The sequence below is a fragment of the Nyctereutes procyonoides genome, unplaced genomic scaffold (assembly GCF_905146905.1).
Source record: "Nyctereutes procyonoides isolate TBG_1078 unplaced genomic scaffold, NYPRO_anot_genome, whole genome shotgun sequence".
Lineage (NCBI taxonomy): Eukaryota > Metazoa > Chordata > Mammalia > Carnivora > Canidae > Nyctereutes > Nyctereutes procyonoides.
This window is the reverse complement of record NW_026575144.1, coordinates 9,417,148-9,487,102: the sequence shown is the minus strand read 5'-3', so window position 1 is coordinate 9,487,102 and position 69,955 is coordinate 9,417,148. Positions and strand designations below refer to the sequence as shown.

The following is a 69,955-nucleotide window of genomic DNA, read 5'->3' as shown; positions in this document are numbered from 1 at the left end:
CAGGAATATTATCTTAATTTGCATTTTACCTGGTAATAGTGAGGTTAGCATCTTTTTCATATTGTTAACCACCTATTTCTTTGATGAATATTCTGTTTGCATACTTGGCCAATCTTTTAAAAATATTTTGGAAAAATTAGAAAAACGCACCTTTTTTTTTTTTTTAAAGTGCATTCCTGTTTGTGTAGCTTGTTAGGATCTGTATACATCTGGCATTAATTTTCTGTTAAATGTATTGCAAATGTGTCGTCATAGCCCATCGCCAAACTTTGTGCTTTCCTTTTTCTTATAGGAAATAAAATATTAATCTGCAGAGTCAAACCTCAAACCTTTTCTTTATAGATGGGGGATTTTGTGTCACCTTTAGAGAGATTCACCCTTTGATCATTAAAAAAATTATGTTCTCCCAATATCTTAAACAAATAAAACGACTGCCTTTTGCTTTCAGTTTTTTAATCCAACTGGAATTAATTTTTTGGTGACTATGAAGTGAAAATTGAATTATTTTTTCTCCCTATTAAATGAGTAGTAGATGGACTTAACACTATCTAGTGAAAATCCCCTACCGATATAAGATGTCACATCATCTTTTTTGTAAATTGCCATAGATTCATGAGGTTTCTAGATGCTGCTCTTCTATGGATCAATTTGTCTATACCTGAGCTCATAACACTGTTTAATTTTGTGGTGTACTTTAGTATTTGGTATGGCAAGTCTTTCTATGCCCATCTTGTTTTTTGCTTTTCTTGGCAGTTTTCTTTCTTTCTTTTTTTGTTTTTATACATGAATGTTAGAATGAACTTACAAATCTATTAAAGTTCCCATTTGGGAGTTTTACTAAATTGCGCTGATTTTGCTAATTTTGGAGGACTCACATCTTAATAATACTGAGTCTTTCTATCCCCAAACACAGTAGGTCTCCATTCAAGTTGGTCTCCTTATATTTATTTCAGAAGTTTTCATCAAAAATTTCTTGCACATTTCTTGCTAAATTCTTCTCCCTTTCCATCAAATTTTGTAAATGATTCTTGCCTATATATAGGAAAAGGGTTAAACTGGAAAGAATGTTACTACTTTTTCTGATAAATAGGTTAGGAGAATGTGGTGAAGACTGAGACATTAACAATGCTGTCATTAATTAAATATTTTGGAATTACTTCGAAAGAACAAGAGACTTGGAAATTACCCAGTTGTTAACCAGTAAGGAATGGGTTAAAGAAAACATGGTCTATGCGCACAATGGAACATTATGTAGCCTGTACTGAGAAGAAAGCTCTCAATGTACTGAGTGATACTTGCAAAGAGCTCCAAGATACATTATAGCTGGAAAAAAAGACAGTATGTAATATGTTACTTTTTGTTTAAGAAAGGGAAGAGTAATAAAAAATATCTATTTACATCAAGATACTGGAGGGATATACAAACTTACAAATGGTTACATAGAGAGGTGAGGGAAGGAAGGGAGTATATGTGTGTGTGTGTGGGGGGGGAGACTCCAATGTTTATTTTTCATACTGCTTTGATTTTTGAACTGTAAAAATGTATGTTATTTTTAAAAATCCTAGAGAAAACAAACTAAATACCCCTCTTCAAAGATATGTCCACCACCCAAAGATTCTTTTGTCTTTTTTAAATTTTAGCCTTTCCATAAGTACTGTAGTAGTTATGAAGAAGGTAGACTTTTACTCCACAAACAGTAGTTTCTGGCCACTGTTATGAAGTATACAATAAAATAAATTTTATTTTATTCATTCATGAGAGACAGAGAGAGGCAGAGATACAGGCAGAGGGAGAAGCAGGCTCCCTGCAAGGAGCCTGATGTGGAACTCGATCTCAAGACCCTGGGATCATGACCTGAGCTGAAGGCAGACACTCAACCACTGAGCCACCCAGGTGCCCCTACACTGAGATTTTTGAATAGTAAGATATAAATCCTAAAGTTTCACTAAAAAGACTAACTTTTCTAGGTTAGTAAAGACAAAGCATAAACCTCATGTTTGTTTTTTAAGTGCAGATTTAAGTCTCGGCCTCTTGCTCTATTAGTGGGAGTATAAATTGGCACAAAATCATTGGAGGGCAGTTTGGCTTTATGAGTCTTAAAAACGAACACATCTTAACTGGGCAGTTCCACTCCAAGAACTTCCTGATATACCCATGTGTGCAGGTGTGTCCTGACCAAGGGAGTTCAAACCGTGTAGGATAGCGGCAGACTGCGGCCCAACCGCGTTGTCTGACTCTAATCATGAGCTAGACCTACAGGGGAGGAATGAAGAATGCAAAATGCAGAACAGTCTTGAAGCATATACAAAACCCAAGTGGAAGCCCGCTTGCTCCACTGATCACCATTGCTAAAGACTCATGGATTCAGGGGGTTGCCTGTGGCGGGAATCTTGCTGTGTGTATAGTTTCAATTTAAATGTAAAACGCTGGTTTTGTTTACTATGAAAGACAGTCCAGGGATCCCTGGGTGGTGCAGAAGTTTGGCGCCAAACCGCTGCCTTTGGCCCAGGGTGTGATCCTGGAGACCAGGGATCGAATCCCACTTTGGGCTCCCGGTGCATGGAGCCTGCTTCTCTCTCTGCCTGTGTCTCTGCCTCTCTCTCTCTCCCTCTCTGTGACTATCATAAATAAATAAAAATTAAAAAAAAAAAAAGACAGTCCAATCTAGGTAAGAGTAACTACTTGTGAACATTGACTTTACCATTATCTTTTATTGTTTTTATGGCCTAGGTGTTGACTAACACCTGTGATGACAACATCAGTTTCTCTTTTTACATTCTTATGGCATTAGGATTTCAGAACTGGGGAGTCCCTTTGTCTCTGCACTGCTTTCTGGTTATTGAGCGGATCCCTGGGAAGTCAAAACCAAGTGCTTGCTTCTGCCCCAGAGCCGCCTCGAGTGGCTCACCTTGCTCGACTGGCCACTTCCTTCTTCTTCTTCACAGCATCTGGCTCAGCTCCAGGGTCCTTTGTCCCATGCTCATTTCTGGATGCTTCCTGACACTCACCCTTCTTGGTTGCCTTCTATACTTTCTACAACATCCGTTGAACTAGACTTTTACTTTATCCCCAGCAGACTACTCTGCTGTGCAGTGTCACCCAGTGACAGAACAGACCTGACACGGTGGCTAAAACATTATGTCAACAGAAGAACGTTTTGAGCAAACACCAGACTTGGCCTAAAGTTGAGGCCACTACATGGATCCTGAAATGTAACTACATTTGGTGAAAGTCTGAAGCAACAGGTGATATTTTACTAGCATAAAGCCAAAAATATTCCGGAAATAAAAAGGAGAAAAGAGGGCTACAGTAGAATAATCTGATAGTAACAGATTAAGTTAAAAAAATTCCAGAGTAAATAATATAATTTTTCTTTTAGTCTTGCTCAAGGACTGAGTTAAATAGAGATGAGAAGCAGCACAGGCCAGGACTAGCCTGGGTCAGCAGTTTATTGCACACATACAACACAGGAATGTGGCCATAGGAAATACGTGCAATGTTGCCATGAGGGATGCAAACCCCAGGGTATAAGGTGAAGCACAATCTCCCCACGAGGGGGGTGACAGCCACTAGCACAGGCCTCACATTCTTACCTTTAACCTTACCGTTTAACTCACAAACAACTTCAGCTCTGGACAGCTTAAAAGCCAACGACAAGAAGATAGTGGCAAGCATTCCAAAAACCAGTTAGCATGCACTTTGAGTCACGCACTTTTAACTTTATACTGTTTTCAATTTACAGAAGGCAGGGACAAAAAGCAAGTTACCAAACTTGCAAGGTTTTTTTTTTTTTTTTTTTTTTTAAATCAAGACATGGTTTCACGGCAATGAAATCAACATATTTCCCACGTCTAACAATTTAACACTAAAGATTATTTTTAAAATAAAAACTACTCTCATTAGTTAAAATAAGAACTTAGTTAATAGTTTTTAAAAATTCCAGTAAATGTGTGTTTGAAATTTTCATAGTACATTGTGAGGGAAGAAAGGATTCTGGTCAGTAGAAACCCTAGTGCCTTGTCTGATGGCTGAGTGGTGGGGTCCGCAGCTCGCCCCCCTGCCCCCCGGGCCTCCAGTTCACCTCCTAGGGGTGGCCAGCTCCTACTCTGTCTTCTGGGCCCTCAGTGGTGAGATGGGTCTTGTCATCTGCTCTGTACCACTGCAAAGGGCTGTTTTCAAGTTGAATCAGGGTTAAACATGAGAATATTTTTAAGTTGTAAAAAATGCAAAGCCCTTACAAGGTTTTATTATAGACGTTTTAATTGACAGTATTAAAAATGCGTTTGTTAAACTAAAAGTTTTCTCGTAATTTCACTAATAAACTGTTTTTTAAAGAATCTGTGGCTATCCCCTTGGCTGCTAGCTATCTGTGGTTTCAGTTACCTGTGGTCAACTCTGGTCCATAATTATTAAATATAAAATTTCAGAAATAAATAATTCATAAGTTTAATTTTTTAATTCATGTTTTAAACTGTGTTCTGTTCTAAGTTGCATCGTGCAAACTTGTGCCAACCTACTCTGTCCCACCCAAGAGACAAATCATCCTTTTGTCCAGCGTATCCACGTTGTATGCACTACCCGCCTGTTATCGATAACCTGGCGGACGTGGTTACCAGATTGGCTGTTGTGGTATCATGGTACTTGTGTTCAAGTAACCATTATTTTACTTAATAAAGGCCCCAAAGCACAAGGGTGGTGAGGCTGGCAATTTGGATTCTCTTATGTAGCTATGTGTGTATAGGAAGAAACTGTATATATAGGGCACAGTGTACTCTCTGCAGTTTCAGGCCTCTTGGGGTCCTGGAGTGTATACACCATGGAAGGGGGGGGGCTGCGGTACTTTGATCAGAGACACAGTGGGCAACGAAGCTGCATTCAGCAACTGGATTTCTCCAAGTGCAAAAGTATAGTTCTCATAGCTTAGAGTGAAAGTTTGAAAAATCAGGTAAAAACCTGTATAAACAGGGATCCCTGGGTGGCGCAGCGGTTTGGCGCCTGCCTTTGACCCAGGGCGCGATCCTGGAGAGCCGGGATCGAATCCCACGTCGGGCTCCCAGTGCATGGAGCCTGCTTCTCCCTCTGCCTGTGTCTCTGCCTCTCTCTCTCTCGCTCTCTGTGTGACTATCATAAATAAATAAAAATTTATTAAAAAAAAAAAACAAACCTGTATAAACAACTTAAATAGATACAAAGTTCAAGTTTCAGGTGAAATCATTTAATCTTAGTATTACAGTAGAACAACTATTTGCCATTCCCTTTGAAAAGACAGCAGTTTCCCAGTTTTCAGGATCTGGCTTCTCCAACATGGGGACTTGTCAACTGTAACAGAGTACGTAATTAACAAAATGGAGAGATTTGACACATTTCACCCCAAGCATTTGTGACCATCATACAATACTTAGATAGCTGAGCACATCTAGGCCTGAAAGCAGAGGCTTATTAATAATCACAACCTCAATTGCTTCTCACAGTCCTCAAGCCTAAATCTCCGTTCTTATAGCAGCAGGTCATGAAGATAGAGAGCATACCTTGAGTACCTGCTTGCCCACGGGTTGTACCCTGAGGTACTAAGAGGCCAGCCAAGAGTACAGATAGAACTCCCCAAAAATACTAATCCGAACAAGAAAGGCTCCTCTCCAAATGTCAAAGCTCTTACCCCTAGAATGTAAAATAACTGGGTAACTCTGTTTGTTACCCAACATTTGGAAAAGGAGTATCATATGCATGAGGACATACGATTTTAGACACTTTTATTATGTGTCTTGGAGAAGACAGTTTTGAACTGAAATTTTGGTGTGACTCATCAGCTTCAAGAACTTGGATGTCCAGATGTCTTCCCTGGTTTGGAAAGTTCTCAGTCACTACTTATTTATTTTTAAAAAAGATTTGAGAGAGAGTGAGAGAAAGCTCACACAAGTGGCAGGGAGGGTCAGAGGGAGAAGCCTACTCCCCGCTGAGCAGGGAGCCTGATATGGGGTTTGACCCCAGGACCCCGAGATCATGGCCTGAGCCAAAGGCAGCCACGTAACTGTAACCAACTGAGCCACCCAGGCGTCCCTGCCACTACTTCTTTAAAAAAGCATTCTTGGGCAGTCTGGGGGTGCTCAGCAGTTTAGCGCCACCTTCACCCCACAGCCTGATCCTGGAGACCCAGGATTGAGTCCCAGGTCAGGCTCCCTGCATGGAGCCTGCTTCTCCCTCTGCCTGTGTCTTTGCCTCTCTGTGTCTCTCATGAATAAATAGTCTTTAAAAAATAAAATAAAAAAGCATTCTCCTCCTTCTCCCTCCCCTTCTTCAGGGACTCCAAAGCCATGTATAGATTTCTTTTTTTTTTTTTAAAGATTTTATTTATTTATTCATGGAGACACAAAGAGAGAGAGAGAGAGAGAGAGAGAGAGAGAGAGGGAGAGGCAGAGACATAGGCAGAGGGAGAAGCAGGCTCCATGCAGGGAGCCTGACGTGGGACTCTATCCTGGGTCTCCAGGATGCCATGGGCGGCGCTAAACTGCTGAGCCACAGGGGCTGCCCTAGATTGTTTCTTAATGGTGTCCCATATGTCCCATAGGCTTTCTTCATTCCTTTTCATTGTTTCTTTGCTTCTCTGACTGGGTAATTTCATTTTTTTTTTTTTTTTGGACTGGGTAATTTCAAACCATCTGCCTTCAAGCTCGTGGATTCTTTCTTCTGTTTCATCCAGTCTGCTGTTGAAGCTCTCTACTGAATTCTTCATTTTAGTAATTGTATTCTTCAGCTCCAAAATTTGTGTGGTTATTGTTTTCTCAACTCATTTTGTTCTTGTATTTTTCTGATTTTGTGAAACTGTTCACATTCCCTTGTAGCTCTCTGAGCATCTTCAGAACAATGTTTTTAATTCTTTATCAGGTAATGCATGTATTTCCATTCGTTTGGGGATCAGCTACTGGGAGTTTATGGTGTTCTTTTGGTGCTGTTATGTTCCCTGATTCTCTGTCACCTTGTGTAGGTGTATGTGCATTTGAAGAAGCAGTCACCTCTTCCAGACTTGATGGACTGGCTTCAGTAAGGAAAGACCATCACCTGAGTGGGGCCTGCTGGAGCATGCTCGGTCTTCAAGAGCAGTAGTTCAGGGTACCAAGAGCAGGGCAGTATGGCAGCTCCAAGTCTGATGCTGCACTGGTTCAGGCCACTATGGTCCACAGCATCAACTGTATGATCCTTTGCCAGTGCTATGGGGGGTCTGCAGTGGCTTCAAGGGCTATCGGGATCCTCAGTGATGCCTTCAAGTCCAGTGGCTAGGGACCAGGGCAGGCAGCAGTGGTGGCTGTGCACATACTTGGCTGTGGAAGCCAGCCACAGAGGCTGGGGCCATAGGCAGCAACTACCACTGGAGCCAGCTGCAGGCTCACAAGCAAGCAGCTGGGGGACCCTGGCTGTTGGCGTGCACTTCTATGATTGCAGGACTGACCAGGGATTAGTCAGGCTGGTGGCCTGCAAGGGCACAGCTGGAGGGGCGAGTGTGCATGTGGCATTGGGGGGTCAGGTATGGGGTGTGTGTGTGTGTGGGGGGGGCTGTCCCAGGCTGGCATCCTGCACTTGTACAGCTGCAGAGGCCTGGGTGAGCTGCCAATGCAGATCTCAGGCTCCCGCAGGGGCACTGGGAGGGAGCAGAAAGGGACTCAGGCATTTGGTGGTGGGTCAAAAAAGGAATGAAATCTGCAGGGGATCCACATGGTGTACCAGCTGTTTATTTCTTCAGTGGTGAAAGGTGTGGGGTCCTCTTCAGAGCAGGTCACTGGCCACCATGGTTGCTCTTGCAGAGTAGCTGCTGTTAGCCCTTGGCCCTCTTCCTTGTTCTTAGTCATACCAAGTTCCCAATGGTATGGTGATTATATAAAATTAAAAACAAATTATTTTCAGAGATGCATAGGTCTCAGCATTGCAAGCCTCTGAGTGGTGTAAAACTGAAGTGGGTCCTTTGTGTGATGCCCCAAAAGGCTAGGGAGACTGGCTGGTCCCCCGACTCTCCTTTCCCTGGTGCTGAAAACTCTAGCCAGGGAGTTCTCTCGGTGCTGAGCAATGCTGGTCTGCAAGATGAGAGAACACAGGCAGGATGAAGCTGTTTTTCCTTCCCTTTATTTGTGGTTATTCTCAGGTTTTTTGTCTCATTGTGTTGAAGATCTTCAGTGGACTCCTGAGCTGTCTTGGAGCTGATTTTGCAGACAGCTGTCTGATGTTGTCCAAGCTGATCTGTGTGGGGAGTTGGGGGGGGGGGGACAGAGGCTGGGACCTTCTACTTTACCATCTTGGTGATGTCATCTGGAAAGGGGCTCTAGGAGTTAGAGCCCTGTCTCCCTCCCAGACAGGAAGGGATTTAGCAGGATCATATGACCATCTTTCGGGGATTTTGCAAAAAGGGATCTTGCAGTGCATAGACTGAACATCTGACTATGTTAGAAAGCATTGGGGACAGAACTGACACCTCATCTGTCCTTTCCACAAGTACTCCTATGTACTGGGCATTGGGTGTACAAAAGGCAGCCTGTCCTAGGGAGGTCTCAGCCCATGAGTGGAGACAAATACGGATAACATACAGATAAACGTGACAATATCAAAAGTTAGGAGAGAGAATGACAAGAGCAGAATGTGTGGGCCTATGTCCAGGGGTGGGAAGGGGCTCAGAGAAGGCTCCCAGCAGAGAAATTCTACAGTGCAACACAAGACGACAGGGCTGCAGCCTGACAGCCTGGGAGAGCAGGTGGGGTGTATTACAAACGAGGAGAACACACAGTCCACACAAAGCCACAGAGGCAATGGGAAAGCAGGGGGACATTCAGAGAAGCACGAGTGTCTTATCAGAGCATCACTCTCCCCTGGAAATGGGCATACTATGTACTATGGGGTATGTAATGTACACTTATGGCCATGGAAATGAATATAATGACTTTTCTGGAAAAGGGAATAATGTGGGAGACTTACTCTGAATTACTTATATTACAAAAAAAGAGAAAACTCAATGCAAAATTATTGGAGCCCCCCCCCCCCAAGCCTACAGAAATCAGCATCCTACTTTCACACATAGTTAGCTAGGTCCTTAAATATTTAGTGAACACAATTATCTCCATGATATTTTGGAATGCAAATTTGTTTACTTAACACTAGTTTTCTTTAAAATGAAACTTAGCTATGTCGCCCAGAAGTTAGAGAAAGAAGTTGTCAGAGCAGCGGCTTATCTTTTCATTCAGTTCCCCACAGAGGTCTAAGGACGAGGTCTTCTAGCAGAAGCAGCTGAGATTACTGCAAGTTTATGACATGGCTCAACCCACCTCATACTTGGTTAGCGTAAGTCAAAGTTAAATACATTCTTCATAATGTGATACAAACACATTGAGAGGATTTAAATGAAGTATGCTTCTTGTTACTACACTGGCAGAGGTGATACTGAAAATATTTACCAACCAACATTTACCAACCGCTCTGATGCTGTGCTGGCCATGGGTAGCAGGCTGGCTGCCCGGGTGTTCCTGCCGCAGGCACGAGTGTCCCTTGCGCCAAGGTCAGCACTTCTGGTACAATTAGCCACATGCCCCGAAAATACTGTATGAAAGATGTACACTTTGTTTGTTTTTTTTTTTTAAGATGTACACTTTGCTTTCTCGTTATATGCTTGAAAACTTTATGTAACTCCAAGGTAAGAGAAACCACCATTCTTGGCTTTGTATCGGTATCTTTTAAGAAGTTCCCAATGGTATGGTGATTATATAAAATTAAAAACAAATTATTTTCAGAGATGCATACCAGATAGTTTTGGGTGCAAGGACAGATGCCTTGGAGGTTTCCAAATGCCACAGAATTGAAAAATGGGGCAAAGGTAGAGCAAACGAAGACACACACACAGATGCCCAGATCCCACTACTGCCTTCTCACAGTAAGCAGTATTTTCTAACTCGATAGGGTGATGGCTGACACTTGCTCATCAATGGGTCTTCCTGAATCTGTTGGGTGTTCTCAAATCCGTTTAAAGGTCTAAAAACAACTCCTTGAAGAATTTAATGCAATTGGAAAGTAACCAAGCAACAACTAGGACAAACTCCGATTATTTGTATATGAACGGGTAGAATAATTAGGAAAGAGGTTCACTTTACAACTGGCACACAAAAACATTACTAAGAATTCACAGGTGTTTTAAAGTCCCTCTAAATCTCCCTTCCAAAAAAAGAAAAAAAGGATAAATTTGACAGAGAATGAAGAACCACCTACTATGTTGCAGTATGAATTGCTAATGATTTAAATTTCTAATTTTAACATCAGATTCTTCATCACTCCGAATAATACTGATCTGCTAGGAATCAATGTTCCTTAAGATTTCAAAAACTCTTACATAAGTCACAAAAAACAGATTTTCAATAAAACCATTACTGATGTGACATTCTTATTTTCACTAAATACTGGACCTGTAAAAGAATAAACAACTTTAAGTCTAAATGGAGTTTAGAATATTTTTCTAGGAAGACTGAAAAAATACTTTTCTAGAAATGTGAATTAAGAAAATCCTGAAAACTTAGTAAGTTGTGGAAAATGTATGCATAACATTTACTGGACTATGATATAATAACATATACTTGGTTTTTTGTCCCTGATTCCTGGCACAGAGCTAAATTCCTGGGAACCTCAGATTTCTAGCTGGTTGGTCAGAAGCACAGGTAACTTGCTTGTTACTGACGCCTGAAGTGTGTATGTGTGTTAAGGGGCAGGGCAGACAAAGTGTGTAACCTGCAGAATCTGATACTATCTCCAGGTAGAAAATGTCAGAACTGAATTGTAGGCCACCTCACTAGCATCTCTAGAGACTCAGAGAATTGGTTGAGGGTGTTGGAAAACACTCTACTGACCAAGACTAAATTATCCTCCTTCATTTCTCTTGAAGGCCTTTATTAAGAACCACCATAGTTTGGTTCTCCAGCAACTTTTATTGGTCAAAAGATGTGGAATTATATTCAGTACCTGTGGTTTAATTAATAGGCTCATTTATAAACCAACTTAACATCTTATTTTAAAAATTCTTGCTTTTGAATAATCCACTGTGGTAGAATAGACATGCTTCTATCCCATGCAAAAAGCTGTTCAAAAATGAGCAGCCTGCAAAACTACCATAAATGAGACATTGAATCGAACGTTCTTCCAGTGAGGTCCAAGAAGTAGTTCAGTCTGAGAATTTCCTTCATATTCTGACATTTCAAAAGAAGATATCCAAAGCATTAAAAAAAAAAGCAAAATTAAAATACCTAAAACAGATACATACTGATATTTTTATCCAAGTCACTTTCCAGAGTTTGTAGCACCACTGTGCTCTGTTGATTAACTAAAACAACGAAAGCAGTGGGCAGCTTCTAACTGAAAGGCAATGAAATCTACCAATCAGTCTGCAGCTAAAAGTCACAGTGAAAGAACATATAGATGGTGAAGAATGCTTTTTAACCATTTAGCCTTAAATAATACTGTATTTCAACTTTAAAGAAAAGTTCTATTACATGTTTTTTGCATTGACATTTTAAAATATTAGAACAAGTCTTTGTAATACAATATATATTATACTTCAATATACCTTAGGTGAATTAAAAACATGTCAACTTGATAACTGTAGTAAGGCATTTAAGTATTCAGCGAAAGCTATACAGAAATTTCTTAATGAGTGGTATTCCTTTAATATTAACTTCATTTAGTGGGCTTCCTTAAAATGAAAACATAATAAAAGACTTAAAAAAGAAGCAATGACATCATACACTGAATCCCAGGAAAAGCACAGTAACAAACAAGTTTTCCAACAGGGAGACCAGATAGAGCAGCAAACCAGGAACAGGTGAGCAGCCCCAAATTACACGGTTCATTGCATTTACAGACAGCTGAAAGCAGTCAATTCCTTAGTAAGTTTGGGTAAAGATAACAGAATCCTTGGTGGTGATCACAGTGCCTAAAACACAGCAGGTACTCAGGCTATGTTTCCTGAATTGGTCTGGATGAAGATACTTTAAAATCAACAGAGTGCTGGACAGTGTAATGTTCATGGAGAAGCTTTACTTTTCATTTTATTTCCATACATGAGTAACTACTGATCTAGTATTTCAAGGGTGGATTATGTAAACACTGTGTGGACTGTGGTAGACGGAATTAAATAAGCACTGCACTGGCCATCAATGCCAGTCTTTGAATATCAGGTCATAAATATAACCAACTGTGCAACATACCTGACATGATGATCAAAGTACACCTCACCATTAACAGATTTCAGTTCATATGATTAAAAAAAATAAAATTTTAGACTGCATTTAGAGCAACATTCTATCATATCCTACATCAGATACCATGCTGTGGAGACGTATTGAGCAAGAGTATATATACAGCAAACAGTCAGGATTTAAACCAAAAGTGAAAGGGAAATATAGAACAGAAAATTTTTACATACATGTATACATCTAATGGTACTGTCCATTTAACGAGATTTATTGTTATATGATTTGCTGTGCCACATCTACGAGCTTGTGTAACACCCCAAATTATTTTTCTTCACACAAATATCTACTTCTGTATAAAGTAGAAAAAGATGGTGGTAAAAAACTTCTTCTCCAAGCTCCAACAATTGTCCCAAATACCACTGTATGAACACCTAAAAAATATTAAGAACAATTTAGAAATATGCAGAACTATAAATGTACAAATACAGCTCAAAGTTCCATAGGGACTTAGTGAATGTATCTTCCAACTTTACTTAAACTTACCTACCCTGTTAGATAATGTGGTAGGTACATAAAAAAGTCCACTGTAGTAAATGAAAAAAACAAAAGCTTTAGAAAGGTAAACTCTCCATTTGCAAATTTTATAAATAAGCCTTCTATTTTAGCAACAGACATATTTAGACTTAAATTTACCACAAAAAAAGTCTCCTTATGGATACAAAAGCAGAAAAATCTCTAACCCAATTACTCTCATCACCTACCACTCTTCTCTCTTTCTGACCAAGAACCCAAGAACCCAAGGATTTCCTATAAAGTTTAAATTCTTTCAAGCAGAACATCTTTTTTAATCGGTTTAATCTACCATTTCCTATTTGATCTGTTCTTTACTCCTTTCCTCCTCTTGCCTTCTTTTTATTCAAATTATATGTTTATTCTGTTTAAATTCTTATGTTGGCTTAATAGCCCAAACTCTGTGATGTTGCTTTAAGACTTTTTTCTTATTAAGATTTTATTTTTATTTTTTTGAGCAATTTTAGGTTCATAGCACAGGTGAGGGAAAAGTCCCAGATTTACCATATGCCCCTGCCTTCACACATGCAGAGCCTCCCCCATTATCAACACCTAGGACCAGAGAGGTACATCTGATGAAGCTACAATGACACATCACCATCATCACCCAAAGACTGTTATTTACATCGCAGTTCACTTCTGATGCCATACATTGGACAAATATATAATGACATATATCCACCATTACGGTATTATAGAGTACTTTCACTGCCCCAAATATCCTCCATGCTCTGCCTATTCATCCTTCCCAACCCCTACCCCTGACCACCAGCGGGTTTCTTTTTCTTATTGTCCTCGTTTTGCCTTTCCAGAGTGTCATATGTTGGAATCATACAGCATATCGCCTTTTCTTCAGATTGGCATCATCCATTTAGTAATATGCATTGAAAGTTCCTCTCTGCTTTTTCATGGCTTGATAGCTCGTATCTTTTCAGCACCAAATAATCCATTGCTTGGATGTACAGTTTAGTTATCCATTTGCTAAAGGCCATCTTACTTGCTTCCAAGTTTGAGTAATTATGAATAAAGCTGCTATAAACATCCATGTGCAGATTTTTATGTTTTCTTTTTTTTCTTTTTGCATAGACTCCACGCCTAATGTGGGCCTTGAACTCATGACCCTGAGAGTAAGAGTCACACGTTCTACCAGCCAGCCAGGCACCCCAGACTTTTGTTTCCAACTCCCTTGGATAAATACCAACGAGTGAGACTGCTGGATCATATTTACAGAGCATGTTTAGTTTTGTAAGAAGCTGCCACACTGTCTTCCAAAGTGGCTGTACCATTTTGCATTCCCACCAGCAATCAATGACAGTTCCTACTGCTCCACATTCTTGCTCACATTTGGTGTTGTCAGTGTCTTGTACTGTGCCTATTCTAATAAGTATGTTGTCGTGGTACCTCATTGTTGCTTTAATTTGGATTTTCCTGTCAACATCGATGGGGAGTATCTTTTCACATACTTACTGCCATCTATAGTTAGTATGCCTTCTTTGGTGAGGTGTCTGTTATAGTCTTTGGCCCATTTTTAAATTGAGTTATTTTCTTATTGTTAAATTTTAAGGGTTCTTTATATAGTTGAATAACAATCCTTCATTCGGTATCTTTTAGAGATATTTTCTCCCATTTTGTGGCTTGTCTTCTCTATCTTGTTGCCTTTCCTCGAGCAGAAGTTTTATAATAGAGTCTAGCTTATCAATTATGTTTTTAGTGGATTTAGTTGTATCATTATACCCAAGGTCATCTTAGGTTTTACATCTGGGTCTATGATCCATTTTGAGTTAATGTTTATGAAGGGTGTAAGGTATGTGTCTAGATTTTTTTTTTTTTAATGCGGATGCACAGTTGTTCTAGCACCTTTTGTTGAAAGGACTACCTTTGCTCCATTGCCTCATCTCTGCTCCTTATGCAAAGATCAGTTGACTATATTTATGAATGTATTTCTGGGCTCTCTATTCTGTTCTACTGATATATTTGTTTCTTCTTTCGTTTCTACCAAACTGTCTTGACTACCATAGCTATATGGTGTCTTGAAGTCCAGCAGCCACAGTCCTCCAATTTTGTTCTTCTTCAATCCTGTTCTTCTTCAATCCTTCAATCCTTTTGCCACTCCATATAAACTTTAGAATCAGTTTGGTTTTCCTCATATAGATCTTGTACATATTTTATCAGAATTATACCTAAATTTTTTTTAAGATTTTTAATTTATTTATTCAGAGAGAGAGAGAGAGAGAGAGAGAGAGAGAGAGGCAGAGACACAGCCAGAGGGAGAAGCAGGCACCATATAGAGAGCCTGACGTTGGACTTGATCCAGGGTCTCCAGGATCACACCCTAGGCTGCAGGCGGCGCTAAACCGCTGCGCCACCGGGGCTGCCCCCTAAAATTTTTTTGAATGCCAATGTAAACAGTATTGTGTTTTTAATTTCAAACTGCACTTGTTCATTGCTTGTATATAGAAAAGTGATTGACTTTGTATACCAACCTATATCCTGCTATATATAATCTTGCTGTATGATTGCTTAGGTAGGAGTTTGTGGATTCTTTGAGATTTTCTACGTAGAGAACCATGCCGACTGTGAACAAAGACAGTTAATTTCTTCCTTCCCTATCTGTATACCTTTTATTTCCTTTTCTTATCTTACTGCATTAGTTAGAACTTCCAGTATGATATTGAAAAGGGGTGGTGAGAGGGGATATCCTCACCCCACTTCTATTAGCAAGAAAGCTTCAAGTCTGAAGATGTTAGTGGTAGTTTTCTGTAGATGATCTTTACCAAGCTGAGGAAATTCCCCTCTAGTCCTAGTTTACTGAGAATTTTCATCATGAATGGGTGTTGGATTTTGTCAAATGATTTTTCTCTTGATAGGACCATATGATTTTTCTTCTTTAGCCCATTGCTGTGATGGATTACACTAACTGATTTTGGAATGCTGAACTAGCCTTGCAAACCTGGGATAAATCCCACTTGGAAGTGGTTTATAATTCTTTTTGTACATTGCTGGATTTGATTTGCTAGTATTTTATTGAGGATTTTTGCATCTATATTCATGAGATATTGGTCTGTAGTTTTCTTGCAATGTCTTTGTCTGGTTTTGGAATTAGGGTAATGCTGGCTTCATAGAATAAGGTAGGAAGAATTCAATCTGCTTCTCTCCTGTGAAAGAGATTGTAGAGAAATGGTGTAATTTCTTCCTTAGATGTTTGGTAGAATACACCAGGGAACCCATGTGGGCCCAGTACTTTGTTTTGGAAGATTATTAATTATTGGTTCAATTTCTTTATAGATGTAGACCTCTTCAAATTGTCTATTTTTTCTTGAATTTTGGCAAATCATGTCTTTCAAAGAATTTGTCTGTTTCTCATCTATGTTATTAAATTTGGGGGCACAGAATTATTCATAGTGTTCCTTTATTAATCTTTTAAAGTCCGTATATCTACAGTGATGTACCTTCTTTCATTTCTGATTTTAGTAATTTATATTTCCCCTTTTTCTTAATTAGCCTGGTTACAGGCTTATTGATTTTATTGATCTTTTCAAAATATCAGCTTTGATTTTATTGATTTTTCTCTATTGATTTTCTGGTTTTAATTTCATTAATTTCTGCTGTATTTTTTATTTTTTCTTCTGCCTACTTTGAATTTAATTTGCTCTTCTTTTTATAATAGCCTATGATGGACACTTAGATAACTGATTTTAGAGCTTTCTTCTTCTTCTTTTCTTCTTTTTTTTTAAAATATTTTATTTATTCATTCATGAGACACACAGAAAGGAGAAAGGCAGAGACACAGGCAGAGGAAGAGGCAGGCTCCATGCAGGGAGCCCGATGTGGGACTCGATCCCGGGACTCCAGGATCATGCCCTGGGCCGAAGGCAGGCGCTAAACCGCTGAGCCACCCAGGGATCCCCGCTTTCTTCTTTTCTAAGTATGCATTCAACATTATACATTGCCCTCTAAGCACTGAGAATGTGGGGCATCCCCCCACATTTTGGTATGTTGTGTTTTGATTTTCATTTAGTTCAAAATGTTTTTAAGTTCCTCTTGAGATTTCTTCTTTGACCCATGACTTATTTCAAAGGATGTTTAACTTCCACATATTTTGGATTTTACAGTTATCTTTCTGTTACTGACTTCTAGTTTAATTCCATTGTGGTCTAAGAGAAGACATTGTATGGTTTCTATTCTTTTAAATTTGTTAAAGTGTGTTTTATAGCCCAGAATGTGGTCTATCTTGGTGAATGTTCCATGTGAGCTTGAGAAGAATGGGTATTCCACTGTTGTTGAAAATATCTGACTTTTAATTACACAATCACCTCTGGGTTTCATAATGTAGCTACAAAAAGCAATAACAGCTTTACATTAAGCATGTGTAGAAATACTGAGTAATGAACATAGTTTAGGGTAAGAGAGTCAGCAAAGATGCTATGATGAGAGCACCTACCTGTATACTCTCATCCTGCTTCTAACAACCACATTCCTGAGCACTTGGGGCCTGTGCACGACGTGGTGACCGCAACTGTCTCAAGGCAGCATCTCCATACTGAATACCAGAGCCCATTCTTTCTGGGTCCAGCTCACCTGAGGACCAAGCAAATATATATATTTTTAAAGATTTTATTTATTTATTCATGAAAGTCATAGAGAGAAAGAGAGGCAGAGACACAGGCAGAGGGAGAAGCAGGCTCCATGCAGGGAGCCTGATGTGGGACTCGATCCCAGGGCTCTAGGATCACGCCAGCTGACAGGCGCTAAACCGCTGAGCCACTCAGGGATTCCCCTTAAAAAAGTTTTTATGTTTCTGTGATCCCAAAAATATATTAAGTGAAAAAAGCAAAATGTGGAACATGTGTATAAACAATGTTTTGAATAAAGAGGAAAAAATATATACATAGGTTTTCTTATATGGGCATAAGAATATCTTTGGAAGGAGACATAAAAAAGTGAGAATAACAGTTGACTTCAAAAAGGAGTTTTAGATGGGTTGGGGACAGGAGACAGGTAATGGAGGGAGACTTTTACTATATCTGCTTTTATATTTTTTTAATTTGGGATTATATGAATATATTATGTATACAAAGATAAATTAATAAAATTAAACTACAAAGACACCATTTCCTACCTACCCAGACTGGTATGATAATATACCCTGTGGGCATTCAGTGAAATAACCCCTTTTATTCATTATAGTGGGATTATAAATTGCTACAACCAAAATAGAAGGAATTTGACAGCCTTTACCTAAATTCCAAATGCTTATGTTCTTTAACCTAGCAATTCCACTTTTGGTAACTTATCCTATAAATACACTTCACACATAGACTGGTTAAATAAATTATGGCAATATAAATAAATGAATATTAAATATACACACGTACACATGTATATGTATGTACATATGTATACATATGTATATGGAAGTCTCTATATGTTGATATGTAATGATCTGTAGACCTAGTAGGTATAAAAGCAAGGTACAGTAGAATTTACAGCATGCTAACTTTTGTGCAAAAAAAAGAGAGGAGGAGGGGTGCCTGGGTGGCCCAGTTGGTTAACCGACTGACTCTTGATTTTTGGCTCAGGTCATGATCTCAGGGTGGTGAGACTGACCCCCGCATCGGGCTCCACTCTCAGTGAGCAGTCTGCTTCTCTCCTTTTCCCTCTCTCTGCCTTTTCCTTTGCTCACATGCATACACACTCTCTCATTCTCTCCTCTCTCTAATAAATAAATTTTTTTAAAAAAGAGGAAATAATGGTTTTTGAATCATATGAATGTGCAGCTTATTCAGAAATTTTAAAGTACTGCTGAAATACTTCAACTTAACTTAGATGTAATTATGGTTTTGATGATCTCAAAAGAAATATATCTTGAAAGTTTCATTATGAGTCAATTTATACGTACTATATCCATGGATGCAATATTAAGGTAGCAAGGTAATTAAATAAAACTTCATGCCAAGATGAATAATAACAATAAGCATAAAAATTAATAACAATTGTGTACCAAATTTAGTAAAAATTTTTTTTTGTTTGTTTTCAGATCAATAAAATCCAGGATGAACTGTCTCTGTTTTCCATCTGGGTTCCTAACCCTCTCTCCCTGCACCTCACCCAGCACCCTAGTGTCTCTGTCATCTCCTCTCCACCCTCTTCTCCTTCCCCTTCCACCTTGTTTTATCTCTCAGCATTCATACATGCTAACATTTCTTCCATCACCAAAACGTCTTTATTTTTTTTAGGATTTTATTTATTTATTCATAAGAGACAGAGAGAGAGAGGCAGAGACATAGGTAGAGGGAGAAGCAGGCTCCCCCTGGGGAGCCCGATGTGAGACTGGATCCGAGGACCCTGGGGATCATAATCTGAGGATCTGAACCAAAGGCAGACACTCAACCACTGAGCCACCCAGGTGCCCCACCAAAACCTCTTTAAATTAACCCTTTATACCCTACACTACCAGCACTTTCCTTCTCAAGAGAGGAGTCAACACTCACTCTGCTTTCTCACCTCCTTTTCATTCTCCTCACTTGCTGCCTTCTATTTTCATAATTCTACTGGAGCTGTTCTTGATAAAGACACCCAATGACTTCCTATTACCCACCCCAGTGGGTATTTTTTTAGCGTAGTTCTTAGCTGAGGAGACTGTTCTCTATTGCGCTGATAGTGAACAAGTCTTTGACTCATCATTTTGGCTGAAATGATGCCCACTTTCCCCTGGCTCTTTCCATACATCTCTAACAATTTCCTTCTCTTTCTCTTTTGTAGGTTCCTCTTCTTCTTACTCTGTCTCTAAGATTCCACTTCCATCACTGTTTTTCTCACTTTTAGCTGCTCTCAGATTATCATATTTCTTCCACAGTTTCAACTACTCCTATATCCTGATGGCTCCCAATGTGTACCGCCAGTCCAGACTTCTCCCCAGAGCTTAAGAGATAATTCCACGGGCTTGTGCCAGTGGTACTGCAAAGGGAACACATCCAAAACAGAAACATCCATATTCCCTTGAACCTACTTATCCTCTGGTTCAATGACATTTCTTTACCGAATTACCCTAGTGTGACATCTAGCTACCCATGGTTCCTCATGCCTTCCTGACCCCATCTCACCACTTCCCACCTCAAAACCAACTGCTCTGCCCTACTATTTAGCATATGAGTTATATGATGCTACTACCAAAATATTTCTTAGATTTATCTGTATCTTTTCATCTCTAATTCACATCCTCCTTAAAGCTCTAATCAGTCTTTTACTTGGATTATTAAAAAATGCCTTAATTGCCATCCTGGTCTCCAGTCTTGGTTCTTTCAATCTGTCTTCAACATGGCCACCAACATACATGATTTATCTCAAGTTCCAACCTGACTATATCAGTCACTGCTTACCATCCTTGAATAGCTTTCTGCCCTCTACAGCAGTGGTTCTCAGTCTTGGATTAACAGTAACATCAGTCACAGAAGAGGGCTTTTATTTTTTATTTATTTTTAAAGATTTTATTTATTTATTCATGAGAGACCCACACAGAGAGAGGCAGAGACACAGGCAGAGGGAGAAGCAGGCTCCAAGCAGGGAACCCGACATGGGATTCGATCCCAGGACTCCAGGATCACGCCCTGGGCCAAAGGCAGGCGCTAAACCCCCAGAAGAGGGCTTTTAGAAATGCTGATGCCTAGACCATACTTCAGCCCAATTAATCAGCATCTTGAGAGGTGGGGGCTGGGATCTGAATTTTCATACATCCCAGGAGACTCTAGTGTACAGCCAGGGTTGAGACTCAGTAACCCACAAGATAAAGTTCCAGATCCTTGATGAGGATCACTAGCCTGGCTTCTGCTTCTCTCCAACCTTCTCATCGGCCATCCCTCACCGTAGTCTCTCTGTTCTAGTGATTTCAATTTTCCAGTCATTTTCTGCCAGCCTCAAATCATGCTATCCCCCCTCTGGAGGACTACCCTCTCCTCCTCACTCCCTCAGCCAGCTCACTCTTCCTTACACTGTCAAAGATGAGTTCAGCTGTCACCTCCTCTTGGAACTCTGCCTGACACTACCTCTGTGACCTGGCTGGGCAGGTTCCCCTTCTCTGTGTCACCCAGGATCCAATGACCCCCTCAATTACTGTACCTTTTTTTTTTTAAGGATTTATTTATTTATTCATGATAGACACAGAGAGAGAGGCAGAGACACAGGCAGAGGGAGAAGCAGGCTCCATGCAGGGAGCCCAACGTGGGACTCGATCCCTGGTCTCCAGGATCGCACCCTGGGCCAAAGGCAGGCGCTAAACCACTGTGCCACCCAGGGATCCCTCAATTACTGTATCTACCACACCGTATTATAATTATCTTTTGATGTCTCCCATGAAAGACAGTTTCTTGAGGGCAAGGGTTACAATTAAATCATTTTTGGGGATCCCTGGGTGGCACAGCGGTTTAGCGCCTGCCTTTGGCCCAGGGTGCGATCCTGGAGACCCGGGATCGAATCCCACGTTGGGCTCCCGGTGCGTGGAGCCTGCTTCTCCCTCTGCCTGCATCTCTGCCTCTCTCTCTCTCTCTCTGTGACTATCATAAATTAAAAAAAAAAACATTAAAAAAATCATTTTTGTATCCCAGCACCTGACAAAGAACAGATATTCATATATTTAAGTGCATCAATTAAAAAGTGAATGTCCAGGGAGCCCGGGTGGCTCAGTGGCATCTGCCATCAGCTCAGGTCATGATCTCAGGGTCCTGGGATCAGGATCCTGGAATCTAGCCTGCTTTCCCTCTGCTTGTGCTTACTCTTGTTATCTCTCTCTCAAATAAGTAAATAAATAAATGTATATCTCAAATAATTAAGCAAGTAAGTAAGTAAACAACAACAAAGTTAATGTCCACATATAATTTTGGTAATATTTAAAGAAGACTCAACTTTAATAAATGACGATTATATAGTACTGTCAGCTGTCTAGATTAGGGTTATTTTAAATTTATTTTTACTGAAGCAACAAATATAATAACAAAACAGGTTATTACTGAGGCATTCTCAGTTGGCTTCAGAAATAATTTCTTCATGATGCCCAAGCTGTAAGTACCAGCGTCACATATGTACCCATAATTTCCTTAACGTCACACAGGCAGGTCCCCATCAGGCCACAGAACCACTGGCCCAGCAGGGCTAGCAAGCTGCTGACAGAGAGTGGACAAAGATCCAATCATCCTCCTGTAAGCAATGGATCCATGAAAGGCCATGGTTCTAAAAGCATACCCTCCCTGAAACCCTGTCTGCCCATCCTTTCACCAGTGGCTCATGGAGGGGTGGGCTTTCACCTCCGCCATGTAGATAAGACCTTCAAAACCATAAGTGACCATTTTAGGTTGGCAGGTGAAGAGAGAAATGCTCTTTGACCAAATCACTCCTAAAAAATTAAAAAGTGATACTTAGCTAGAGAGTAAAATATGCTGAAGAAAAGTTTATTAATGGAAAGCCTTTTACCTGATTCAATTTTGTTAAGTATTTTTCTTGCACATTGTACAAAGGCCTCTTCCACATTCTCCCCCGTTAGTGCACTTGTTTCCAAAAACATCAGTTCTAAAAGTGACATCAAATAAAATGTGAAGGCATGTTTAGAAGATAATCACAACTGAAGTACTGACAGCCTGTTTAGTATTCTCTTCAAATAGCAGGCAAAATGGAATTTATTACTTAAAAACCACATATTTCTGTAAATACAGAATCAATAAATGTCAGTATATTTTTTTAACTGTTAGGAGAATTCTCAGCCTTTCTAAAAAGTGATGGGTATCTTGTGCTGGCACTTAAGTCTATTGGAAGGAAGTACTGGTATTAAATCCTGGTAAGGAAGCAGGCTGCCTGCAGCAGCTCAGCTGTCGATCCAAGATGAATATTTTCCACTCTTCATGTCACCACAAATACAACTGACAAGTCTATCATTTTAGGAGGGTGACTACACTGCAGGTTGTCATTCTGATGGTGAAGAGGTCCTCTATGAATTAATACTTTCCTTATCTACCACTGTACTTACTAACCCAGCAGAAAGGCTGACTCTCCTTGCTTCTGTATTTCTAAATGGCTTCTTTACAAATTCATGGTGGCTTATGATTTTGTCACATGCTTATTTTCTTAGCATAAAACCAGTCAATTTGTAAGAATATAATCTGGTAGTCCTAGAGTCCAACTGAAAATTGATACTAGGATATTTTAGTTCTTGACTGGTTCTAAAAATTAAAATTGTTTAAAATGTCTGAATTCCGATCATTCTGTTATCTATAAGCAACCATTAATTTTATGTGTCATCCTTTGGTATTCCATATGAAAATTCAGAGAATTTTCAAAGGCATATAATCAAATAACTTAAATTTAATGTAAGTAAAATAAAACCAATAAGCCCAGTATTTCTTCCACTGCTTTCCCTTTCTATTTAGATCTAACATTTCACCAACTTAGCTCCTTATTATATTAGAAAAAAGACAAGACATCATGCGATTAGGACCTTTAAAAATTATTGTTATAAACTTCACTTTAGATCAAAGCCTGTGTAATTCAAAGGCCCTAGACCAAAAAGTCACTATAGGATATTGGTACATTTGCTTTTATCATAATAATAACTTTGGTAGGTGGCCTGCAATATAGTGAAAATATGTTGAATAAGTCTAATTGCACTCAACACAATAGGAAATTTCACATTTCTTAAAAATGGTTTTAATCTTAAAATTCTAGTAGCTGTTATAAACTCAAAGCAATGTTATTATCTTCAAATCAGCCCATTTGAGAAGCAGTAATAGGTAAAAAATCACTTGCCATTTTCTTGGGCAAATCTGGAGGCTTCTAAGAAAGTAACTTCACGATCTGCGTCCAGGTCCTTCTTGTTTCCACAGAGGATGATCACGATGTTCTGACTTGCTAGCATTCTGGCATCTGTTAACCAATTAGTAAGCGCATTGTAGGTTTCTCGGCTGCGTAATATAAGATTGTGAAAATAGCACATGTATTTTATAAAACTAGCAACTCTTTCCAGTCATTCACACTACTCACACTGCTTTTACATACGTCAGGGTAACGTCGACAACCTTTAAGGTGACTCAGGTAACTTGCATGCCCAGTTATACATCATACCACAGGGTTTGTTGGTTTTGTTTACAGAAAAATGAAACAGCAAGCCAGATATTTAGCTGTTTGTTTTTGCCCAATTGGGGTGCCAAAAGGAAAGAGAAGTTCCTTAATTTGTTTTGCAAATATTAATTGAGCTCTTAAGTCTTAGCTCAATTATGTGCAACATGGGTAAGCAAGATCTAACACCTGTTGCCATTTAGCAGATCTGTGCAATATGGTGGTACTGTTTTGTAGGAATTTATTACATTCTTTATAAGGACTCTGTGACACAGAATCTATCTCCCCTTTCCATGAGAAACCTGAACCCAGAGAGTTTAATTAAGTTGCCCAGCCATACCAGGAGCCAGTGGCACAGCCAGGCAGAACTTAACCAGGTCTATCTAACTCCAGGACCAACTCTGAGATCCGCTGCTTTCAGCTCTGATACTTTCAGTATATGTATATACTGCTCTGCAGGCATGCTTAGACAGCCTAAGGACTTCATACATTAACAAGCTGAGCTTTTCACACTGTGAGCAAGTACAGCAGGGCTGGGCCAGGAGCTGCACACCTTCTTGCCACAGTGCCTCATCCCGAACACGCAGACTGGGTATGTGTTGCAGCAACAGAGTAACACCCTCTCAGCTGTGCAAGTTTCCAACCCAGAGAGAGCCACCAGATGGTGGGGTATAGATGACATTTTAACACTGGGATCAGCGCTGTCTGAGGGGGACTTCCACAAGGACAAGAATGTGCCGTAACCCATAGTGTCCAATACAGTAGCCACCAACCACATGTGGCTGAGTGCTCAAGATGGGGCAAGTGAGACCAAGGAACTAAGTTTTTAATTTAATTCCTGATATGTGGATGATAGCTACACACAGAAGAGTGCACTCAGATTCTTAGGATGTGCCAAGAGCTTTATATTAACCAATTTAATAACCGGAAAATCTCATGAGTATAACACGATCATCATTATTCCAGGTAACAGATAAGGAAACAAAAGTCCAGATGGCTAGAGCACGTTGCCCGGGGACACCACACAGCTAGTGATCTGGAACTGAGGTTTGAACCTAGGCAATCAAGGCCCACAGCCTGTGCCCTTGACTTTCATCAATGTCAACTACTTCTAATAATTTATCACATATAAACTTTCACTTTGTGAACCGTGAGAAACATGTCACATGCTAAAAAAAATAATGAAACACTAGGGATGCTTTAATATCTAAAGGTTCACCAGCAGATTTCCTCATACAGTTAAGTAGTAGTAGGGGTTAGCTCGAACTCCACTCAGACCCCAAATGAAAGGGCTGAGGGGATTCCAGATTCCCAGCCATACTGCCTAGCCTGACACACAAAACACACACATGTAGGTGAGCCTTGGGAAGACCAGACTCTGTGGCCACAGGCCCAAGCTGCTTCTTCCATGGGGGTCTTCATATTACCTGGTGATGTCATAGACGAGGAGAGCTCCTGCAGCACCTCTGTAGTAACTTCTCGTCACAGACCTGAAAGAATTACACTGCTTTTATTTTCAGCCAATTGAGATCCTTTACTACTGAGCACCATCATCTACTTTACTTTGTAAATCTCGACATGGGGACAGGCATTGCTTAAAACAGAAATGATTCAGACATTGGAATGTACGTATGAGGGGCTCTTCTGTCTGAAATCATGTCATAGAAACACTGGGTAGCACTGGGGAGGTGGGGACATTAGGCTGAGGCATGAGGCATGTATGACATTTTCTAGCAGGTAAATGAAGCTCTCCCACAGAACTTAAGATTATCTTGAATTTACAAAGAGGGGTAAAGTGTCTTAAGAGAGCTAGATGGACACTAAGCATTTAGCAATCCCACTCTGCTTCCTCTGGGGGTTCCAGACCTTCCCCACGCCCCTGCAGAACTGCCCCTGCTCTTTCTCAGGGAACAGGAATGCCCTTGGATGGGAATACGCTCATCTTCCAACAGAGAACCATAGATACCCTGCCCTGTACTCACCTTCTGCCCCCTCCCACTCCTAACGAGGAAGCACAGCTTTGTGCACCTTACCTATTTTACCTATCTCCACTAAGGACCTCAGAAGACCTAGCCATTCTCACAGTCGTGAGGATCAGTAACGCTTTCTCCCCTGTATTATCAGTCTCTTCTTCTTGGCTAGATCTTTCCCCATTAGCAACATAAAATGTGCTCTGGTACTTCCCATCTTAAAAAACAAGAAGCTATGCAGCACGATCCTTCAGAGCTCGTTTCTGCATCCACGTTCCACCAAAGAGTTGTCTCTGCCAGCTGTTTGCTCTGCTCTGCTGTGTCCTCTATGCCGTGTCTCTGAGTCCAGCGGCATTTCTTGGTTCTCATCCCCTCACCTTGCCTTGTCCCTCCCTGAACGTCTCCTTTGCTCTGCTTCTGCAGCCACAACCTCCTCCTCTCTCACTGGTCAGCTCTCCTTCTACAGCCCTGGGTCATTCTTCAGAGCCTGCCCTCTTTGTACTGCAGTTCCTCAGTGCTAGGGCTCAGTCCTGGGTTTTCTTTTCTACTCACACCTTAAATTAAATGATCTTTGGCTCAGACTACTTCCTTGTAAAACTACTTATAAGATTCAGCTGCTGCCCCAACATCTCCATATGACTGCCTACTGAACATATCCTACTTAATATTTATAATACAGAGTATTTTGGTTTCCAGATTGCAGGTCCATCCTGGTTTGGGGACCATGGCCTCACCATCCCTCTATTTGTACAGCCAGAAAGCTCTGCTCCTCACCTCCTCTGTTGCCTATCTCCATACTGGACCCATCAGTCAGGTTTTATCTCGCTAACTGAACATATCCTATATTGTGCATGTCCTTCCATCTTTACTGGTACCATCATAATCCAAACCACCAAGTCTCTGCCTGGACCCTTGCAGTCACCTATAGCTGGTATCCCCACTGCCATGCATGTTCCCACTACCACCTATGTCCCTTGGTCCATTTTCCTGAGCAACCAAACTCCTTATTAAGACCTACAAGGCTCCCTGTACTCAGGGGCTAGACATTGAGTTCAATTGCCCATAGGCAATGATTTAATCAATCCTGCTTACCTATTGAAACCTCCATAAGAAACACTAAATGATGGAGTTCCGAGAGCTTCTGAGTTCATGAACATGTGGAGGTGCTGGGAGGGTAGTACACCCACAGAGGGCATGGGAGCTCAGCACTCAATTCCAATATCCATTGCCCGATGTATCTTTGGCTATTCCTGGGTTGTATCCTTTATAATAAACTGGCAAGAGTATATACAGTGCTTTTCTAAATTCAGTGAGTCTTTCCAACAATTTATTGAATCTGAGAGATGGGTCATGGGAACCTGTGAATTTGCAAAAGTGAGCGTGGCCTGGACACCAACTTTGTGACCGGTGTATGAAGTGGGAAGAGATCTGATGCTAATACCAGAGAATCAGAATTGAGGTGAATTACTGGACACAAAGCTGGTGCTGGAGAATTGGAGAACTGGTATGGAAAACCCCGCCCCCCCCCCCATTTGGTGTCAGCTAACAGGTACCACAGAACATTGTCTACTCAGGGCAAAAAGGAAACTGGGGACCTTATCAAAAATAAACAAAAGGACGCATTATAACTTTGATACTTTGAAAAGGGCATCTATTTTCAAATGTATTTTTAGTTCCTAAAACTCCCAAGGCAGATGGGTAGCCTGAAGCTTCCCCTTGCTACGTTTAGACTGCTCTGCAGATGGGCACGTGCTTTCAGAAATGGAAGAGAGGCGTAGCCCGAGAAGGATCAGGTCATTCGTTCTTCCTGGGGTCATCTCTCTGAATGGGGGGAGGCCTCTTTTCCACATATGTTAAGAAGCAAATCTTTTCCTATTTTAGTTTCTAGGAACTACCTAGTATCAAGTTTCTAGAGAAAGAGGTATGTAAGAGTTCTTCTCGAGATAAACTAAATTATATCTACTGCTGAATCACTTATTTTAAAACACTGTAACTTGACATATGGTGCCTAACAAATTACTCAAGTATACAATTAAAGCTAAATGCTCAATAAGAATACTTTTTTGAGTTATTTAATTTTTTCAAAAGTAATTTTATTTTTTTATTATTATTTTTTTAAACAGCACATTTTATTTATTTATGATAGTCACACACACACACAGAGAGAGAGAGAGAGAGAGAGAGAGGCAGAGGGAGAAACAGGCTCCATGCACTGGGAGCCCGATGTGGGATTCGATCCTGGGTCTCCAGGATTGCGCCCTGGGCCAAAGGCAGGCGCCAAACCGCTGCGCCACCGTGGGATCCCTCAAAAGTAATTTTAACCAGAGTAATACAAGTACATAGTTTGAAAAGAAAATATTGCCAACAGGCTCAACATGAAAGTCTGCAGTCTCCTGCCCCACTCTTCCCTGGAAGCCCCACTCCCAAGGCCTTCGAATTTTATTTTTTCCCCTGAATGAAGTCATTAACACAATACACGCTGAATATCTATGTGCTAGATTCTACTCTGGGCTTTGGAGAACAACAACAACAAAAAATAAAAACATCCCTACTTTAATGGAACTTACTTTCATTTTTTTGGTATATGCTTCCCTATTTCTATAAAATGCTTATGAAACTCTTTGACTTATGAGTTTCAGGGTTCTCTGCTTACCTGCTTTGATAGGAATCTAGGTCACTCACACCCTCCCAGCCCCCTCCCTCCATCTCCTCCTCCTGTCAGCTGCACCCTCTCCCGAGGGCCACCCTGTGACACTTGTCCTTTCTCTTCTCCCTAGCCGGGGCCATCTGGCTGGACTGCATCGTCCTCTTTCAGGCTTTACCTCCTTATATTGAAGAAGTATATCCTCCTGAAGTTTCTAAGAAAGAATATGTGAAAGATAAACTTTGTTTCCCCTATTCTAGAATATCTAAAGGTTTTCTGACTTTATTCTCACATCTGATTGATAGTTTGGCTAAGTTGAGTATTTAAGGTTGGAAAGGAACTTTTCATGCTGAGTTAGAAAGGCAAGGCTTCAGTATCTTCTAGCTTCCTGAAGTTGCTGTTGAATGGTAAAATGCAATTCCTCTTTCTATCCTTCAATGTGACCTGTTTTCCTTCTTAGGATCTTTTTGCATCTTTACTTCATCTTTGTCCTCTGAAATTTTACATGACATAAATAAGTGAGATTTCCCCCCATTCATTTGTATTTGGTGTAAGGTGGGCCCAATATATCTGGGATCTCACTTCTTTGGTAGAAAATTCCAGAGATTGGGCTGTTTTATTGGGGAAGCTAACACATTAGTATATTTAGACCTTTCCTCTGGAGCTCTTCATTTTTCCGTAGAGAGAAACTGTTTCTCCTGTCTGAGAGTATGTATACCCCTGGCTGCCAGCAACCAGGGTGTGTGTGTTGTGGAGGGGTGGGGGTGGGTCAGGAGTCGCAGACTTGCACTAACATCCCTCTTTTCAGTCCTTCCCTCATCCCTGTCTGTCCTCCGCTGCTGTGCCTTTGGACTTTGTGTCTTGACCCTGTTTCAACTCAGATACTGAACTTCTCACCGCATGGGTGTGTGCACACACATATGTAAACACCTTCACCCTTCCTCCTGCAGAACCTAATGCTTCCACATCCTGACCTCTTCCAGGATTCAGAGGAACTGACCTCCAGCTCACTGGCTTTCCCCCTTCACAGATACTTAAGATGCAGCTCCCTCAGCACTCAGGCAGTCAACCATTCACATCTTATCTCTAACATATCTCTGAAATCTCTTCATCGTAATTATGGAGTCTCCCTTTCTGGGTCTTTGTGAATTATGCTATTTCTGTTGTTTTATAATCATTTCAGGGAGGGTTTGAGGGTAAGAAAACATTTAAATCTGGACTGAATCCACAATGTTCAATCAGTGGTTCCAGAAGTGGTTTTCATATTTAAAAATTTTCAAAGCAAATAGTTATTGAACATTTCAAATATATACCTGATTTTAATGCTATAAGTGAGAGTGAGTTTTACTTAACTAAAATTTAAAACTGTGGGGCAGCCCTGGTGGCTCAGAGGTTTAGTGCAGCCTTCAGCCCAGGGCCTGATCCTGGAGACCCAGGATCGAGTCCCACGTCGGGCTCCCTGCATGGAGCCTGCTTCTCCCTCTGCCTGTGTCTCTGCCTCTCTCTCTCTTTCTCTCTGTGTCTCTCATGAATAAATAAATAAAATCTTAAAAAAAAAAACTCTCTTAAAAAAAATTTAAAACTGTGAATATCTGTTCTTTTTTGATTTTGTGTATTTGTTCAAAAAACACAACTAGAATATTAATCCATTTTCTTGCTTTAGTAATTACGGTGTATTAAACATGTAACCTCATCTGCAGTGATCTTCATCACTCCAAACATTGATTATGACTGCAGTATAATAAAACTGTGCAGGAGAGAGTATCTGGTGGAATGTATATCAACCATCAGAACATGCTCTAGTTAATGTAAAACAAAAGAAAACTCCAAAAGAGGTTTTAAAAAATTCTCCTTTAAAAAATCAAAGAGGGGATCCCTGGGTGGCGCAGCGGTTTGGCGCCTGCCTTTGGCCCAGGGCACGATCCTGGAGACCCGGGATCGAATCCCACATCGGGCTCCCGGTGCATGGAGCCTGCTTCTCCCTCTGCCTATGTCTCTGCCTCTCTCTCTTTCTCTCTCTGTGACTATCATAAAAAAAAAAAAAAAAAAATATCAAAAAAAAAGAAAAATCAAAGAGAAGGGCAGCCCCGGTGGCGCAGCGGTTTAGTGCCGCCTACAGCCTGGAGTGTGATCCTGGAGACCTGGGATCGAGTCCCATGTCAGGCTCCCTGCATGGAGCCTGCTTCTCCCTCTGTCTGTGTCTCTGTCCCCCCACCCCCCGAATAAATAAATAAATCTTTAAAAAAATAAAAATAAAAAAATAAAAATCAAAGAGAAAAACTGTTTTACTATTTGTTTGCCTTCATTTTAATCTAAAAGTATTCTGTAGAATAAGCAATGCCACATCCTCCTAATGTACTCACTAGTCCCAAAGAATAAATTAGCCTCTACATTAGGGTGTGTTCACTCAAAAGAGATTCTAATGCATTTTTCTAATGCTGCAGAGAGACTTTTAGCTTGTGTTAAAGCTTCCAGAGGTGAAGTTTTTGAAATCTGTGCAGGGGAGGAGGAGACTATATATATGAAGAGACTGTAATTGATTATTTCAAATCCAATTTTCAAATATTTTTATTAAATTAGAGAGAAAGCTACCTGAATCGTTCTTGGCCTGCTGTATCCCATATCTGTAACTTTACATATTTACCACCAACATTTATTATCTTTGAACCAAATTCCACTCCTATTGTATGATTTGAGTCATCTTTGACTGAAAAAGAAAAAGAACAAGATATTTAATTTCAGAACATTAAAAAAACACAGACTTAAACAAATAAAATCATGGGTTAAAGTCAATGGAAATGTAATTTACTGTAGCCTTTCATTCTCCAATAGTCAGTTGATAAGAAGCACTCACTGTTTTAAACAGAACACACACACAGTTCCTACTCTGAAAGAGACAATAAGGCTCTTTCACAAAATCCCTGAAGCAAACCATTCACTTTAAAGCCTAAGCTTGGAAGTGGCTATGGCACATGAGAACCATATCTACCTGACCACTGTTAGAGTACTGCCATATGGGGACTGCATAAAATACCTGGGTGCCATCCTGAAGGGATGCCCAGTGACAGACTTGCAACTTGGTCAGGAATGAGGTGGTGATTGTTTCTAATATTTGAATGGATAAATATTCAAGAGAAATAAAAGGGAAGGAAAAGCACTGTAGGCCCAAAAAGAAACTTGATAGACACCAAAGATTAAGGGAAAAAGAGGAAAAGATAAATAAAATAAAATGAAACCAAACAAAACAAAAACCAAAAACTCTATCCATAATATAGCTATTGAGTTTCCATGAATTTTAGTATTGAGTAGCAATAATTTTGAATGAATTTGCTGGAGAAGTCAATACTATCTGTACTGGGAGGGTGGCAAAGTAAGTAGCTCGCTAAACCTACCTGGGATGAGCTGTCTGTGAAAAAACAATTCTGTGGTGATGAAGAGCTGGGCTAGCAGCTAATATTATGGCTATACAGCCCATGACTGACTTATACTTCATAACTTTAGGGCAGAATCCAAGTGTGCTAGAAATCATGAATGCTACTTGACGGTGTGTTGAGGGTTTCCTGGGGGTGGGAGGTGAAGGTGATGATAGGTTAATACTGACCACACCAGCCTGTCTCAGATGATGTGGAACTAGTGTGGACATTCTAGAATCAAGCTACCGAGAAACCGCAGAGTAAAAGTCTCAAAGGGTGATCGCTGAAGTCCAAGGGTGTTTTGATGACAGCATGGCCACAAAAGGAATAAAGTGAAGTCCTTCCCATCATGCTATAAACCATGCAGACTAACCCAACACACATACCCGTCTCTGTGGTGAGGAGTTAGGGGAGGACTGTCAAGGGAGAGCTCACACAAAGATTAATAAATGGGCAGGTTCTGGGCCCAATGTCCTCAGGGCATCCGTTCCTGAGTGAATACTTGTTACATTCAGTAAGGACTGGCTCTGTGTCACTGGACAGTGGTACCAATACACTCTTGGATAATGAAAACGGAAGTTGCAGAATACATTTCTACAATTTTATTCTTCAAAGCTCCTTGCCAAAGCCTTCCTCTACTCTTTCTCTATTTTGCCCACCATCACTTACACACACATGCTTCAGATGCACTGCAGTAAGTAAAATTGTTTTTGTGCCTTCACTCAACTGCCATAAAACAGATCATCCTCCATAATTCTATTATTATAAAAGCACTGTTTATTTAAAGGGGCTTTCAAACTTACAAGTCTTTTACAATACTTTGGAATAAAAAATTCAACTTCCCTTATGAAAACAATGCAAGTCAATGGCAAAAAGATGGGTCTGTGGTCAACCAATTCTAGGTGACCATCCCAAGAGTATACATTCCACTTCTCTAAACCTGCAAAACAGAACTGATGACAGTTGATAACAATAACTGCCTTCACTATAATACTAGGCCACTGAGGACCCAACATGGCTGTTTTATCTACAATGTACTACTACTCAGGCTTCTTGGGCGGCTCCCTGTCAGGAAAGGAAATTCCTCTGCACCTTCCATCTCACCATGTTGTACTTCAATATCTAGAATGTATTTTAGTATCTGGAAAATGTATAGTAGGATAATATATTGAATAATGAACGACTATAAAACTGAAATAACTTAAAAATGCAATCATGCTGCTAGAAGTTTAATATAACAAATGAATATTATTTTAACAAACTTTTAAACTATAACTTTTTTCTTGAAATAATATTCAGGAAATATTATCTGCTATAAACAAATCTGAGCAAAAGATAACTCTCAGGGGAAGACATGCATAAAAACACTGACCATCTGATGTCACTTACATTTTTTTTCAATAAACTGATGAAGCAAGCAGGACTTGCCAGTTCCTGCATTTCCAATAACCAAGAACTTAAACAAAAAATCTGAAAAACAAAAAGAGACTATGAAAAATAACTTTAAAACTTGTGCTACAAATTTATTCTTACAGTATGACCAAAAAAAGTTAATAAAAATCTTACTTGTTAATACAACAGAAAAAAGGGTAACTATTTTGTGAAAACAACAATAAACATGTCAACTTACCTTTTCACCTTTTTTGATATTTGGCTCACATGTCAATTCAGTGGTTTTCCAAACAGTGCTCTTGGGACAATTTCATTTAATGTTGGAAGTCTGAAGACTATTAAATAAAATTTGTTCTTTTGCTAGTCATTATTCAAAGAAATATGCAAAGCAGTGACAAAAATAGTTTAGAAATTTCAAGTGTTTTCTGCACAAGAGAAAAACGCTGGGAAACTTCTAGGCTTTGAGAAGTCCACTCCCTTCTCATTTTTATTTATTTTATTTGTTTAAAGATTTTATTTATTCATGAGAGAAAGAGAGAGAGAGAGAGAGAGAGAGAGAGAGAGAGAGAGAGAGAGAGAGGCAGAGACACGGCAGAGGGAGAAGCAGGCTCCACGCAGGGAGCCTGACATGGGACTCGATCCCAGGTCTCCAGGATCACACCCTGGGCTGAAGGCGGTGCTAAACTGCTGAGCCACCCGGGCTGCCCCCCCCTTTTATTTTTAAAAATAAGTATGTTTCCCCTGCCCCTGCAGATTTCTGTGGTCTTGCTTCTATTCCCTTATCTATAACTTGTGGGAAAGAAGGCTTAAGCCAAGTTTGGGTCAGTATTCGAAGTGTGAAATTTGTCTCATTCGATGTAAAAAGAATTCTTCATTTCTTCTTTACACAGAGTAATATATTTATTTTGGAAGATTATTCTCCATACAATGGAAATGAAGACTCTCCAATGGGAACTTATCAATTAACTTAGCACGATGTAGCCTCAGTAGCCCCATGCTGCCTTAATGGTTAATTTTGCTTTTCCTGTTAGCAAAGAACTTTAGTTCTGCTGAGCCCAGGAACTGCAGAGCACCACCCTCCTCCACCCCTCACCCTTTGATCAGAGCCCACCACTGCTAACCCCCATGCTGCTGGACTCATTTTGTGGCCCTAAAGGCCCGCTGTTTTCCTAGTTCCCTGGTTTGCACCTTTGCAAGTATTCCCTCCACAAACCTTTTCCAAACTCAGACCAAGCACTCCTAGCCCTGGCTCCTTCTCTCTCCCCGGGTAAGTCCAAATAGCCTATTTCTTTGCTGCCACAGCCTAGCCCTGTCTCTTAGGACTATATTCATCATCACTCAAAGGTGAAAGCCTATTCAACCTCTCATGATTTTCACATGGTTATAGGCAATAAACTCGTAAGATAATGCTATTAGAATTTTAAAATAACAAATTTTATGCGTCTCACCACATGTTTTAAAAGCATGCCACACTCATGTTCACAGCAGCATTACTCACAGTAGCCAAAAAGAAGCAGCCCAAGTATCCATTTTTAGACAAACGGATAAACAAAATATAGTGTAAACATACACTGGAATATTGTTCAATCTTGAAAATGAGGAAATTCTGACATGTTTCAACATGGATGACTCTCAAAGATATTATGCTAAGGGAAACAATCCAGTCATGAAAGGAGAAATACTATAGGATTCCATTTATATAACGTACCTACAGTAGTCAGATTCAGAGACAGAAAGAATCATGGCTGCCAATGACTGGGGCAGAAGGGAAATGAAGAGGTATTGTTTAAAACATATGAGTATCAGTGTGGATGAAAAATTTCTGGAGACAGATTGTGGCAATGATTGACAATGTGAATGTACGTAATGCAAATGAACTGTAGATTTTAAAATGAGGAAAATGGCAAATTTTATATAATTTTACTACACACACACAAAATAAAACATACCAAATCTCAAATCTAATCATTTTCATTGAACAGCTTTTATAAGCTAAGAAATCAAAGGTTAAGACTGCCAGGTTAAAATGAAAATACTGGGATTTCTCAGTCTTGTTCAATATTTTCTTCTATTTAAAATATAAAGCCCAGGGATCCCTGGGTGGTGCAGCGGTTTAGCGCCTGCCTTTGGCCCAGGGCGCGATCCTGGAGACCCGGGATTGAATCCCACATCGGGCTCCCGGTGCATGGAGCCTGCTTCTCCCTCTGCCTGTGTCTCTGCCTCTCTCTCTCTGTGACTATCATAAATAAATAAATAATAACTTTAAAAATATATATATAAAGCCCAATACATTGTATAGCTAACCCTTGAATGACTATGTGGGTCCACTTATATGTGGAATTTTTCACATTACAGTACTGTAAATGTATTTTCTCTTCCTTGTGATTTTTTTAATAAGATTTATTTCAGAGAGAGAGAGCATGTGTGTGCAAGCAAAGGGAGAAGGAGAGAGACTCTCAAGCAGATTCTGCGCTGAGTGTGGAGCCTGATGTGGGGATCAGATCTCACTACCCTGAGATCATAACCTGAGCCAAAACCAAGAGTTGGACGCTTAACCAACTAAGCCATGCAGGTAGCCCACCTTGTGATTTTCTTTAAATATTTTATTTATTTGAGAGAGAGGGCATGAACAGGGAGGAGCAACGAGGGAGAGAGAAAGAATCTGAAGAAGAGTCTGCACTGAGTGTGTAGGCCCACTCAAGGCTCGATCCCACGACCACAAGATCATGACCTGCACTGAAACCAAGAGCTGCATGCTTAACCGACTGAGCCACCCAGGTACCCTGCTCCTTGTGATTTTTTTTTTAATTTTATTTATTTATTCATGAGAGACACAGAGAGAGAGAGAGAGAGAGAGAGAGAGAGAGAGAGAGGCAGAGACACAGGCAGAGGGAGAAGCAGGCTCTATGCATGGAGCCTGATGGGGGACTTGATACCAGGACTCCAGGATCACATCCTGGGCCCAAGGCAGATGCTAAACCACTGAGCCATCCACAGATCCCCTCCTTGTGATTTTCTTAATAACATTTTCTTTTCTCTAGCTTGTTTTATTGTAAGAATATGGTATATAATACATATAATATAGAAAATACATGTTAACTGATTGTTTATGCTATCAGTAAGGCTCCAGCCAATAGTAGGATATTAGTGGTTAAGTTTTCAGGAAGTCACAATTTATATGTGGGTTTTCAACTGTGCAGAGGGTTGGCACCCTTAATCCCTTTGTTGTTCAAGAGTCACCCATATAAGTTGTAAAGAGAAAAAGGTGAGAGCCAAATAAAGATGCTGCTAATATTGTAGGTAACAGTAAATAATGCTGAGAAAGAGAATAATTTGTATATGCAAACTGAAATGTCCTGGAACAAAAACTCATATCTAAACATAGACTTTGATATGATTCTCTTTCCATTTTTATTTTCTGCTTTGGAAGTTTTGCTTAAATGTATTTTATAATGCTGTTATCTAGATTGTACCATAGCTCCAACAGGCAAAAGGGTAAACATATCCACTGAACTGCACCTTTCTGGACAAAAGACAAGTAAAACATGTAATTTCGATATGTAAAAATTCCTCAACAAACTTTTCATACTCCACATCTTTAGTTAAGCAAAGTATTCATATTTTAGTAGAAAACCTTTTTGGGTCAAACATCTAGAAACGGTGGATAAAATGGATCACAATTTCAAAAAAAAAAATTGCGCTGATGAGGTTTTAGGAAAGAAAGGAAAATTCTAGATGCTTGGGAAAAAGCAGCAGCAGAAAAAAGCAGTAGGGGCCTAAATGTGGGACTGTCAGTATGGAGTTTTAATACATGTAGGGACAGAACATAAGAGCTTGAAAAGAAGGAGCAGAGAGCTAAATTTGAGGGTTTTTTTCAAGGCTAGGCCTAAAGTCAAAGGGTAGTCTGGAGTAAAAAAATCTATTCTTAAGCTCAGAGAGATGAGGAGCCTTCTTTCACTCTGCCTGGCCTCTGAGTGAATGGGAAAAACATTTCCCTTTGAAGATTAATCATGGGCTGGTATGTCAGGTGGGTTTGAAATTCAAATTTAAATAACCACATGGACAATGAACCTCCATATTAAGAAATGAGCAACAATAAAATGAAAGTGCCTGGAAGGATTTCTTTGGAAGGACAAATCCTCAGCCCAAGAAACACATGATTCTCACGTTTACAGCTCCTCGAAGATGAGCTCACAATCTAAAATTACAAAACACTTAAGAAAACACTCTATCCCAAGTGAGTCAGTGATCTGCAGACAGATCACACTCCTAAGAATTTGATTAAAAAAAAAAAAAAGAACCTAATACAGTATAGTTGTTAGAGGCACTGACACTACTCCATTCCTCATCCCATGTTGTGCAGTTGAAAATCCGTATTAAATGTTTAACTCCGTAAATACTTAACTACTAAGAGTCTACTATTGACTGGAAGCCTTACTGATAACATAAATCATAGATTGACACATATTTTCTGTTATATGCACTACATACTGTATTATCACAATAAAGGAAGCCATAAAAAAGAAAGTGTTACTAAGAAAATCATAAGGAAAAGAAATACATTTATATCATCGTACTGTAAAAAAAATTCACGTATAAGTGGACCTGCACAGTTCAAGCCTGTGTTGTTCATGGATCAAGTGTAAACTCAAGATGATGAATACCATAAAAGAGGAACTCAATTTATAGGAATAAAATAAATGAAAGAACAGGTAGATTTCTAGAATGTGTCCAGAAATAAAAATTGTAATCTTTAAAATTAAATTGTGAATGGATGAGTCAAAAAGAGGCATCAATCAAAATGAGGAGAAAATTGATGAACTGGAATAGAGACTAAAGAAAATTACCAGAAGGCAGAAGAGAAGAGTTGAGAGAGGAAACTATGTGAGTTTAAGAAACATGGAGGATTAAAGCAAAAGGTCTCATAGGTATCTTGTAATGAAAACATAGAGAACGAGTATAGAGCCAATATTAAAAGAAATTATGAATGAGAATTTCAACAGAATTAAAATAAAAGAAATTGTCAGGATCAAAAATAACTGTGAACCATGATAAGGATAAATAAAAGTCCACACTTAAACACATCACCATCATAGTGAAATGGAAGAACACAGAACTATAAGGCTGTCAGGAAGAATGGAAAGTTTGCTTATAAAGAAACTAGGTTCCTGACCCCAAAAGCTAGAAGGCAGTGAGATTAACATCTTCACAGTGTTGAAGGAAGGAGCACAAAACCAAAAACTGTCTAATATAGAATGCAATGTACAAAAAAATCATACTCAATGCCAAGATATACCTCTGCTTCTTAGAAGCTGGAATAGAAGTGCTTTTTCCTATTCCTCCCACTCAGTACAACCTAAAACCCTAGACAAGTATGTATCAAAGAAACATAAGGCAACTTTGAAAAGTGTAATAAAAAAGACAGACTGGCCAGGGACCTTGGGGCATGAGGAAGGATGCAGTGGTGACGTTCCTTGGGTTTTCCTATCACCTCACACACCCCAGACTTGGAGCTGAACAAGCTGGCAATCTGGAAATGGCAATGGTGCAGATTTTAAAAAGCACCAACAAAAGTCTGCTCTGTCTAGCCACATGGCTGAGTAAGGGCAGCCCAGCAAGTGATATAACTTCTACACATTAATGGCTCTACTCCAGCCAAACAGCACAGAAAAATCTGTGATTCACTCCCACCATCCATTCCAGCAGGGTGGTGTCAGAAAAGACCAAGTGTGGAGTTGAGACTCTCATCCCTGGTAGCTAGTTATGAGCTGCCCCCAGCCCTCAGCACAGTGTCAGTGGAGACCTTGGTGGTGGTGATGTGGGAGACACAGAACACTGAAGTCCTCCTCATCCTTCCTAGCAGGAACAAGAGCACTCCCTCCACCTAGATGTCAAGGGAGTTGAGCAAGGAATATGGACTTCTACCTCCACCTGGAGGTAACAAGGCTGTGCCCAAGAGTGGAAACTAGTGAAGATTTAAATAAATATCTAAAATATCATAATTAAAAATGTACAGGTTTCAAGTGAAAATCACTCATCATACTGAGAATGTGGAAGATCTCAAACTGAAAGAAAAAAGATAATCAATAGATTCCAATGCCAAGATGACAGAAATATCAGAAATGCATGACAAAAATTTTAAAGCAACTTAAAAAATCTTTTAAAAGGTTTTTAAGGGATCCCTGGGTGGCACAGCGGTTTGGCGCCTGCCTTTGGCCCGGGGCACGATCCTGGAGACCCGGGATTGAATCCCACATCGGGCTCCCGGTGCATGGAGCCTGCTTCTCCCTCTGCCTGTGTCTCTGCCTCTCTCTCTCTCACTGTGTGCCTGTCATAAATAAAATTTAAAAAAAAATAAAATAAAAGGTTTTTAAACATAAAAATGTTTCAACAATACAAATATGCTTGAAACAAATAAAAAACAAATCTTTAGCAAAAACAAAGTCTTATCAAAGAAATAAAAGATAAAAAGAACCAAACAAATTTTAGAATTGAAAAATACAGTAACTGAAGTATAAAGCTCAATGAATGGGCTCAATAGCAAAACGGAAGGGACAGGAGAAACCATCAGTGAACACTATGACAAAATGATAGAAAATATCCAATCTGAACAACAAAGAGAAAACAGACTAAAAATACACAAGCAGAGAGCTTCACGGACCTTTGAAACTATAAAAAAAGCTCTAATATTTGTGTCACTGGAGCCAGGAAAGAAGAGAAAAATGAGAAGGAGGTTGCAAAAGTACTCAGAGAAACAATGGCTGAAAACTTTCTCAATTTGGCAAGAGACATAAATCCAGATTCAAAAAGCTGAGGATGAATCCAAATAAATCCATGCCAATAGGTATCATAACTCAACTTCTGAAAACTAAAGACAAAAAATCTTGAAAAGCAGTCAGAGAAAATGACAGGCCAGAGAAAATGACAGTTTGCCTAAAGAAAAAAAAATAATCCAAATGACAGCAGATTTTTCATCAAAAACCACAGAGGCCAGAAGGAAGTGGCACAACATTTTTCAAGGGCTGACAGAGAACTCTCTATCCAGAATCTTCCATCTAGTGGAAATGATCCTCTAAAATGAAGGGGGGGATCCCTGGGTGGCGCAGCGGTTTGGCGCCTGCCTTTGGCCCAGGGCGCGATCCTGGAGACCCGGGATCGAATCCCACGTCAGGCTCCCGGTGCATGGAGCCTGCTTCTCCCTCTGCCTGTGTCTCTGCCTCTCTCTCTCTCTCTGTGACTATCATAAATAAATAAAGAAAAAAAATATTTAAAAAATAAATAAATAAAATGAAGGGGGAATCAAGACATCCTTGGGAGTGGTCAGAGGGACTCTTACAGAATTTGTCAGCAAGAGACCTATCCTAAAAGCATGAGTAAAAGAAATAAGGAAGTTCTCTAAATAGAAAATCAATGATAGAAGGAGCCTTGGAACATCAGGAGGGATGAAAGAACATGGCAAACAAAAACATGTATAAATAAGGGGCGCCTGACTGGGTCAGTCAGAAGAGCTTACAACTCTTGATCTCAGGGTCATGAGTTTGAGCCCCATGCTGGGTGTAGAGATGGCTTAACTAAAAATTTCAAAAAAAAAAAAGGCTAAATACAATAGGCTTTTATTCTTCTCCTGTTGTGCTTTCTAAATTATGTCTGGCTGTTAAGCAAAAATGATAACACTGTCTTATATGAGTCTAAATATGATTAGAGGAAGCATTTAAAATAATTATATTAAAGGTGGGGCAGACTAAAGGGATGTAAAAGATGGTAAGGTTTTTATATTTCCTTCAAATGGAGAAAATGACATCAGTAGACTGTGATATATTATATATATATATAATGTATATACAATGCAATACATAGAGCAATCCCTAAAAAAGCTATACTAAAGAGATATACTCAAAAATATTATAGATAAATCAAATAGAATTCTTAAAAATATTCACATAAACCATAGGAACACCAGAAAAAGAGATAAATGAAAAACAGAACAGAATTTTAAAAATGGCAAAATTAAGTCCTAATATATTAATTACAATAAATAGAAACTGTATAAATATACCAATTAAAAGACAAAAATTGGCAGATTAGATAAAAAACATGACATGTTGATATGCTGTCAACAAAAAACTCATTTTGATTATACTGATACAGGGTGAAAGTGAAAGGATGGAAAAAGTTCTATCATGCAAACATTAGTCAAAGGAAAGCATTATTATCATCAGATAAAACAGACTTCATAGCAAGGGAAATTGCCTGAGACCGAAAGGGTTATTCCATAATGATAAAAGAATAAATCTACCAGTAAGATGTACGAATCCATACCTGAAACTAATATAATGTCAATTATACCTCAAAAAAAAAAAAAAAAGACCTAGGAATCCGAAGCGTGTGCACCAAATAATAGAGCTTATAAAGTATATGTCTAGCAAAAATTGATAGAACTAAAAGGAGACACAGACAAACCCAACCATTAAGGTTGGAGACTTCAACACCTCTCTCTCTACAACCAAGAGAACTAGACACAAAATCAGCAAGCATACAGAACAAAAACAAAGTAAACCAACATGATCTAGCTGACATTTATAGAATATTCCACCCAACAAGGGCAGAGCATTCTTTTCAAGGACCCAGAGACATATTCAAGTTAGACTATATCCTGGGCCATAAAACAAATCCCAACAATTGTTTTTTAAAGATTTTATTTATTCATTCATGAGACACACACACACACACACACACACACACACGCAGAGGCAGAGGCAGAAGGAGAAACAGGCTCTATGCAGGGAGCCCGATGTGGGACTCGATCCCGGGTCTCCAGGATCACACCTGGGTTGAAGGCGGTGCTAAACCGCTGAGCCACCCCGGGCTGCCCAAACCCCACAATTTTAAAAGAATTGAAATCACACAGAATGTGTTCTCCAACCAAACGTAATCAAACTAGAAATCTGATAACATGAAGACGACGGAAAAATCTCCAAATACTTCTAAGTGATGCACTTCTAAATAATCTATGATATAAAGAAGTCTCATGAGAAATTAAATATTTGTGCTGAATGGAAAAGAAAATATAACCCATCAAAATTTGTGGTATAAAAAAAATTTGTGGTATAAAACTAAAGTAGTGCTGAGAGGAAAATTTATTTATTTATTTATTTATTTATTTATTTATTTATTTATTTATTTTAAGATTTTATTTATTCATAGAGACAGAGAGAGAGAGAGAGAGACAGACAGGCAGAGGGAGAAACAGGCCCAATGCAGGGAGCCTGACGGGGGACTCTGGGATCACGCCCTGAACTGAAGGTGGCGCTAAACCGCTGAGCCACCTGGGCTGCCCTGAGAGGAAAATTTAGAGCACTAAATGCATACATTAGGAAAAAAGAAAGTCTCAGTGATCTACCCTCCTACCTCAAGCACCTAGAAAAAGAGTACAATAAATGTAAAGCAAGCAGAAGGAAGGAAGTAAAAAAGAGCAGAAATCAATGAAACTGAAAATAGAAGAGAAAAAAATCCATGAAACTAAAGCTGGCCCCTTGAAAAGATCAATAAAATTGATAAACTTCTAGCAAAACTGGGATGAATTCAAGAATTAGGGGCCAATCCAAGAAAAAGACATGACTATGAGATGGCACAATCCAATTTCTCTGGGCAGCACTTTGACAGGTTGCATTGGAGGGGACATCTCTCACAGCAGGAGAGCTGCCAGACAAGGTGCCCAGAAGGAGAACAGGGCAAGGAGACTTTGTGGGGGAAAGGGGATTTATGTGTCCAGATGATGTCACTCAGTAGGCTGGTGGGCAGCCAGCAGCTTGAGGTCTTTTAAAGCCCCCGAGTTCGTTTATCAAAGGTTACCAGATGGTGAGTGTAATTTAACGGAGTATGCAAAGCAGGAAGTCTCTAAATGGCTAAAAATATGCTTATTTGGGCTGTATATTAAGCAACTGAGTGTGTAAGAATTGGAGTTCAGTGCTGGTAGATTTTGAACTAATGTCTCAGCTTGCAGTGAAAAACACAGGGGACAATATAAAGGGCCATCTTTAATCCACTTATATAACAAAGACTGACAAAGGAAAGGAGGAGAAGACAACAAATAGTCCATTTCAGGATTTAAAGAGGGCATATCACTACAGACACTGCAGACATCAAAAAGTAACAAAAGAATAACATGAACAACTCTACACATAATTCAACAACTTAGATGAGATGGACCAATTTTTTTTTCAGTTTTTTAAATAAATCAAATATTTTCAGAAATATTTATTTTTTATTCTTTTAATATTTTATTCTAATTTTTATTCTTTTTCAATTTAAATTCAAATAATTACCATATAATGTATTATTAGTTTCAGAGGTAGAGTTCATTGATTCATCAGTCTTATATAAGACCCAGTGCTCATTATATCATATGCCCTCCTTAATATCCATCTCTCAGTTACCTCACCTCCAACAACCCTGTTTGTTTCCTATGATTAAGAGTCTTTATAATTTGTCTCCCTCTTTGATTTCATCATGTTTTATTTTTCTCTCTTTCCCTATGATCCTCTTTTGTTTCTTAAATTCCATGTATGGGGGCAGCCCGGGTGGCTTAGCAGTTTAAGCGCCACCTTTGGCCCAGGCTGTGATCCTGGAGACAGACCCAGGATCGAGTCCCATGTCAAACTCCCTGCACGGAGCCTGCTTCTCCCTCTGCCTGTGTCTCTGCGCCTTTCTTTCTCTCTGTGTGTGTGTCTCTCATGAATAAATAAAATTTAAAAAATACTGTTTTAAATTCGATGTATGTGTGAGATCACATGATAATTCTTTCTCTGACTTATTTCACTTAAATAATACCCTCTAGTTCCATCCATGTCATTGCAAATGGCAAAATTTCATTTTTTGATGGCCGAGCATTATTCCATTGTGTGTGTGTGTGTGTGTGTGTGTGTGTGTGTGTGTGTATCCCTCCCACATCTTCTTTATTCATTCATCTCTCAACAGACATCTGGGCTCTTTCCATAGTTTGACTATTGTGGACAGTGATGCTATAAATATTGGGGTGTAGGTGTTCCTTCTGATCACTACATTTGTATCTTTCAGGTAAATTCCTGGTAGTGCAATTGCTGGGTCATAGGGTAGCTCTATTTTCAACTTTTTGAGGAACCTCCATACTGTTTTCCAAAGTAGCTGCACCAGCTTGCATTCCTACCAACAATGTAAGAGGGTTCCCATTTCTCTGCATCCTCACCAACATTTGCTGTTTCCTGACTTGTTAATTTTAGCCATTCTGACGACTGGTGTGAGGTGGTATCTTGTTGTGGTTTTGATTTGTATTTCCCTGATGCCAAGTGATATTGAACATTTTTTCATGTGTCTGTTGGACATATGTATGTCTTCTTTGGAGAAATGTCTATTTATGTCTTCTGCTCATCTCTTGATTGGATTACTTGTTCTTTGTGTGTTAGGTTTGATAAGTTCTTTATAGATTTTGGATACTAGCCCTTTATCTGATAAGTCATTTGCAAATACCTTCTCCCATTCTGTTGGTTGTTTTTTGGTTTTGTCGACTGTTTCCTCTGCTATGCAAAAGCTTTTTAGTTTGATAAAATCCCAATAGTTCATTTTTACCTTTGTTTTCCTTGCCTTTGCAGACCTGTCTAGCAAGAAGTTCCTGAGGCTGAGGTTAGAGAGGTTGTACCAGTGTTCTTACCCAGGATTTTGATGGTTTCCTGTCTCATATTTAGGTCTTTCAACCATTTTGATTTCTTTTTGTGTATGGTGAGAGAAAATGATCCAGTTTCATTCTTCTGCATGTGGCCAGTTTTCCATAAACCATTTGTTGAAAAGACTCTCTTTTCTCCATTGGATATTCTTTCCTATTTTGTTGAAGATTAGTTGATGATAGAATTGAGGGTCCATTTCTGGGTTCTCTCTTCTGTTCCATGGATTTATGTGTCTGTTTTTATGCCAGTATGATACTATGTTGATGATGACAGCTTTGTAATAGAGCTAGAAGGGGATGGATCAATTCTTTGAAAATACGAAGTACCACAACTCACCCAACATTAAATAGACAATTTGAATAGCCCCAGAGCAATTAATGAAATTGAATTTGTAATTTTAAAACTCATAAAAAAGAAATATTCAGGCTGAGGTAGTTTCGCTAGAGAATTCTACAAAATATTTTAAAAAGAACACAATTCTATATAACCTCTTTGAGAAAATAGATAAGGGAACCCTTCCTAAGTCATTTTAGGAAGCTGATATTTATTATTACCTGATTTATTATATATTTTTATTTATTTAAATATTTTAATGTTATATATTTAACATACTAAATATGTTTTATATATTCTATGTAATATATTAACGTAAGTATATATTAAATACATATTTCTAAATATGTAATTGCATATTATAGCATAAAATATTATAAATTTTTATTTACATACTTATATTTATTATTATACTGACACCAAACCAGAAGACAGTACTGAAACAAAACAAACTACAGAACAATATCTCTCATGAATACTTAATAAAATACTAGCAAATAGAATTGAGTAGTATTTATATTTATAAACATAAATACAATTATACATATGACCAAGTGGGCTTTATTTCAGGGATGAAAGGCTGGCTCAATGTTTCAAAATCAATGTCACTATTAATAGACTAAGAAAGAAAAGTCAGATGACTCATCAATTGGTACAGAAAAGGCATTTCACAAGAGTCAACACTTGCTTGTAATAAAACTCCCCCCCCCCACAAAAAATAGAGGGGAACTTCCTCAACTCAATAAAGAATATTTTAAAAATTGAACAGCTAACCTTATACTTAAGATTCATGAAGGACTACTTTCTCCCTAAGACTGGGAACATAGTAAGGATGTCAGCTCTCACCACTATTATTTAGTACCACATAGGAAGTTCCAGACAGCACAATAAGACATGAAAAGGAAACAAAGGCACACAGATCACAAAGGATGAAATAAAACTGTTCATATTGGCAGGTGATATATGACTGTATACAAAGAAAATTCAAGGAATCTCAAAAACAAAACAAAGTAAAAAATCTCCTCCAAAGAATAAGTGAATTCATTAAGGTAAAGATCAGAGAATACAAAAACCAACTGTATTTCTAATACTAGCAACAAATATATGGGCATCAAAATTAAAAATGTAATGCCACTCACAGTCACTCAAAAAACATACTTAGGTGTCAATCTAACAAAATATGAGAAGAACTTCTATGCTAATAAGTACACATTACTGATGGAAAAAAAAACAAAGAAAATCTAAATAAAGGGAGAGATATATTGTACTCATGGATCAGAAGACTAGAAATAGTAAAGATGTCAATCCTCTGCAAACTGACAGATATTTATAAAGTTTCTCTTTTTTTTAAGATTTTATTTATTTATTCATGAGAGACACAGAGAGAGGGGCACAGACACAGGCAGAGGGAGAAGCAGGTTCCATGCAAGGAGCCCGATGTGGGACTCAATCCTGGACTCCAGGATCATGCCCCAGGCCAAAGGCAGATGCTCAACCGCGAGCCACCCAGGTGTCCCTAAAGTTTCTATTACAATTCCGACAAGGCTTTTTGGTATAGACAAGCTTATTCTAAAGTTTATGGAAAGGCAAAGGAACTAGAATAGCTAAAACAGTTTTGAAAAAGAAGAATAAAGTAGAAGGAATCACTTTACCTGACTTAAAGACTTATGTAGCTACAGCAATCATGTCTGTATGATATTGACACGTAAAGACACATAGATCAATAGAACAAAGAACCCAGAAGACCTACACTAAGTCAACCAACAGATTTTAAAACTGCAAAAACAATTCAACACCAGAAAGTTAGCCTTCTCAACAAGTGGTGCTGCACCAATTGGACATGTATACGGGGAAAAAATGACATGGGACTCATATCTTATGCAAAGTTAACTCAATATACATCAGAGACTTAAAGGTAAAACATTATACTATAAAATTTTTGGGAAAATTAGGGGAAATTCTTTAAGATTTATGGAAAAGCAAAGATTTCTTAGACTTGACTCTAAAAACAAGCCAGAGAAAGAAGAACTGATAGAACTGATAAACTGGACTTCATCAAAATTGAAAATTTTTGCTTTGTAGAAAATTTTGGGGGCACCTGGGTGGCACCATCAGTTAGGCATTTACCTCGTGGTTTTGTCTTAGGTCATGATCTTGGGGTCATGAAATCAAGCCCCACATCAGGCTCCGTGGTTGGCACAGTCTGTTTGAGATTCTCTTTCCCTCTCCCACTCTATATCCTGCTCATGTGCTCGCTCTCAAATAAATAAATAAATCTTAAAAAAAGAAGAGAGAAAATTTTGTTAGGAGAATGAAAAGATAAGCTACAGAGTGGAAGGAAAGACTGAAAAAATATATATATATATCCAGCAAAGAACTAGCATCTAGATTATATACATTTAAAAAAAACCCTCAAAACTCCACAGTGTAAACTGAAACAATCCAACTGGAAAATGGTCATGACATGGAAAGACAGTCATTGAAAAACATAGGCAAATGGCAAATAAACATGTGAAAATATGTTTAACATCATTAGCCAATAATCAGGGAAATACAAATTAAAACCATAATGAGAAATCACTATATACCTACCAGAATGGCTACAATAAAAAATAGTGACAACACCAAATGATGGCAAGGATGCTCAGAAATCATATCACTTACACACTGCTGGTAGAAATATACTTTTGGAAAATAGTTCAGCAGTTTCTTAAAAAAACTAAACATGCAACTACCATATGACTCAGCAATTGCACTCCTAGGCATTTATCCCAGAAAAATTTTTATGTTCACAAAAGACTCTGTACACTAACATTTATAGTAGTTTTATTCACAGTAGCCCCAAACTGGAAACAACCCATATGCTCTTCAACAGGTGAACCAACTCTAGTACACTCATACCAAGGAATCCTACTGAGCAGAAAAAAGGAATGAACTGTCGGTATTTGAAGCAACTTGGAGGAATCTCCAGAGAAACAATCAAACTCAAAAGATTATGCAATGCATGATTCCATTTAAGAACACTCATTGGTGAAATGGCAAGATTATAGAAATGAAGAACAGATTAGTAGTTGCTCGGGTCTACGGAGGGGTGGGGGTAGAAAGGAAGAGTGTGTGCCTATAAAAGGGCAAGAGGAGAGATCTTTGTGGTGACAGAAATGTTCTGTTTCTGCAGCTGTGGCAACATCGATATTCTGGTAGCAGAGTTTGTTTTTTTTTTTTTTTTCCAATTTATTTATTTATGATAGTCACAGAGAGAGAGAGGCAGAGAGGCAGAGACACAGGCAGAGGGAGAAGCAGGCTCCATGCACCGAGAGTACCGACGTGAGACTCGATCCCGGGTCTCCAGGATCGCACCCTGGGACAAAGGCAGGCGCCAAACCACTGTGCCACCCAGGGATCCCCTCTGGTAGCAGAGTTTTATGAGAGTTCTGCATGATGTTACCAGTAGGGAAAACAGGTACATAAGATCTATTTTTTCTTAAAACTGTATGTGAATCTATAATTATCTCAAAATAAAAAGCTTTATAAAAATTTAAAAATAGGTGATAGTATCAAACAATGACTCTGTAGGTTTACTAGGCACAGTCCTACATTGGAAGATTACCAAAGCATGTGCTTCAAGAAGGAAGGAGGGCAGGTAAGAAGCTAAGCTGTCCAGTATGCTATTTTCTGTCTGGAGACATCTGTACTTGGCTAACACTGACAAAACCAAGCACCATAATGGCTGATGAACTATTCCTTATATGTGAGAAGAATCCAACTCTATGAGTTTTAGTTGATACCCCTCATTTATGAGGGGATTCAGAGTTCACACACCTCCTTGTAGCTGAGTGCCAGGAGACGGAAGCCCCATGCATTCATCTTCAAACCAGGGGTCAAGAAGACAGCCTGATGTTCTGTCTTCAGAGAGGGAGCATTTGAGGTTTGCTGGCCTCATGCCCCCATCGCTGTGGGTATGGTAGCATGTGTGTTGATTCTACTGACTTACTTTGTTTTTATAATCTGTGGGCTTTATTTTCTTTTTCTCTTTCCTTGCTTGAAGTTGAATGACATACATCAGATATAAAGCATATGTTTCATATGTCAAGTGTACAGTGCTTAACAGTCATGAAAGGGTTTGGAAGCCGGTAAATAACCATATTACAGAGTAAGGCAGGAAAACTAGATTGTATAAGTGTATAAGAAGATAACCTAATGCAAACTAGTTAAATAATTATGTATACTTATATCAGATTTAGTGTGGTTTCATTATACAGGTATTTTGCATCCAATTTATGATGACTGCATTCACCTGATGAGGGTTTCCTCAGCATGAATTAAGCTTGAAGGTGGGGAAAGACCATATCCCAAAATACAAAATCTAAAATGAATATATGCTACTAATGTGCTTTTAATTTTTCATGAGAAATTTAAATGAGATAATAGGAAAAGTATCAAATAAATAGAAATCAGTTTCTACTTAAAAGTCAACCATTCAGGAACACAGGCAATACAGAGCAGGAACAAATGGGCTCCAAGCTAAATGAAACAGCTAACACAGCCAAAAGATTAAGTCTACGGGAGAAACCTCATTCATTTGGAACTTACTGATTTGTCTTTACATTCATTTCAAGGAACGTCTAACTCCCCAGACCATAGCAGATGAGAAGCATGTACTTAGGACTGTAAGCTACGGGTACAATGACAAACGCTGACAGCAAAGGCAACTACTGACCAGGAAACAAGCCAGAAAGGGACCTGAATAGCACAGTAAAGCTGTTCAGCAATTGATTATCAATGACGACCTTGAATCTTCCAGAAGATTAGGTCATAGTGAGTAGACAAGATGGCCTTTGCCATCCTAGTTTCTCCCATGAACAGTGGCCTGGCTTTTAAGATTTCCAAAGGTCAGAAAGGAGGCAAAGGTGGGTGGCCTTGACTGCAGGATTCCTTCCATGTTTCATTTCCTTGCAGAAGAATGTGGTGTGAATTCATCCTCACCTGAGGTGGCAGCAAAATCAGCCAGCTGAAGATTTAAGAAGCAGGATGCTACAGATAAAAAGTACTGACAATCCTTACAAGAAGCTTGGCTGTAATGGAAAGAAGAGGTGGGGTGTTCAGGGGAATTAGAGTGTAAGGCAAACAAAATGGAAGTTACCAGGAGCAAAAGAAAGGATGGTTGGTGGTTAAGTCTGAAAACTTGAGGGATGAGGTCCAAAGAGGAAGGCAGGGACTGGTCTTAGAAGAAGAGAGGCCTCCTTTCCTCCAACACCCTAAGAGAAGGATCAAGGATGAGTGTGGAGGTAAGTAACTTCATAGGCTGGAGAAGGGAAGGGGAAGAGAGGTAGTTTCCTCAGCAGAGCATGTTCTTCTTTCCTATCATGCTGGACATGAGAAAACTGGCTTGAACAGATTAGTGATGGCTTAAAACAGCAGATGGAGCGAAAGGGCAGGATGACCAGGATAAGAGAGAGGATAGCTAAGCACTACTGAGTGTCCCTTGAGGGCAGACCATAAATCCATAGCGAACTTAATGGAAAGAGCTCTGTCTGTACAGCAGCAGGCAAGACAGGTTGGGAAGCCAGGGATGGGAATTTGCAAAGCACGTACAGCTGAAGGACAAAGAAGGAAGAGGCGGAAGGAAAGGCTGATGGTGTCCTCTCTGGAGAGGGAGCAGCTCATCACCTGACAGAAGGTGGGGGGTGGTACCCAGGAGGCTCCAGTTCTAGTGAAGACTGGGTGGGAGTGAGCAGAATGGGACATTTGACCAGCCAGGGAAGTAAGTACCTTGGGTAGGGGCAGAAGAGAAGGTGCCTAGAGATGAAATTAGGAACCAGATACTAAGCTGCTGACTGGCTTCTCTGCATGGATACAGTAGTCACCCAGGAGCAGGGAGGAGCTGGAGCGGAGGGTAAGATCCTCTGCCAGGTGAACGTGTAGAATAAGGAATAACCCCAAGATCAGCAAGTAACAGCAATGAGAAGGAGCTCAGAACATAAGACGGCAAACACTTCAAAGAAAAAAAAATGTTCTGGTACACTGGTCAGAGAGGAATTAAGCTCCAAAGAGCTTGGTGACATGTTAGCCTAGGAGAGGGAGATGGTTTGGGCAGCGGAAGAACATGTGACCTGTGGAGGGCAGGTAAAATGAGGAAAGGCAGGTGGGAAAGACAACAAGGCCTAACTTTAGGACTCCACTGGCCTGCCCGAGCCTCGATGAAATGCCAGCAGAGAGGATCTGTGACATCTGTGGATTTCACATTTGCAGCACAGACTCCAATGACTGCTCAAGGTCTGGAACAGAATCTGTGATTTTGCTGAAGAACTCACCTGGATCAAACCTACTATGGGTCAGGTGTGTAGACACAAGTAGTTAGCAGGTGAGTGAGTCTAGCCAGCCACCCGCCCTCGAAACTGCAAGTTCTCAGTTGCTTTCTACATGATATAATCACATACAAAAAAGAAGTAATTCTCCTAAAGTGGAAAACTGTCCAAAAAAAGAAGTCAATGGCCAGGGCAGTGCACACAAAGAGACCTAATAAAAACAATCACCCTTAAGTGGGCAAGTTTTGGATACTTCAAAGAGTAGGATGTTCCATTTGATTTTGATACAAGAGAATAAAATTATATTAAGAAGGACAAGTGGTTTGTGAAATGTTTCCGAGAACACTATAACTAGTGTAATTCAAAGAGAGAAGTTGAACGGTTGTTTGAGAATACATATACAAAATACTGTCTTTCTGAACTGTCTGACTCTGAGCCAGACTTAAATACTACAGTATTTGAAATTTTAGAGATTACACAGATCTGTGAAAGCATCCCTTGTAAATGTTAAAGGTCTTCTGCATTAGTTTGGGAGGTACGAGCTTTGGTCCCTGCTACTCCCCCCCTTTATGCTGAGTTCAGAGAAAGATTTTGACTCATATTAAATGTCCCATAGACATGACTCCAAAACTGGAGACAGACTTTGGTTGTCTAGAACATGCGCTAGAGTAATGACATCCAGTGGGAATGTTTCTTCTGGGTCACCACTGACCCGAGGTTTTATGGAGGAGATTTCTGTATAAGACAGAGAAGCAGAGTTAAAAACCTGACTGCCCTTGAGAATGTGATGCAAGGCAAAGCTGATTCCAAATTCTGGCTCTCCATCTCCCAGTTTTGGGACTTGAGGCAGAGTACCAAACCTCTGTTTCCTCACCCAAAAGTGGGCCCCAGGGAGGATCCGAGACACTGGACACAAAGTACTCTGTGTACACTATTCTAACTTCACCCTTTATCTAGAGTAAGAGTTAGCATTCAGCCTTGGGACACCAATGAGGAAAAATTTCCGGGTATAATCATGGAAACAGAACAATAGGTTAATACCAGAAGAATCCTCAACTAATACACAACCAACAAGCTTCTTTAGTCATGCAATAGCTAGAAATAATACCGTTCTTGGGAAAACGTAATAGGGAAAGTGAACTTTGTTATTATATAATACACACCAGAGGAAATACTCTAACTCATAATGCTTTTATAGTTGTAAACATTTAAAGGATCTTATTTGCATAATAACAAAAGACACCTTAATATCAATATGGACTTTATTCTTATAAAGGTGTAGTATCCTATGTTATGTACATATTTATGACAAGTTACTCAAGGTGCTAATATATGAGAAGTGGAAAAATAGCAATGGGCACCAAATAGCCAACTTCCATTTGCTCCCAAAGTATTACCATGGTCACAGTGACTCTGAAAAGGAATGTCAGGGACAGCCTCGGTGGCTCAGCGGTTTAGCGCCTGCCTTTGGCCCAGGGTGTGATCCTGGAGATCCAGGATCGAGTCCCATGTCAGGCTCCCAGCGTGGAGCCTGCTTCTCCATCTGTCTGTGTCTCTGACTCTCTCTTTCTATCAAGAATAAGTAAAATCTTAAAAAAAAAAAAGAAAAGGAATGTCAGTCTTCAAAACACCAAGTATTTTTAGCACATTCACCAAATAAGAACTAAAAACAAGTGTAAGTTACCCTGTTTGCAAAATGACAAGAGAAATTTCAATTTTTCTAAGAAGACAAGGGATTCTAATGTGTGTGCATATGGCCGACATAGACAGACACCATGCTCTCTCTACTACTATGCTGCTTTCTCTCACTACTTCCTCACTGGAGAAGCAAAGGCCTTGAAGAACATTTAAGTCCATCATCTTCAGGAAGATCACTGCCTGGAACAAACGATTGAAACTGAATTGTAGCTTACATTTTCTGGAGAATGTAGTAGGCACTGTGGTAGTAAATATTCTGCCTAACAGCTACTCCCCAAGAAGCCAAAGTAACAGGTAGACATGACCCTAAAACTGGAGACAGACTTTGGCTATTTAAGCCAATTATGGTCATTCTGAGCCAGAGACTCAATCAGAAATACATACAAACTTAATAAGCTACAAAGTGCGAAGTATTACCTTGGCCACATAATTGGTCCAGGGTCAGGCTCTTGACCCAACATGGCCCACCAGATGGAGAGGAAGGACTTTGACTCCATAAATGCAGGGAAGAACTCATTTTTTCCCCATGGATATTGTAAGAAAGCACACAATGATTACAAAGAGTAGTCATTTTATGACTCTGAGGGGGATGAGAACAACAGTGCCAGCTGGAGGAGAGAGATGGGAAGCATTTAGGTCCTAGCTGACACAGCTGAGCTTCTGAATCGCCAACCCTGAAACCTCCTCATCTATAGTTATTTGGAAAAAAAACTCTTTTCATATTACCTATAGCATTTTGAGTTGGGTTTTCTGCCACTTGCAGCCAGAAGCTTTCTACCTGATAAAATGACCAAAGAACTAATCACCTATTATCTATTAAACAGAAATTGTTAATTTTAAAAATTATTTTATTCTTAGTCACATAGAATCAATTTACAAAGAGGAGGTTGTTAAGTAAGAGGGACTTAGAAAAAGAGGCGTTCATTTAACCACTGTTTACTTGGTAACTACCAAATGCCAGACATTTGAATGTGTAGTGACCACAGATTCAAATCATCTGATACATCAGCCGCCACAATAGGGTTACTTTGGCCCCTAAAAGCCCCCTAGCTACTGCGTAGGGTGCCAGTCTCCTCCTCCAAAGTGCTTGATGGATACACCTGCCTTCAAAGCTTATTTACTTCCATAGTTGACCAACTTCCACTTGATCACCATGTTCTCTCCTTAGGTACATTTAAGTGGGCAGCAGTCAGGCCCTTCAACTCCAGAAAGCAGTGAAAGTACCTCCACAAGTCTCTGCTCCCATGCACTGTGAACTGATTTAGGTATCGAAGTCTCAGAAGGAAAATCTATTTCCTAAAGGATGTATTGTGTGACCTCTTTAATTCAAGCAAATGTGGTCTGTGGAAGAGGTTTTAATTAGAGCTGCAATTACACTACACACAATGTATAAATTGACTTCTACCATAAAGAAAACTATGCCTTAAAGTGGGGTTTTCGGGGATCCCTGGGTGGCGCAGCGGTTTGGCGCCTGCCTTTGGCCCAGGGCGCGATCCTGGAGACCCGGGATCGAATCCCGCGTCGGGCTCCCGGTGCATAGAGCCTGCTTCTCTCTCTGCCTCTCTCTCTCTCTCTGTGACTATCATAAATAAATAAAAGTTAAAAAAAAAAAAATTTAAAGTGGGGTTTTCTATTAACCTGGCCTTTCGTTTCATATTCTATAACTTAGAAGAAAAACACCACCCTCAAATGGAATCAACAGTGCTTTCAGCAGTCCCTGAGGCTGTGTCCAGAAACCATTCACAGCACCAGGGACAGAATGTCACCCTAGCAGTCCACTGCTTTTAAAGGGCTTATGGTCTCATCTTGAAAGAAAAATGTTCTTTGTCATAACTGAGATATGACCAAATTATAAAATAGATATGTAAAGTCCCTAGGTGTCTGGCTGGCTCAGTCAGTAAAGCATGTGACTCCTGATCTCAGGGTTGTGGGTTCAAGGCCCACGCTGGGTGTAGAGAGTTAAAAATAAAACTTAAAATATGCAAAGTCCCCACAGGCAGGGCAAAGATGTAGTACTCATTTTATGAGGGCTCCTATAATAATAAGCAGAAGCTAATGAACAAGAAAAATGGTATTAAAACTAAGGGAGCACACTACATATATATTTTAAATTATAACACAAGAGAGAAAAATACTTTGTTTTTAAGTTCCCAATTTTTTTCTGCATGATTAAAATTTCATATTTGAAAAATTACAAACCTCTACAATACATCCACTCGTTCATAATTTATTAGCATTTTATGAATAGTGTACCCTAGCTCCATATCTAAATATTGTTAGCTGCTCTGAAGACTTAAATGCCAAAGACACAGCACATAAGAGAAACAGAAACAAAAGACTGACATAACTAAGTATTGCCATACAAGAGTTTACCATTCTGAGTAGCATAGGGCACAGCCACAAAGCATTCTTTCTCCAGGTATCACAGCCATCATTATGGGATTCATTTCTGTTGGTCAAATCTCTTCAACATAAACTTATTTTGGTTTGGAAAGCTTTGAGGGGGATTACAAAGGAAGAAAATCTGTAGCTATACAGTGCTTATTTCATTAATGTGTTATAGTGCCATTCATTACACTTGTCTTACTTTATCCATACCTTACATGTCATTTTAGCTTTTAAATCATACAGCTACAGAGAAGCAAAAAAAATGTATTTTTCAAACATATAGAACGTAGTCCTTTATCAAGATGAGACTGATAGAGAAGCAGGGACAGAGACAAGCATTACAGAACACAGAGGATTCAAAGGTTTTTCCTCAAACTATTTTCACTGGCATGTATCCTAACGGAGTTTTCAGGAATGGGGGAAAAAAATCCATGACAGCAGTTTAACCAATCTCTAGGGGATGGTTTATGAGAAGAAATTCAAGAAATATCAGCTTTCTTCTTATTCCAAAGAAATATTCAGAGCAAAGAACATCAACACACTAGCTTGCTTATATACAGGTACAAGTGACCACTATATTATTGAACCTTACAAAAGAATTCTATAATAGCTAGTTCATACAAAGGGCCCAAAGTTGCAAGTTACTTTTCAAAAAACATTGGCGACATGGTCCTTAACAAAGGAGATCTTACCATTATTATTATTAGAAGTAAAGTGCACATTTATGCTGACACATAATCATCTTTCAAGGAGCACAACCATTTACTTAAATCATTATGATATTCCTATGAAGCTGTGGCACATGTTACCAATAGTCTGGGTCCCCAAATAAATTTGACCAAGACCCCTTCCAACACACCCCTACCAGAAACCACCAAGTCCATCCTTGCCCAGTGAGTTCATGCCAACTATTGATGCTGCTTAAGCAGTTACACGGCTGCCATGCCACGAGTGGTAGCAACTAGCATCGCTGCTCAAGTCACTGTGATGAAGAACCTTGGGATGATGGGTTTTTTTTCCTTATAATCCACTAATCTGACCCCAACGTCATCTTCCCTTGTCTCTTATAGGGTAAATGGTAGCTTGAACTATGTTAAGGGGTCAGTTTAAAAAGACAGAAACCAACTGGACTCAGGAGACAGGATGATGAAGAATTAAAAATGGACTTTCTCCTTAGGCAAATGGATACATCAGACAAATAGAAGGTTGGGGAGTAGTAGGTAATCAGTTGGGTCTGGGACACATTGTGTTAGGATACCCCAGGCCATCCAAATGGAATAAGATATTAAACCTGAGTGAATGTGACTAGAAATAAAGGTTTAGGAGTGAGACATTCATAGGTAAGGACTGAAATGCTTTATAGTTTAAATGACCATGAAAAATTATCACAAACTTTTACTTTTCTAAAGAACAATGTTTTCAAAAGTCTATGGTATTGGAGCCATTGTACAGTATAGGGCCCTGAACCAACAAACAGTACCTGTCTGGCCTGGGAGCTGATCAGGTGTGGAACCTCCATCCATTCCACATCTACTGTATCAGAACCCATACCTTCACACACCAGGGGGCTCAGAGGCCCATCAGTTCCAGACCCACTGGTGTAGTGTTCCCCAAACTCTGGTTCTTAAAATGTTCACCAATTTTCAGCAAATGAGAAAAAGAAAAATACAAACATTAAACATAATAAATGTATTCAATTTATAGAAATGTCCTTTATCCTGATGTTATATGCTTCCTTCATTAACCTTGTTTACATGCCCTTTTACAAAAATTTTTTTAAAGATTTTATTTATTTGAGAGAGCATTACAAAAATTTTTAAAAAGATTTTGAGAGAGAGCACACAGACAGAAAGCATGCATACACACATACACACATACACACACACACACACACACACACACACACACACACAGAGAAAGAAGCAAATTCCCTGATGAGGAGGGAGCCCAATGTGGGGATTGATCCCAGGACCCTGGGATCATGACCCAGGCCAAAGGCAGATACTTAACCAACTGAGCCACCCAGATGCCCCTCTTTCAAGAAATTAACAAGGTAACGGTTATCTTGGTGATTTCTCTAACAGTAAGTTATTTTATACTTTATTGGTACCACATAACTTTAGAGATGTTATTTCCTTTGCCTGAAATAACCTCCTTACTCTACCTCTCCTAATAAGCCCCAATTTCTCCATGAATCATATTCTAACTACCAAAGCCTATGTATTAGTTTTCTGGGGCTGCCATAACAAAATACCACAGACTGGATGGTTTAAAACTAGAGAAATTTATTGTCTAACAGTTCTAGAGGCTAAAAGTCCAAAATCAGGGGTCAGTAGGGCCATGCTTTCCCAGAGGCTCCAGGAAAGGATCCTTCCTTGCCTTTCTAGCTTCTGGTGGTTGCCGGTGATTCTTGGTGATTCTTGGCTTGTAGATACATCACTCCAATCTCAGCCTGCATCTTTGTATCCCATTCTCTCTGCATTATCTATGCAGATTTCTCTCATTTTATAAGAATATCAGTCACTGGATTAGGGCCTACCCTTATCCAATAGGACCCGTCTTAACCTGATTACATTATGTCTATTTCCAAATAAGGACACATTCACAGGTCCTTGGGGTTAGGACCTAAATATGCCTTTTGGGAGATACAATTCAACCAACAAAGTCTATAATGATATATTTTTAAAAGAAGATATCTTGATAATTCTCCAAATTAGGTGGTAAATATTTTAATACTGTGCTTTTAAAGTAAGGCACAAGGGCAGCCCGGGTGGCTCAGCGGTTTAGCGCCGCCTTCAGCCCGGGGCATGGTCCTGGAGACCTGGGATCGAGTCCCATGTCAGGCTCCCTGCATGGAGCCTGCTTCTCCCTCTGCCTGTGTCTCTGCCTCTCTGTCTGTCTCTCTCATGAATAAATAAATAAATAAAATCTTAAAAAAAAAATAAGGCACAAAAATAGTAAGACTAATTGTAATAAAAAATCAGCATAAGACTAAGAATTTGTAATGTTTCTGTTTCACAAACTGTATTTACTATAGAAACCATGAACTCCAAAGTGTAGAAATTTATCTTAGATGTTTCCTCAGTGGTATACTGCTTTACTCCTTATTATTTTTTTTTCTGGCATTTCAGGCACCACTTATTTTTTAGCTCCTTTCTGATCATTACTGCTTGGTACTACCTATTCAGTTTGTTAATTCTGTCTCACAAGTCTTGGTGTTAGGCATTAGTTACAGCCGATTTCTGACTTCCCAAGTCTTGGATGGTTGGAGTTCCTCAGGAAGTTATAAGCCATACTAACTGGTCAAGGCTTTAAGAATGCTGTAAATCTAACAATATTTGGGAAACACTGTTTCAGTTTAGAGATATTAAAATCCAGGGTTTCAATCTGAAACCTGTTTAAAATTTCAATTTTGTATTACAATGTTATATACAGTATTCAATATTATATACAGTATGTGGTATTGGTTTCAGGGCAGCAAAATGTTAAAAACTACTCAGTCTATGGAAGGTGAAACATTGCCTTAATATGCTAAAAAGCAAGTAGATGTAGCTAATTAGTGGTACTCTGTGTAAGCACTGGCTCTTTTTCATCCTATCCCTGTCAAGCTACACAGAGACTCCTTTTCTGGAGGAGAAAAAAGAGCGTAGAGCACGAAGGAGTTTAAAGGTTAGGCACACATTCCTTTACTAGCTATCAAAGAGGTAAATGTCTGGAAGCCGGAACCTGATTGTTTTACTTTTGGGGAACAATGCTGTGCAAATACAGTCAATGATAAACGAAGGTGACAGTTTAGGACTTTTGGTTGATTCTTATTTTAGGTTCACAATTTCAACTGCTACTTTTGCTGTTTCAAAAACGAATTTTCTATTCCATTAGTTTTCTCTAATTGCCTCTACGAGAGAAAAGATGAAATTGTGAGTAAAAACAGCAAAAACATATTTGGGAAGTATCATGACATTAGAATACTATTGGTGAAAGCCTTTTGAACATCATTTAATCAGTTAATCTGTGATGCTCAAAAGTTCAATTAACTGTGTCTAAAGTGAAGCAGAGATATGCAGTATTTTATCAAGGTTATTTCATACTAGACAAATGAAAAGGACTCCTAAACTCAAGGTTATTTCATACTAGACGAATGAAAAGGACTCCTAAACTCAAGTCCTTCCTTACTAACTTATTATCCCCATTTGGTTTTATTTTGACTTTTCACCCCTATCTAATGCTACTTATCCAGGTTCAAGAAATAAAGCGTAGGGGGTAAGGAGCACTTGAAAATAAAGAAAAGCAAAAGTACAGCCAAAAAATTGCTAGAGAAATGTATCTTCTTCACAAAATCTCCGTGGTTATCTAAGGGAAGAAGCAGACCACGTGGATGCACAGGACCATTTGCAGCTCTGACAACACTTAAAGCACCATGGACTTCCTGGAGGATTTCCCAAGCCTTCTAGGAATAGATGTAATGCCCCAAGTAGCCCCAAAAACGGGGCAAACACAAGTCATAGGAGGGGCTGAAGGTGAAGCACATGCGCTGTGACCTCATATCTCTGAGGAGAAAGGTGGAAACCTGCCAAAGGCCCTCTCCACCACACCCTCACCCCTGCTCCACTGTTTAGGCTCCCCATGTTGGAACTCCACCTCTCTCCCATCCAGGCCTGGGCATCTGCTGTTCTGCTCTGCTGACCAGCTACTAACTACCTCCTGGGCTCCCCAGTCTGAGCCAGGTTTCCTTCCAACATACTTTCCTAGAGCACACTCCTTCAGAACTCCAGCCTGGAGCTTTAACTACTCATTCTGTAGTATCACGATGGCATTAGCTCTGTATCCTCCACTAGACTGCATGCTCCATGAGACCAGAACCACGCCTGTTGTGTCGCCTGCAGCACTGACAGTGCCTCCCAGCACCCTGCCTGCTCCATCAGGCCCTTCCACCTATGTTGCCAGAGCAGCAGGCCAGCACGAGTGATCTAAGTTCACGTACATACTTTTGAACTTGAACCTCTCCCTGGGATTGTAAAACTCCCAATCTAGGGGTTAATCTGAGAATGCACACATCTGAACAAGTGATTAGTGACTGGTAAACATCTCAAGCCTGGCAAAGGAGACATGTACGATATTATTTATTTTTTACCTCGCAGGGCTAAAACAACACAAACCCAAAAACGGTCTATGAAGTGGAAAGGCTTTCGATTACTCGAAAAATTATCTGTGGAGACCCCTTTAGGGGAAGCAAAGATTAAACAGAGCTCTGCTTCCAGGGTGTTTATGGTTTTAAAAAGGCACATTTATAAATAGCCATAATGCAACCCAGAAAGGACTAAAAGCCCGAGAGATTGAGAAACAGAAATAAAGGAGGCAAGAGGTCTCCGCAGGAAGCCATGGATTATTAGTCTATCGATTACTTCTCATTGTAATCCCAGGGCAAAGAAAGGAATTCCAAACCAGGAAAGGTCAAGCTGGAATATCCGAGGAGCACACAGGAATGCAGGCGTCGCCCTAAGTCCTTCCCATCCCTCGTTGGGGACAACAGCGCAGAGCAAAGTCCTGAACTGGCTTCCCAAACCCTGAGCTAATGAAACTGGACCAAGAAAGGGAAAACCCTACTGGTGTGAGCGCGGGGAAAAACAGGAGAAAACTTGAAAAAGCAGCTCACGTAAGTGGGCTCCACACCGCCCGGCCGGCGCCCCCGGCCCCCGGCCCCGCGCCCCCCGTCCCCGCCGCGCCCCGGCCCCGCGCCCCGCCGGCCTCGTACCGTAGGTTTCGGACATGGCCGTCTGCGACATCTTGGGAGCGGCACCGCCTCTCGCCGGGTCACCGGCTGCAGCTCGGGCCCGGCGGGCGGGAGGGGAGGGCCGGGGTCGTCCTCGGCGCCTCGGCGGGATCGGCTCGGGGCGGGGGACCGGAGAAGGGAGGGGCCCGCCGTCCCCACGGCAACCGCCGGCCACCCCGCGGCTGCGGCCCTGCCGGACTGCCGGCTCCGCGCAGGCGCACGGCCTCCGCCCCCGCCCCCCGCCCCCCGCCGGGCCCGGCGCGGACCGCGAGGAGGAGGAGGAGGGGGAGGAGGAGGAGGAGGAGGAGAGGGGGGCGAGGCCCGGCCCCCGCCAGGGCAGCGCGTGCGCGCGCAGCTCGCGGCGGGTCCTCGGATCCCGAAGGCCCGGCGGGGGCGGGGGACTCGGGGCGCGGGGGCTGGATGCGGGCGCGGATGGAGGCGCGCTGCTGGCCGAAGTCGAGTTGCGGAGGAGGGCCCTGCTCGGTCGGCTGGGGTGACCGAGCCTGGGGACGCTGAGCTCCGGCTCTAGGGCAGAGGTGGCAGTGCCTGCGGTGGGAAGACAGCCCCGCCCGGTTGGCCGACTTCGGCGTCGTCTTTGGCAGTTCGAAGGCCGGAAAAGACTTCTTCTAAGCTGTCCTGATCGGTCGGGGCAGGAGGTTAATGTATAACCCGGAGGCTGTAGCCCCAGGTGTCCTGCTGGAGACCAGCCCTGTGGGCAAGGAGCCTGGCTTGCCTGCGGTGGAAACTGAGCTTTCGCCCACTCCCGGGCCTCTCCTGTAGGGCTGGGCTGGTGTCTGCAGAAAACCGTCAGCAGCTTAAGGAGCGCTTGTGGAACACCCTAGGGTGGCCCCTCTGCCTCCCACTGTAGGGGAGTCCGGCTTATGGGCAGGAAGCATCTCTTGGTTCTCAACTAAGGTTAGGAGTTTTGATTTAAGGAGCAAAACTGAATTCAGAATCCCCTTCTGCTGGAAATGCAGAGATAAACATATATATTACGAAGAGAATTTTGCTTGGGAGTTTGCTCTATCTAAGCATGATCAGGGCCACATCATAAGACCCAACTTCATTCAAAAGATATAGTAGAATACTAAAAATAGGCCTTGGCTAAGCTCCTAAGTAACTTGGACTATGGGAAATGCTAGTAAATACATTTTTTTTTCCCAAGTCCATTTGGCTCCATCCTCCATATAAATTGGCATCAGATTTCACTGAGGCCTTTCCCCTCTTCCCCAATGGCCATTTGGCTCTACATTTTGTTCTTCTTTCTGATCCTAATAGCAAATAAATATATCCTTGCTTCTAAATCACAGAGAAGGTCCCATGCTGAAATATTGTGAAAATGATAATTTCCTAGAATTATTTTGTATATATTTCTTGTTCAATGGCTGAGGTACTTTGTTGCTGTCTTATTTGGTTTTCTGCCTGTTAGTTTTGATTTGCCCTATTGAGTATAGCAGGCTAACCTGATGGAAGCTATTTCAGAAGAAAGACAGGGATGCCATTCTTTAGATCTAAGTTTTCTTCCTGCCAGAACCTTCTGAGGGTAAGAAAGGAATCACTGGATTACAGTGATTGCTTGGGTTATTGACTGAAACCGGACCACAAGATCTCTGAAATCTGGACAGAGTGATAGAAATAAAAATTAAGCTGCTATTTCAAAGTTGAGAACAGTTTTCTATTCTGTGGACCATGAAGAGACTTAGACCTTTGAGGAAAACTATTTGTTTTGGAAAAATTACCCAAAGAAGTCATTTCATTTGCAAATAAAAGCCAGATATCACAACTAGAAAAGGAAATACTCAAGCTGAGATTTGAAGGAACTGTTTTTTGAATAATAATGTGAAAGGTCCTTTGCATCCTAGTAACTTTGCATCTTTGAGAGAAAATAAATTTCTCCTAAAAACCCTCAGAGACCACTTTCATTCTGAGGTGCTGTTGATTGTGTGCAAAGAAAGCTTACTGCAAAATTAGTGTTTTCTCCAGTTATTTTCTCCTTTCTTTTTAGAGGAGGTTTGTGATAGAGTAAAAGTAGATTTCCAAAAGCCTAAGCACATTGAAGATTTGTCTACAGGAAATGAAGGGAGAAAGATTTCTTCCAAAATAAATCTACTCTTAAAAAAAAAAAAAAAAATCTACTCTTCCTATCCGCTTTTCCTCAGGACAGTGGGTCCTGCAAGTAACTGGTACTTTCCTCCCTGGCAGTGCTTCACATTTAATGACTGATTAGGAACTTCAGGGGGCTGCCAGCCTCACAACAATTTCTGTTCCCCAGGACTGGCAGAGAGGACCACATGGGTTGGGACAGTGGTCTCTCTGTAGAGACAGTGGGCATATGACAATGACTGAAGAGCCTTTCAGACTCCTATGCATAGGGTTGGACCCAGAACAGTGCACTATCCAGTCCCTTGGAAGGGAGTTCTAAAAAGGCCTAGAAAAAGAAAGCAGTGGCACTGGGAATGAAAGGACATGGCATCCTTGGCAGAGCTAAACTTGGTAGAGAGTACAACAGTCTCTGAGGCATGGTGACTTTACTTGGTGGCTAGAGTTGAAGAACCTAAGCTAATTTGTGTCTGAATCCTTGAGGACTCAGAAATATCTAGGTGTTACTTTGAGAAGGAGCCAAGTTCTACCCAGGTAGGTAGAGGCTTGAAAAGGTGACCTTGTTAAAATCCTGTGACATACAACTCTTCAGGTTGGAAGAGACCTCAGAGGCCAGTGGACCAGTCTGCCTTCTAAGGCCATCCAAAACTACACCTCTGTAATCGGACACGTCTGCTAGGGAACGTTTAGTCAGGATGGGCTAAGTTATCTGCAGTGAAAAAGATCTCCCAACATGCCTGTAACTAACACAGTGAAGTTCATCTCTCACTCAGACCCACCTGCCCCACTCATGCTGGCTCCATTGTGAGCACTCAGCACCCAGGTTGACCCAAGTCTCATAGGCACACGCACTCCCACCGTCACTTGGACAGGAAAAGGAACCAGCGCTAATTGTGCATTAGCTCATGATGATCCCATCAGGAGTGAGTAGAATCACTTCCATCTATATTTTACAGGCCAAAGCAACTGATGTGCCCAGACCCGTTTTCAAAGAGAACAGAGTGCAATCTTGTTATGTCCCAGAAGGAAAAGAGGAGAGGATATATTTGGAAAGATGTGGTGACTATTACAGAGCTTTGTACCTGCCCAGGCAGCTCATTCTGCTTTGATTTTAAACAGCTTCATTGAAGTGTAATTGCCATAGTTGCACATATCTCAAGTATTCACATGATAATTTATGCTGTAGATGTATACCTGTGCTTGCTGCTACTGGGATGTCACTACTTTTGGCCTTTTCAGTGGACAGAGACATTTTCTATCGATTCCGTATTATCTTCTCTGTTGCCGATTAGGAATACCTTCTTGTAAGGTTATTTTCGTGGTTGTTTTAGCATTTATGGTATAGGTTTTTAACTTGTCACATGGTGCACCTACATGTGCTGTGCCTTTAAGTAAAGTATAAGAACCTCACAACAGGGATCCCTGGGTGGCGCAGCGGTTTGGCGCCTGCCTTTGGCCCAGGGCGCGATCCTGGAGACCCGGGATTCAGGATCGAATCCCACGTCGGGCTCCCGGTGCATGGAGCCTGCTTCTCCCTCTGCCTGTGTCTCTGCCTCTCTCTCTCATTCTGTGTGACTATCATAAATAATAATAAAAAGAAAAAACTTTAAGAACCTCACAACACATTTACCTCCATCCTCCCCATTAACCATGCTGTGGAAGTCCTACTTCTACATTTGTTGTATATACCTCACATACTATGTTGTTATTTTTGCTTTAAGCAGCCAATTCTCTTTTTAAAAATTGTGGTAAAATATGCATAACATGAAATTTACCATCTCAACCATCTTCACGTGTGCAGTTCAGTGGCATCAAGCACACTCACGTTGTTGTGCAAACATGCACCTCCAGAACTCTTTTCATCTTGCAAAAATGAAACTGTCTCCCTTAAATACCAAATCTTTGTTCCCCCGTCTCCCAGGTCTTGCAACCACCACCCTATTTGCTCTCCCTATGATTTCGATACTCTGCGTACTTCAATATGAATGGAATCATACAGTATCTGTTCTTTAGTGACTGGCTTATTTCCCTTAGCATTATGTCCTTAGGGTTCATCCATGTTGTAGCATATGTCAGGATAGCCTTCCTTTTCAAAGATGAATAATATTCCCCTGTACATATATATATATATATATATATATATTCCTTTGTACACAGTGGATTTCGTTTTTCTAGTCTCTGCCTTTTTTTTTTTAAGATTTTATTTATTTATTTATTTATTTATTTATTTATTTATTTATTTATCCATTAAACTCCCTTGGCCTGTGAATTTAGTTTTTATCAGATTTTTTTCAGCCACTATTTCTTCAAATATATTTTCTGCCCCTCCCCCTCTTCTCCACTGGTGATTCCATCACAAATATATCAGGCAACTTGAATTTAGCTAACTGATACTCTGTTCAATATTTTTTTCTTCCTGTGTGTCATTTTAGATAATTTCTATTGCTATGTCTTTATTTTTTATTTTTTAAAAAATGTTATTTATTCATGAGAGACACAGAAAGAGGGGCAGAGACATAGGCAGAGGGAGAAGCAGACTCCCTTAGGGGAGCCCTATGTAGGACTGGATCTCAGGACTCCGGGATCACAACCTGAGCCAAAAGCAGACACTCAACCACAGCCACCCAGGCATCCCTATTGCCATGTCCTTAAATTGACTAATCATTTCTAAAATATTTAATCTGTTAATCCTATCCATTATATTTTCCCTTTCAGACATTGCAACTTCCTGTCTAGAAGTTCAATTTGTGTATATGTGTATCACATTCAGAACTATTTTCATTCTCTCCCTTAGCTTCTTGGACATATAGAATATGTTGTAATAATGATTTTAATGTCATTTTCTTTTTTTTTTTCATTTTTTACTAATTTTGTCATCTGAGGAATTTCTGAGACCATTTCCATTGATTGGCTTTTCTCCTTGTTGTGAGTGATATTTTCCTATTTTACAATGCAAGGTAATTTTTGATGCCAGACATTGAGTTGACTTTGTTTAAGTGTATATATAATATATAAGGATTAGGGATTCTTCTGGACCTTGTGTGTGTGCTGAGGACTGATGTAAAAATTAGAGGGGATTCTTTACCAAGCCCTGGGTACTTTCCACACACTCCTACACTGACCAGCAGGTGAGGGCTTGAAGGGAACCCTTTGTGAATCTCTGGCCACTTTCTCTGTGCACAGCATCCATCTCTCCTTTTGGGTCCTGAGGACTCTAGCTACCTCTCAGCCTCCTCGCCTCCCTGCTCTGTTCCTTGGTCTCTCCAGCTCAGGGAGTGCTACCACCTCCTCCTGTCAGCAACCCCAGAGCTCAGTCTGTGGATCTCTTGTCCACATTCAGTTACTCCTTAGTGGATCTCATCCAGTTGTGAGGCTTTAAATACCATCTAAAGCTAATACTGGGATCCCTGCGTGGCGCAGCGGTTTAGCGCCTGCCTTTGGCCCAGGGCACGATCCTGGAGACCCGAGATCGAATCCCACATCGGGCTCCTGGTGCATGGAGCCTGCTTCTCCCTCTGCCTGTGTCTCTGCCTCTCTCTCTCTATCATAAATAAATAAAAATTAAAAAAAAATAAAGCTAATGCTTCCTAAAGCTCTCTCTTGCCTAGTCTTCTGCATACAGTTGTTTATTTCATATCTTCATTTGAACACCTGTTAGGCTTCTTAATACTAAGAATAAAAAGCAAACATCCAAATTCCTCAACTGAACCTGTGTCTTCTGCAATCTTTCCTATCTCAGTGAGTGGCAGTTTGGGCAGACAAAAATCTTGGAGTCCTCCTTGACTCCTCACTGCCACTCATGCCTACGTTTGGTCCATCAGCAAGTTCTCTGCCTTTAAACATCCAGAACACAGCTACTTCATCTCTGTGCTATTCCCTTTTGGTCCAAGCCTGCCTCACTTCTCTCTGCATGAAGATCCTAATTGGCCTTCCTGCTTCTGTCCTTGTCTCCTGGTAGTCTATTCTCAACACAGCTGCCAGTGATCCTATTAAATGTAAGTAAACAAAACAAACCTTAAAAGAACAATACCCCTTTAGAGCAGCCAGTACTGGGGGCAAGTAGGTGGGTGGAGAGAGGAGGGGAGAGGAATATAAGTTCCATCATGCTGCTCTGCTCAAAACCCTTCATCTCATTTACTTACCCTGGATAGTCTATGGTCGACTCCCCTCTGACTTCTCTCCTTCCACCTTCCCCCTGATTCTCTTGGCTCTGACAACATAGGCCTTCTTGTGTTTTGAACATATCAAGAAGATTTCAGCCTTAGGGCCTTTGCATGTGCTCTTTCCTCAGCCTGGAATGCTCTTGTCTCAGATGTCTATATGACTTGTGCCCTCACAGCCTTTGTGCTTTCTGCTTATATGGCATTTCATCAGTGAGGCCTTCCTTTCAGATATAAAATAGTGATTACCCCCACCCCAGCATTTCATACATTCTCTACTTTGGGTGCCCCCTTATAGCATTTACCACCACCTAACACACATATCATTTATTACCATAGTATCCACCCCCCCCCAAGATGGTAAGGTTTATAAGAGAGGGATTGTATCTGTCTTTTGTCAGAATGCTCTATCCTCATTCCTAACATAGTATTTGGCATACCAAACCCTCAATAATTAAATAGTTGTTGAATGACCAGCTGAATGAAATAACTCAGCAGCTCTCTATTTAATATGGATTTAATTTAGTGTAATCAACTTAATTTTAAACTTGTTGATTTATGGGAAATTTAAGTTGATCTTTTAAATTCCACCATGTAATTGTGGAAAGGCTGTAATAAAACCATTTGAAAGTATCATCTAATATTAGTGTGATTTATTGAGTACTTAATAGATACTAGGTATAGTGCTAAGTGCTTTACATGTAATATTGTAAAACCTAGTCCTTACCACAGACCCATGAGGTAGGTATTATCCCATTTTATAGATGAGGAAACAAAGGTCCAGGTGTATTTCATATTTTGCCCCAGTTCTCAGGACTACTGTGTATCAACATTGGGATTTTTCTCTAAAACCACACTAAACTAGGCACTTCTTTTCATCTATAATGTGTAACAGGAAAAATATGCAGTATGAAAACTTACAAAACAAGTGTGACTTCATAAGGCACCAGACTGTTCAATGTAAGGGAACATAAGGACAAAGTGCCCTTGGGGCCATGCCCTGTTATGGGTGCTATATGTAAGTTCCCTTGACTCTCACTGACAAGTGGCTTTCCTCATCCTCCTTTTACAGGTGAGGATGGCTCCAAACCAGGGGTCTGTACTGTTCTATGATGTTAAGTAAGTATGGAAATGGGAGTGGGAAGATGTTTCCAGGAGCAAAACTTCCTTGAGCACCTTTGTAAATTAAGCTGAAGCTCAAGCTACTAGCTCTAAGCTGAACATAAACCTGAAGGTAACATCCAATTCACTAATACTAAACTTAAGTCTTTCAATCTATTTCTAAAGACAAACAGTCTTCTGTTTATCCAAGAATATGCTGCAAATGTCCCACGGAACAGTATGCACTATGAGGCTAGAGTTGTAGACACGTTTCTTAGTTCAGTGATGTGATAATTCTTCATCTTCATTCTTTAATTTGAAAGTTACCAGCAAATCCTATTCCTTCTAATGGGAATGCTTCTCTGCATTATTTCTCCATTTAACAACATTTATACTCAGGGATTTTTTTTCATGAGTCCTTTTAATTTTTGTTCTGCCTTCAGTAGCAAGGATTTTCTGGTTCCTCTTTTAATCATGTTTCAGAAATCAGATTAACTATCTGACTGAAAAAAAAAAACTATCTGACTGAGAATACTTGAATACATGTATTCTCTTTCCACTTTCTGGTAAAAGTAAATAGTGTTTTAAATCACATGGCCTATTTTCAGTCTGGTTTCTTGTTAAAAAGATTGCAAAATGAATTTTTTTGGTCTTTGTTTTTGGATTTTCCTCCTATCACCAAATATATTTAGCTGGAATTTTCTGTTAGGGGATGATTTTTTAAATCAGCTTTATTGAGGTATAGTTTATATATAAAATTCAACCATTTTAAAGTGTGTAATTTCATACTAATTTTTGACAAATTTTACAGTTGAGCAACAAACTACAACACAATCATGTTATAGAACCTGTAGATTACCCCCAAACTTCTTTTATACCCTTTTGAAATGCCCTCTGGACTTTTTGGTTTTTTTTTTAAGATTTGTTTATTTTTTAAAGAGAGAGAAAGCATGAGCAGAGGGAGGAGTAGAGAGAGACAGAGAATCCTCAAGAAGATTCCCCACTAACTGTGGAACCTGAAACACCCCCGACTCCAGGATCCTGAGATCATGACCTGAGTCAGAACCAAGAGTCAGAGGCTTAGCCAACTGAGCCCCCCCAGGTGC

General features: G+C 40.1%; 1 protein-coding gene across 3 annotated transcripts; it reads right to left on the bottom strand.

Moving 5' to 3' along the window:
- Positions 1 to 10,057: 10,057 nt before the first annotated feature.
- On the bottom strand, positions 10,058 to 61,736 carry RAB4A (RAB4A, member RAS oncogene family). 3 transcript variants are annotated; one of them, XM_055308879.1, is made up of 8 exons: positions 61,471 to 61,736; positions 33,293 to 33,373; positions 31,083 to 31,197; positions 25,304 to 25,366; positions 23,568 to 23,722; positions 22,242 to 22,337; positions 17,221 to 17,357; positions 10,058 to 12,640 (listed from the first exon to the last, which is right to left on the bottom strand). In XM_055308879.1, the coding sequence occupies exons 1-7, from the start codon at positions 61,499 to 61,501 to the stop codon at positions 17,242 to 17,244; spliced, it is 657 nt and encodes a 218-aa protein (XP_055164854.1). In that variant the 5' UTR covers positions 61,502 to 61,736; the 3' UTR covers positions 10,058 to 12,640; positions 17,221 to 17,241. The 3 variants fall into 3 exon arrangements, with proteins under 3 accessions (XP_055164854.1, XP_055164857.1, XP_055164856.1); XM_055308882.1 differs by lacking the exons at positions 31,083 to 31,197; positions 33,293 to 33,373 and having other exon boundaries at positions 23,568 to 23,684; positions 61,471 to 61,708; XM_055308881.1 differs by lacking the exons at positions 33,293 to 33,373; positions 61,471 to 61,736 and having other exon boundaries at positions 23,568 to 23,684.
- Positions 61,737 to 69,955: the final 8,219 nt, after the last annotated feature.

Bases quoted from the DNA above. Each gene is read 5' to 3' on its own strand.
- RAB4A (XM_055308879.1), bottom strand. From the start codon at position 61,501: ATGTCGCAGACGGCCATGTCCGAAACCTACG. The intron at 25,367-31,082 runs GTAGCTTTCTCT...TAATTCTTTCAG, and splicing joins GCAGGCCAAGAACGATTCAG to GTCTGTGACGAGAAGTTACT. The intron at 22,338-23,567 runs GCAAGTGATTTT...TGTCACTTTTAG, and splicing joins CAGATTTGCCCAAGAAAATG to AACTGATGTTTTTGGAAACA.